We start from the raw sequence: 72,089 nt of genomic DNA, 5'->3' as shown, positions 1-72,089 counted from the left end.
CATGAGTGGATGGAACTGTGACTGTAAAGAACTTTGGGAAGGAAGGTAGAAAAGCACTGTATAAGTATTACTCCATCAACAGTGGGGAGGCTGAGGTAATAGTTTCCAAAAAAAATAAATACTCTCTTTAGAAGAAGGCAAATACTCTGCCACTTTGGCAAACCAGAGGTAGTACATTCTTTACCATACAATGTTGCCATCAGGTGTTGACCAAAGCAGATAGCTCACCTGAACCAATGCTTTGATAAGCATGGGTGGGACTTCCTCCACCACGGGGGTGTTTCTGTTGTTGTTCTTTTTTGTTGTTCTTTATAACATACAAAATCATTCATGGACTTGCACCAGTAAGGGAATGTATGAATCTAGAGCTGGTACACCCACCGTGTCTGTGGTCAGGGGTGGCTGTGGTGTCCTGCAGATGTTCCAACTTTGGACAATCTGTTCTCTCTGTTATGGGCTGTAAGATCTTGAACAGTGTACCCCTCACCCTAAGAGGGTGTCCAATTTTTAATACATTTAGGAAGCAATTGAAAATTTGCTTCCTGAAGAGGTCATGTCAAACGCCTGCATGGACCTGCAAATGTAAATAATGAATGTCCGTGTTGGATGCATCTCACATTTTGACTGATTAAATGGTTTCATTTAATATTGATTATCAATTGGCAAGCAATTCTTTTTGAACTGAGTAGTCTATTTTATTTTAATCTTCAAACTCTTATTGAAATGTTATTTTTATTAATCATTCTTATGTCAATGTTTTTGTGTTTTCTGGGTTTGTTGTTGACAAACCTACAGTTAAAAATTAGATTACAGCTAACACTGGCACATTTACAAAATGTTCATTAATGTGCACCGCCTCTGTTCAAATAAATATTAATTAAAATAAGTGTATCAGCTTCTGTAACACAGGGTATACAACATTAAATTAGAGAACTGCTGCCATGGTAACCAAGAACAACCTAGCTCCACATCTCTCGTTAACTGCCACAACAATGGAGGTGAAGATCAAGGCCATACTAAGTGTTTCCCTCTTGTTAGGGACATTAATACATTCATTCCGGGAAACTCCAGGAAAAGATGAAGCCCAACTCAGACTGGTCCCAGAACCCAAGACATGACTCTAGTTGAGCCCAATCTTATATTTAGAACATTTAAACTTTGTGCAGTGGCTAGGCATTTAACAATTAAATAAATTAATCGATTAATCGATTTCTATTTCTACGAATCAACCAGATCGATTTGTCTGAAACAAGTTGTTTATGAAATCAACGTTTGTTTCAAAATGAAATAAATCCATTGAATCAAATTTGGAAAATATTATTTAAATTGAGACATGGTAGGTTTATTTTACTATAAGGTAAAACCGACCAATCACAGCAGACAACACACATGTGATGTCATGAACACGGATCAGTCCATCATTCCAGTCCAATGTGTGGACAGACTTTGAATAAAGTCATGTGACCATCCAGTGACTAGAATGTTCTAAGAATGTTCCCTTTGAAAACTTTGGATGTGGAAAAACAACAGTGGTGAACTTTAGGAAACTAACATGTGAATGGATTTGACATTCATTCTAGTTCACTTGTTGGTTTGGACACAGATTTCATTTAACTTGATGATCTGGAAGAAATCCAAGAATCTGGAAAACTGTTCAGTAGCAGGAATTTCTGTCTGAGTCTCACTGCTGGAAGTTTGGATGAAGATGATCTGGATCCACTTTAGGACAGAGAATCGGATTGAATTGAATCATTCAAAATGAACCAATATCGACTATTTTGATATGAATCGGATCTGTCATGTCATCATTCCCCCAGCACCTTTAATTGAACTAATTCATCTCACCTGTGTTGCAGCCTGCAGGTGCTGCTCTGCTGCTCAGTCCCAGAAAGTCCCATGTGCCTGTGACTCTACAGCCAGAGTGGAAGTCCCGCTTGTTGCCTGTCCAAACCTTGCTGCCTTTGGTTTGCAGTCTGTCTTTGTGGCCTCGCTGGTGAGACTGACTTCAAGAGGAAATGGATTCCAAGACCTTTTGATGATTTTTTTTTTGTTTATGAAGCTGAACTATTGGTTTGCTGGACTTCCCAGCTGTTTGTCTCTGTCTCCTCTCTCCTTCACTGGATGTTTTCAACTGCTCGCAGAAATTCTTCATCACAGAAGTGAGTGTATCTTCCATCTCCCACTACCTGGAAATAACTTTGCTCTCCTTCCTCGGTGTACCTGTCACGTCCTGCAAGAACAGGGAGTTATCGCCACAGACTCTCAAGTGATTTTAGTTATTTGAAATAAATGTTTTTGTGTAGCAAGTTCCATTTACTCACATCCTGACAAGATGGTTGTTTATCTGAATCAATACTCCCTTAGAATCTGCTCAGGCTCCTTCTCCTTATAACATGCAGCAAATATTTGCATGTTAAAGGAAACATCATCAGAAACCACAGGAGAACTTCAGATCCAGGATCAACAGTGAGATTTTCATCCTGGTCGTGAAACAGTGGACCAGCTCTACAGCCTCTTTAGGGATCTGGCATTGACTGTAAAACCAATGGACAGCTCAACCCCTCCCTTCTCGTGTTCCCAAATACACGAGAAGGGATCCATTGCCATGGATACGAAGACACAGATATCAATGGCAGTGTAGTTGCCATAGAGACGAAGACCCAGAGTGACTCGGACCAATCACGGTCGACTGGTTTCCACATGGCGGCGCACGTGTCAGGAAGCAATCGTGAAGGTATTTGCCTCATTTCGCAAGTAGGTTAGGCACTTTCTATGGGTGTCGTCACACCTAGATGTGTCACTGTTTATGGGTGCTGGACAGTTCGTGGGATTTTCCTCTTTCAGTCCACATGTGGACTTGGAGAAGGCGTTCAACCGCGTCCCCTGTAGTTTCCTGTGGAGGGCTCTGTGGAAGTATGAGGTCTGGGGAGCCTTACTGAAGGTTGTCTGGTCTCTGTATGACCAGAGCAGGAGCTTGGTTCGCATCTTGCACTGCCCTTTAGCACAGGTTCTGTAAATAGTCTTTATTGACAGAATTTCTAGTCACACCTAGGCGCTGGAGGAGGTCTGGTTTGGGGACTAGAGGATTTCTTCTCTGCTCTTTGCAGATGATGTTGTCCTGTTGGCTTCATTGAGCCAGGACCTCCAGCATGAAGAAAGTGTTGAGACAGAAAGCAAAGTTCTCATTTTACCGAATTGTACCATTTTACGGTCACGAGCTCTGGGTCATGGCTGAAAGAACAAGGGCCCGGATACAAGCAGCTGAAATGAGCTTCCTCCGTATGGTAGCTGGGTGCTGTCTTAGAAATGGGGTCACCCGTGGACAGCTCAGAGTAGAGCCGCTCCACAGCCAGAGGACCCATCTACTCCATATCCCTCCAGAACACCTCTGTCATGTACTCCAGTCATGTCCCACTGGGCAGAGCCCCCAGGACATGCTGGAGTGACTACATCTCTTGATTGCCTGGAATCCCCCAGAGGAGGTAAAGGAAGTGTTCAGGGAGAAGGAAGTCTGGGCGTCTTTGCTTAGACCGGATGAGCAGAAGAAAATGGCTGGATGGATCAAAACTTCTTTTACAGAGATGTGACAAATCTATTTTTAATGTTAAGTCTCGTGTTTCAGTTTCCTTCTAGTATATAGAAGGACCAGTGGGGTCTTTACTGTGCTCTGATTTCTGAACCGTTAATGATATTTTCTTTCTTTGTTATTCACATTCTTGCTATCTTTTAATCTCTTGCTGTTTTGTCTTTCCTGATGGTCTTTCTTCAGTCATCATAACTCTGTTTGTCTGTGCACGTGTGTGCGCACGGCAGGCTGGACAGCAGAGCTGCTGGATCATAGCTGACAAATGCAGTGTGGTTAGAGCTGGAGTCAGTGCTGTGGAGTCAATGACCCTTGAGCCAGCGAGAAAGTCTGCGAGGGAAAACTCAACAAGTACTTCAGCTGCATGCCGCTGCTCCACACTTCCACACTCATCCTGCTCACTGTGCTTCCGCCAGCTGGGGACGTCTGTCGCTTCAGGCGGTCGCTGCTGGCTGACCAACCCATGATGTCCCTTTGTTAAGAATGACTTCATTTAGCTCTTTCTTCGTTCTTTTTCAGCCTTTTTCTCAAACAAATAAGACAGAGTTTAAGTCTTAAGCTTTAACTCCTTTTTTGGGGAAAAAACAAACCAACAATGTCTGGTAAATGTCAAAACCTGTCAAGGCAAACCAGTCCTTCACCTGTTTGTCTTTGAAAGAGAAACAGTATTGTTCAGCTTAACATTGCTTATTCTCTGCTGACCGCTGCTGCATGTAATCAACCTTTAGATATTGTAGTTTACTCTTATTTTGCAACTTAGAAAGTGCTTGAAAATTGCCACCTTGTTGATAATGACAGCTAACTATCACTGCTCCATTTTTGTGTGTCTGTACCTTAATGTGAAGCTCTGATCCCTGTTGACCATCTCAGGCCCAAACCTAACTTTCTGATGAATATTTTAAATAAATGCAGATCAGAAGATTTATTTGTCTTTGTTTAATTTGATGGTGGGGGGAGGGGGGATACTGGAATCAAATGCTACGTTTTGAGCTGTAGCTGATCCCAACAAACTTCTTTTTTTTTTTTAAACAGCAGAATGTAAGAGCTGCAAACAATGTCCCATGGTGGTTGAACTGTTGTTCCCTGCAGGTGGTCTGGAGAACCACAGGCATCACACCCATCCTCAGAATCCAGAGATACTTACTCACCTTTGTGGACAGTTGTAGCTTTGTCAGTGTGCACAGAGAGGAGGTACAGTATAGCTCCATCCTTCAAGCTGTAGGGAGGAAGAATAGCCCTGCTCAACACTGTTTAATCAGTGTGGCTGGAGTGGGCACCCCCCCCCCCCATTTCCTGTCACTCAAAAAGGACGTAAAAGACTAACTTCAGATACTTTTCTCTCTCTTTGTATAATCAATATTTTCTTTTTAAAATGCAAATCAATCTTCTTCCACTCATCGGGACCGGGTCACTGGAGCAGCAGTCTAAGCAAAGATGCCTAGACTTCCCTCACCCGAGACACTTCCTCCAGCTCTTCCTAGGGGATCCGAAGCCTTTCCCAGGCCAGTCGACAGACCCCAAAACACTCTCAGGAGTTCTCTACCCGCCCGAAGAGGACATCCTACCTGGTCAAAAACCACGGCCTCAGACTTAGCAGTGCTGACCCTCATCCTGGCGGCTTCACAATCTGCTCCAAACCGCCCCAATGCACGCTGGAGGTACTGGCTTGATGAAGCCAACAGGACAGCATCATCTGCAAAGAGCAGAGAGGAAATCCTGTGGTCCCCAAACCAAACCCCCTCTGGCCCCTAACTGCGCCTAAAAACTCTGTCCATAAAAACTATGAACAGAACCGGTGATAAAGGGCAGCCCTGCAGGAATCCAATATGCACCGGGAACAAGTCTGACTTCCTCCCGACTGTGTGAACCAAGCTCCTGCTCTGGTCATACAGAGACCAGACATCCTTCAGTAAGGCACCCCGGACATCATCATCCCAATGCACCCCCCACAGGACACCAAGAGGGACGTGATCGAATGCCCTCTCCAGGTCCGTAAAACACATATGGACTGGATGAATGAACTCCCATGAACCCTCCAGCACTCTAAAGAGGGTGTAGAGCTGGTCCACTGATCCACGACTAGGATGGAAACCACACTGTTGTTTCTGGTTCTGAGGTTTGACTATCGGATGAACTCTTTTTATATTTTGCATTACAATGTAGCAAATTCTAATGTTTCAAATGGCAAACCCAAAGGAAACAGTTTGGTAGTAGTTTTATCTGTGCATCAGTTTGATGTTGATTCAGTAAAGAAAAAGGTAAGCTAATTCTGAAGTGAGTTAAAGTCAAAGCGATGATAGACATCCTTTCAACCTGGAGCTGTGGTTCCAGTGTTGACGTTTTTTTTTTTTTTTTACCTACCGTTACTCTTCAACCATTAATGCAATTCCTACAGATTTTTTAGCAGAGAAGAGCAGCTTTGTGTTACAGTAGTGAAGTGTTTATGCAATCACCGTAAAAACTGACTGATTCTGACATGGAGAAGGCAGCTCCTATGCATCACTTTTCTGCCAGAAGGTATGGCATATTTTACCGATGTAACGTGTGTCCTTCTGCCGCAAAACTTATTTTCTCTGCGTCAGAATCTGTTGGAATTATGTTGACTGCACAAACAAAGAGGTTCTGCAGTTGAAAGAGTGTGTGCTACGTTGTTGGTGCTGCCACAGCTCTGCTGTTTAAACTTTAGCAGACCACTTATTCAGCAGAGAACAGAAGACTTTAAACCCACACATGTTGAGGCTTTATTTTCAGCAGAACACAGACGTTTCTTAACTGAGAAATGTATCACTATCACACAGTTTAGGTCTTAGAACATTTGGGAAATCAGAGTGCAGTTTGTGTGGGCCTCCTGCAGGTGTCATATGGGCATTTGCATGAAACCTGTGCACCCCACACACACGCCACTCATATGCAATCAGTACAGAGGAAGTATGAGCACCTTACCGACACCTAGAGTGGCGTAAGGACATCATACAACAGTATCATTCATATGTCATTGGTGTGTGGTGGATTACAACAGCCTTAAGGATACTTCACGACACACTTACCACGCTCATTGTCATGATGTCCCTTAAGGTGGCTGTACGAGCCTCAAGGTAACTGCAAGACAAACTGCACTCCCTTTAAGATGCGGCCGGTCTTCTCTACTACCGTCCAGCATACACGTGCATGTGACTAAGACTTTATGACACATGAGTTTCAACAGTGACTCTAAATACCATCCAGGATACTCTTGTACTTCTGCAGAAAAAAGGGCGTCAGAACAGAAGGAGTGAACGAATAAATTAGTGCATTTCATAAAACATTAATCAGAATGACAAAGAAAATTGCAAAAAAAACAACAATGAAATGCCCGCTAAGATATAACCTGGTAAAGAAGAATAGAAGATCTGTCAGTGATGTAGAAGAGAATTAGATAAACAGGAGACACCCGAAGAACTAAACTGTGGGAAAACAAAGAGGACCAGGCCCTTAGGACAGTTCTATGGCTGAGACCCTGATGAGGCCCTGAGGCTTCTGGGAGCTTCATGTGCTGCATGTGAATGAGTCTGACCAAAACACAAGGGCCCAAGAACTGGAGCACAGACTCTCCCAAAACGATTCTTCTCTCTCAGAAAAAAACACAAAAATGAACATGATCAAATTGTGCAAATTTGAAGATGACTCTTTGAGTGAGTTTGGGTCAGGTTTAGGACGGCCAAAAGCTGATTCTCTAACAAACACCTTTAGGTCCTAATGGTGAATCTGAGCAGCAGACCAGATCACACAGGTGGCAGAAACACGGCTCCCTTTATGCTTTAGCATGACTCTCACGCTGCTCTTAGACAAATGTTTTAGGTCAAAAACAGAAGAGCACATTACAAAATGAGCCATTTCTCTTCTTTTCAGTTTTCCAATAAACGTGTCGGGGGGTCCTGCTAGTTCAAAGGGGGGTGTATGAGGTGAATGCCAGCCTCCTGTCTCTGAGCTGACCAAAGCACAGCGACTGGCTGTGTGCTCCCTGAAGGGTGAAAGCCAAGCAAATGGTGGTAGAGCATCTGTGTCATCAGTAACCTCTTTGCAGGAGGGAGAAAATCTTTTTGGGAAACAGCTGTGGGGGTTTCCTCTTTTCTTTTTTTTTGGCTTCATTTTTCTCTGAAGAACAGAAATGCTGTATCTAGGATGAAGCAAACTGAGCGAGTGTGTTGCCTCTGGAGCTTAGGGCCCCGTTCGCTGCTTTGTGTGATAAAGTTACAAAAGGAATTCCTCTCCCTTGAAGACTCAGAGATCCCCCTGAATGCACAAAGAGAATAGATTGTCCCTGTTTGTGAGGGACATTTCCCTTCTCCTATTCAGTACTGGCTGACTGCAGAGAGACCGGCACAACTAAACTGTCACTGCTGGATCCAACGGTTGATTTTGTGCAGGACTCAGTCAGCTCAAAGACGACTGACTTCACCTCATCAGGCAGTCTGAACAGAGATGTGACAAACCCTGACCTTACCAGGGTGCTCATGTGCTTCAGGCATGACAGTGCTGGGTCTCACATGAATCCAAAGGTCACACTTGCTTCACTGAATGTGGGGTATGGGGTCAGATGTGGCTCAAATGCTGTAAATGCGCTCTGCCTCCAGGCATGATGCAACCTGTCATGGCCAGATGAGACACAAACGACACAAGCCTGTTCTGCATCACACAGCTGAGCTCTAAACTGCAGACACACTACAAACATTAGGTGCAGCAAGTGGTGCAAAGAAAAACACGGAGAACCCGAGGGACTGGGGTTGGAAGTAATACAACCAGAAGATCTGGAATGAAAACCTTGTTTTATGTAATTACTTAACGTCAGACCCATCCTGTGATTTGTTCACTTCCAAAGCTAGACAGCATGGCTGTAATGTCACACCCCATTGAACCAAGTCTTTACGTTTTCTTGGTTCTCCATCTGTTCAGCAAACGGATGTGGATGAATTCCAATAAGGCAACCAGCATCAACGGGGCTTTCACGATCCAAACGCCTGATTGGATAGGAAGCTTCCACCTGAAGCGCACCTGTTGCTTTCTTCTGGAGGTGTGCATTGACGAATGAAGAAGGGAGAGAGGCCCCCCGGCTCCAGCGGCCCTTCCAGAACACTGGGATGGCTGCATGTTATTTTTAGAGCTCCAACAGACGATAATGAGCATGTAAATGTTTGGTCTCCTTCCAGCACAGTAGAAACAGAGCAACCCCCCAATACACACACACACACACACACACACACACACACTTCTAGTAAATTCATCCCAATTAGCCAACAAACTGAGACGGGTCTCCTGGGGAACGGGAGTGAATGAATCAGACAGTTCCTTCAAAAGGAGGAGAAGAAAGGAAAACCTGAACCTGCTTTTGTCAGACGTGTTATAGATCCTGTCCCTGCACCTTAGTGGTTCAGTCCTGGAATGTTCCTCCTTAATTGAACATGTACGCTTCCCTCTGAATTCTGCTCTGAACTCTGAGCTGATGGATGGGTTGATGATGATTTCCTCACTACACTATGTTAGAGTTTTGACTGCAGATCTATATTTTAGAGGCATGGAGGTGTCAGGTCAGGTCAGGATCACCCTGTCATCAGCTACAGCGGCCCCCTTTTTGTTTTTAGTGTGTCTGTCAGTCAGAAATCTTCATCCATGATGCCATGCAGACATTTAGGATCTGGAAGGGACGGCTTTCATGATGACTGACCAAGATGCTGGTGTGTCTCTGAGGACACAAAAACCCATCAATCACACCACTCACCAGTTCTGCCCAGACCGGTCTTCCTCCTGCCGCCCAGTTTAGGAAGTTGAACTAAATGCTAGAGTAAAATCAGTAAAGCAGATATTTTACCTGTAACACTTTGGAAACTGAACCTACAAGAACCTGACCTTGTCGAATAAATCTTTAAATTTTTTTAGTTTAAATGGATTTTTCACTTTCTTTATTTCCACTTGTCAGAGATTAGGGTCTTAGAAGTTTCAGGAATGGCCCCCAGGCCCTCACCTCGGTCAAACTTTTTTTTTCCAGCTTTCCATCCACTCATTAGCAGCAGGGGGTTTGTAGACATTGATTCAGGAATGGGATTAGCCAAACAGGGACAGCAATGCAAAAAGTCTCATTCTAACTAATATCTTATATGTTTCCTTTTTACTTTTAAAAAGAAACAAAATCTGCTAATGAAACAGAAACTCATTTTTATAAGAATCCTGGTATTTCCTGATCCAGTACTGGTGACATCATTGTGTCTTGTTACAAATGTGAAATGTTTCTTTGAGCAGCAGCAGCAGCAGCAGCAGCAGCAGTAGTTTAAAGCTGCTGCTGCTGCTGCTGCTGCTGAGCCTCACACCACAGCCACAGCTCACGTCTATATGAAGTGTCCATCATACAGACGCCACGTTTACTGCAGCAACACGGTAAGAGGAGCGGGGCTTTTGAAACATTCACACTCTCCTCACTTGAAACAGGAATCAGTGAAGACATGGTCTTCCTGGAGGAATACTAAACTTCTGTTAGGGTTATGAAGATCCTGATGTCCTGAAGTGGTTCACTTATGGGGTCATGATCTGGAGATTGCAGGTTTGATTCCCGCCTTGCCCGCTCATAGGTCAAAGTGTGAACAAGACACTGAACCCCAGCTTGTTTCTGTTGGAAGGTTGGCGAATGGGTGATTGGGACTGTGGCTGTGAGGCGCTTTGGGCCTTAAAGCTAGCTACAGAAGTGCTTTACAAGTAAACGCCTTTACCATTTACAAGAGAAGCTGCAGAATCCAGTGATTAGAAGGAAACCTGAATACATCTAACAAGTATTGTTAAAATACTTGTAGCTAGCCAAACAATGTGCACGGTCCACTTGTGAGGTGTGGGTGGGGCTAAATGAGGCTCAGGCATGTGGTCCATTGTCCTTGGCTCTGTCTTGAGGTCGGGTGGGAGGAGCCTCTCACTGATGCTAACTTGGACCTTGTTGCTGTATTTCCTTCCCTTGCTCTCATCTGTAAATGCTGGGATGATGAGTGACTCAGAACTGGGGTTGTGGATCTACAGAAGCAGTGTGTTGCTGTCCGGCAGCCCAGGTGAGCTGCTCATTCGGCTGACTCACCTGAGTTTGGCCTTTACCAAACGCATGGAATACTGTCTGAGGAGCCGGACTTTGCCAGAAATAAAATCTTTATCCTCAATATTTCTGTCATGACTGAACAGCTCACACCTGCTGCGTTTTTGCCGTCCAGCGGCTTCGTCTTGTTGGGTTAAGGCTACGACCACTGGTCTTCAGTTTATTTGTGGATGTGAGACGGCCACGGTACTCAGATGATGTGTTTCAGGATGTGTTTTATGTTTGTTTGGTTTTGTTGTTCTAATCGTTTGGTTTTTTGCCTTTTTTTTGACTTACCTAAAAATGACCAAATGTTTTTCAAAACCCCAAGTTTTTTTTTTAATCTACTTTTGATGTGCTGTTAAGAAACTAAAGTTTCTTTGAAGTCTGTTGTTTGGGTTGGCCTGTTCATCTAAGAATGAATGAAGTATGATGATTATTGTCAGAGAGCCACGCCTGGCCATGTTTCACAGCTGTGGCAGTTAACACAGATGCAGGCTTACTCCTTGCCCCCCCCACACACTTCCAATGCTGCTTTCCCTCAGTCGGGATTTCAAAGCAGGGTCAAAAATAGGGACAAGTGGAACAGAACATTTTGGGTAAATGTTTGGTCCTGCAGCATTAAAGACTGTGGGTTACTGAAGCAGAATGTCAGCTCAGACTTTTTTCTGCCACGTCTCAGGTTTCCTGCTTTGTAATTCTCAAATTCATTAAAAAGCAAGAGCTCCCTCCGTTCGGATGATGAAGTCTGCACAAAGATCATTTCGTGGCTCCGCGTGAGTCGTATGAACCTGAAGCTGATGCTCCAGTTGCCATTATGGCCCAGAGACGGCTGTGATCACCAGTGAGTGTCACTCGTCTTAATGAGGCCGCCGCCGTCTCTGCGAGGTTAGCAGAGGTGCCGTCTCGACGCCAGTGGCTAATTGACGATTATGTACAGTACATGTTGTAGGCAAAATCCTTCATTTTAATAGGGTGATTATTGGCAGGAAAGACATGTGGCCGAGAGGACCCAGCAGTGGCCCCTGAGAGACCGTCTGACAGCTCCGAGCTTTACTCAGAGTGAGGTGAGTTCACCATGGTGATCTCATCTCCTTGCAGGAAATAGCAGGGGAATGAAAACAAGTTTAATTTCCTGTGTCTTACAGCCAGGATATATACCTGCAGCAGAGGTGTTATGGAGGCCAGCAGGATGGAAGACAGAAGCTGCTGTTGATATTATCATATTTTAATATCCAACTGCCCCAAACAGAGATGCTTTTCTAATTGTACAATAGATACTGAGGACACATTGTCAGAATAAGGTGGTGATGGATAAATGTTGGGCAGAGCTGATTTCCTTTACTTTCCAGGTTAAACTGATACAAAAAAATACAGATGAATTACCCTAAACAACCAACAAAGAAGGAACAGAAGAAGCAGAAGCTAAGTCAGACAAAGACAGTCACCTGCTGCTTCACTGTCAGACAGCAGAAAGGGCTGAAGAGGATTTTCTTTTCTAAATGCTACTAAAGCTTCTTTTTTGTTTTACGGCTTTCTTTTCATACAGGCAGGTGTGTGTTTTTCTGATGAAGATGTGGATCTGTATGAAGAGGTGAAGATCCTGCTGGGTCAATCCCTCTTTAAGTCTGAGACAAAGGAAGTTCTACTGTACCGCTCAGCTTCACATCAGCTCTATTATAAACAGTTCTGTGTCCTTCACAGGAGGACCGGGTCAGAGGCAGGATGGGTGGAATTGAAAAAAACTGAGTGAAGCCAAAAGAAGCTGCAATTAATGATCTGTGCAAAAATCCTGAATCTTTTCTGTTAGCATGCATCCACTTCCAGACCTCCCTTGGCTGCCTGAGCCAATCCAGCTTTGGGCATAGGCCGACCTATGAAGCATGTTGAACTGTGGGAGGAAGCCAGAGTTCCTGCAGAAAACCCACACATGCATGGGGAGAGCGTGCCAACTCCACCCAGCTGGGATTTAAACCCCTGCTAACCACTGCACCACTGCACAGATGCTCAATGCTACTAACAAACAACGTTTCTTTTCCTTCCTATTCTAGTACATCTTAATGTTAAGACTAGAAGCTTTTGATCAACAGTTCTCCCTTTGTTGTTACAAGTCATGGAGTGGAACCACCAGTTCTTCATCCAATCATCAGTCAAAGCCCAGAGGAACCAGCCCAAACCAAGGTTCTGGTGTTTAGGGCGCCACATCCCATTGCTGTCAGAATATCCACCATTTAATGACAGAAAAAACGTAGTCACCTTTGTACAAAGAACAGTAGAACTCTTTCCTTCTCCTCTGTCTCTGTAAAGAAGAATACTGTCCACACAAGATGGATTCATTCAACTCTTTCCCTGTTTTATAATAACTCTGTCAATAACAGAGGACTTCAACAATTGAATCGGTTAGTTCAAAAGGGGCCCAAGTCCACAGTTTTTCAAATAGAGATATTATATGTTCTATGGTCTTCAAGGGAAAAGCTATCTGATTATGTGCTAAAAAGTCCCAGGTCTGTTGTAATGTATTGACTATGCTTAACATTTAAAATGCATTAAGTGCTAAATTCCTGGACTCGGGCCTCTCTTGCATGGGTTTTGCTTTATCACATAGATGGCAGCACTAGTTATCCAATATGGCAGCGCCTCTGTCATGGTGCAGGGTGGCTCGAGAGCCGGTTGGACCCAGACGCAGAGGTGGAGGCATGAGGATCAGAGTCTAGAGGGTTTAATGAACAAACAAAAGGCGCTGCAGAGCAGGATGACAAAACTAAACAAAACTCACTGTGGCGTGGAACAAGAACCGAGGAACATGGCACGACAAGGACAACCAGGACAGGAATAACTAATGGACCAACACTGGAGGAAGGCAGAGACCAGACTTATATACAGACAGGGCAGACAATACACAGGTGGACACGATCAGGGCTGATGGGGACCAAAGGAAGTAAAACTCAAGAAAACAGACAAGACAGGAGACTTTCAAAATAAAACAGGAAACAGAAACAAGACAGAACAAGGACCAAAACAAGACAACAGTTTCAAATCATGACAGTACCCCCCCCTCAAGGAACCGCTCCGAGGTTCCAAAAGTCACATGAGGGGGGGGCCCCGGAGGAAAAACCTCGACGGGCACAAGAGTCCAGAGGACGGCCGGGGTCCGCGCCGTCCGGCGAGGCAGGTCCGGAGGACGGCCGGGGGGCCGAGCGGTCCGGCGAGGCAGGTCCGGAGGACGGCCGGGGGGCCGAGCGGTCCGGCGAGGCAGGTCCGGAGGACGGCCGGGGGGCCGAGCGGTCCGGCGAGGCAGGTCCGGAGGACGGCCGGGGGGCCGAGCGGTCCGGCGAGGCAGGTCCGGAGGACGGCCGGGGGGCCGAGCGGTCCGGCGAGGCAGGTCTGGCATGAGATGCGTGGAGGCGGCGTCAGGCGTGGAGGCGGCGTCAGGCGTGGAGGCGGCGTCAGGCGTGGAGGCGGCGTCAGGCGTGGAGGCGGCGTCAGGCGTGGAGTCAGGCATGGAGTCAGGCATGGAGTCAGGCATGGAGTCAGGCATGGAGTCAGGCATGGAGTCAGGCATGGAGTCAGGCATGGAGTCAGGCATGGAGTCAGGCATGGAGTCAGGCATGGAGTCAGGCATGGAGTCAGGCATGGAGTCAGGCATGGAGTCAGGCATGGAGTCAGGCATGGAGTCAGGCATGTCGGGCCAGCAGTCAGGCATGGAGTCAGGCATGTCGGGCCAGCAGTCAGGCATGGAGTCTGGCTGGTCGGGCCAGCAGTCAGGCATGGAGTCTGGCTGGTCGGGCCAGCAGTCAGGCATGGAGTCTGGCGGGTCGGGCCAGCAGTCAGGCATGGAGTCTGGCGGGTCGGGCCAGCAGTCAGGCATGGAGTCTGGCGGGTCGGGCCAGCAGTCAGGCTCTGGCGGGTCGGGCCAGCAGTCAGGCTCTGGCGGGTCGGGCCAGCAGTCAGGCTCTGGCGGGTCGGGCCAGCAGTCAGGCTCTGGCGGGTCGGGCCAGCAGTCAGGCTCTGGCGGGTCGGGCCAGCAGTCAGGCTCTGGCGGGTCGGGCCAGCAGTCAGGCTCTGGCGGGTCGGGCCAGCAGTCAGGCTCTGGCGGGTCGGGCCAGCAGTCAGGCTCTGGCGGGTCAGGCGTGGAGCCGAGCTCAGGCGGGTCAGGCGTGGCAGTGGAACCGGGGACCCGTCGGGGCGCAGGCGGCACCCCCCTGGGAGCCGGGACGGGTCGGGGCGCAGGCGGCACCCCCCTGGGAGCAGGAACGGGTCGGGGCGCAGGCGGCACCCCCCTGGGAGCAGGAACGGGTCGGGGCGCAGGCGGCACCCCCATGGGAGCAGGAACGGGTCGGGGTGCGTCCGGGACCACCACTGAACGTGGTTGTGGTGCATCCGGGACCACCACCGGAACATGACGGGGATGGGGTGCATCTGGCACCACCACTGGAAAGCGATGTGGTGCGTGCCGGACCACCTCTGGAACAGGAAGGGGACGGCGGGGACGACGGCGACGACCCCCCCTCAGGGCAAGACGGCTCCCTGTGAAGTCCAGGTGGCTCCCACTCCAGGCATACGAGGTAAACTGGGCCTGGTCAAAAACCCAGTAAGACCTCGTGCGCTCGGCTTCCTGGCAGTAAGCCTCTAGGAGCTGCATGTCCCGCTCTGCTGGGTCCAAAAAATATGGTTGGTCCATTCTGTCATGGTGCAGGGTGGCTCGAGAGCCGGTTGGACCCAGACGCAGAGGTGGAGGCATGAGGATAGAGGGTTTAATGAACAAACAAAAGGCGCTGCAGAGCAGGATGACAAAACTAAACAAAACTCACTGTGGCGTGGAACAAGAACCGAGGAACATGGCATGACAAGGACAACCAGGACAGGAATAACTAATGGACCAACACTGGAGGAAGGCAGAGACCAGACTTATATACAGACAGGGCAGACAAGACACAGGTGGACACGATCAGGGCTGATGGGGACCAAAGGAAGTAAAACTCAAGAAAACAGACAAGACAGGAGACTTTCAAAATAAAACAGGAAACAGAAACAAGACAGAACAAGGACCAAAACAAGACAACAGTTTCAAATCATGACAGCCCCTGTTTAATTCAAGAAGGGCCCAAGTCCAGAGACTTCAGTTTGCTAGTCCTCTGAAATGACAAAAGTGAGGTGCTTCATATTCTAGCATTTGGAAGCTATGAACTGGAGCTAAATCTGGGTAAAGTATGACTCATTTGGTGTAGCCTCCCTTTAAGCTATGCTATTCAAATCATTTCCTGGAAAAACAAACCTCTTGGACTTGGGCCCCTTTTGAACTAACTGATTCAATGATCATGTTTGTACTTATGGCCTATTAAAATGTTGCCTTGCCTTCTTAAAGGCCATATCACACTAAATCAACTGTTTGAGTTTTTATGTATTAGAACTTTACTTTCTCATGAAAAACAACCCCAAAGTGGTATTCCTCTAAAAATCTGCTCTTTGGGCACCAGCCCCTTGTGACGAAGATAAGTGAGAACTGCCCCCTCCAGGGAGACCTCAGGCTAATACACACAGCCCCCTTTTCCGCTGAGCGAGTAGTCAGCTAAACGCTTTCCTTTTTATATGCACAATTTGCACATCCATCTTTGCAAAGGTTTGGATGTTGTTAGTTTTCCTGGGCGAGACGCAGACAGGTTGACGTCATGAAATGGGCGGCCCCCCACAAGAAGTGTAAGGCAGAGCCTAAGAGATCAAGTCGTCTTACTTCCAAGTTGGAAAAGAGCTGTGAAAATAAGTCGTCTTTCTTCTTCCTCTTTCGGCTTTTCCCATCAGGGATCGCCACTGCAAAACAACCTCTCTGCCGAGGATGAGTCGCATGGTTAACTTGGCAATGTTTTACGCTGGATGCCTTTCCTGATGCCACCCTCTCAAGTCATCCGGGACCGGCACAGAAGCAGAGAAGGGAATAGGGAGCAGCCCGGATTCGAACCCTGGTTTCACAGACGGAAGACGCCGCAAACCCGCATGAGCTAAACCGGCTCCTGAAAAGACGTTGTCTTTAATTTTAAAAATGGTTCATTAGTGTGGCAATGTCAGAAGTTAGAATTCTGTCTCCCCCTGTGGTCGCCGGCGGGAGTAGTCTCCAGAGTACTGAAAGCGCTTCATCTCCCAGCAACCCCAGCGTGCACTTCCTGGATGCTGCACACCTGACACCTGACTCATCACTCAATCTACCACAGCATACTTCAGCACTGCACTGAGCTGAGCTCAATGCGAAGAATTGATTGTGCCTCTCTGCCTTCATTACCGAGCGGTTTACCTGCCCCGACTCTCACCTGGATCCTGACCATCCCGTCTCTCCTGATGATCTCATGCCTGTTATTATGCCTGTCTGATGCTGATTTAGCTCTGTGGACTTTTAGCTCAGCTAATAAACCTGCATTTGGATCCAGCCGTCTGCCTGTTCTTGGGACAGTCAAAGGTAATTTATTATCATATATATATATGGATATAGTTCACTTTGAAGGGCTTTAGAAAAGCATGGACAGGCCCTTTAAATAAACTAAAGGCTGAATTTCTGCTAAATTGTTAAAAGTTTTGAAATATCTTTCTAGCTGTAGGTTCACAGACAAGAGAACGGTTTTATAGAAATAAATCTCAAAAACTTTCTGCCAAAATAAAATGCATGTGAATAGACTTTGCATTAACAAATCATTCAGAACTCACCAGAAACGTTCTGACTTGAGTCATGATTCATCTTCCCCACTGACTCGTTAAACGACTCGTTTCCTTCTACCACTAACTACCACCTGCACCTCAGTGTAACAGAACTCCTTTTTTCCTTTCTGCTAAGACAAATAAAAACCCTCAGAATACAGAGTACTTATTTAATTCATTCTTTACTTCAGTGGCCACTCAACTCCACCGCTTTTTATAAACATAAACTAACATTACTGTCCATCTTGCTAATTTTATTGCTGTGATAATGTAATAAAAGGACAAAATGCAAAAGAAACTCTGATGCTTTCGGAACCTTTATTCAGATTTTATGAAAATCTCAATTTTTCCTCACCAGCTGACTGGTTGACTGGTGGATTTAAAAAAATACCAACCCAATGATGTCATTATCTAACAAAGAAAAACTATAGGTATTATTTTTGATAAATGATATTACATTAATGCAAACAGAGGAAGTCCCAACATGAAGACATCAGATAAAAACAGCAGTTTTTTTTTCTAAGGAACTTCTGTATTGATTTCTAATCCATCTTTGCTCTCTGCTTTTGGCGTTTTCACACCGTCTATGAAATCTTTGATTTTCAATCACAAATGAGTCATTTGTGTTTTCCTGCTGGAAAACCCCCCATGCGAAGAGGGGTTTCAGTCAATCACCTGTAGTCTGAACCAGCTGGAAAGATTCAATGACAGATGTACTACTGGGAAGCAGATTGACAGAAAAAGCCCTTTGTTCCATCTCCAGACTCGGTCACGCCTGTCACATGTATTCAGGTTGACCCTGCTTTCATCTGTGAGGAGCACAGGGCACCAGTGGTGAATCGGCCAACCTTGGTGTTCTCTAGCAAATACCAAACGTCTTGAATGTTGGGCTGTTGATGTCGGGTCCTCATCCCACCCTCATGGAGTCTGCTTCTAACAGTTTGAGCAGACACATGCACATTTGTGGCATTGTTAGGTCCAACTTCATATCATATGGGAGCTTTAATGGAACCTGTTTTATGTATGTATGTATGTAGGAATCAGTGACGTGTGGTGAGGATCACGGCTGCTGAGCATGAACATGAACCCTACAGAGTAGCTAATTCACCATTTGATTGGCGATACTTACAGTGTGTTGTTAAAAAAATCATTTCAACATTTTTCTTCTGTTTATAAACTGTAGCATTGAAAAAAAAATCACCATAATTGTTCTTAGTGACTTACTTTTACTTCTATATGAAGTCCGTGTGCCGCTCCTTCTGAAGGAACACCTGGATGACCTGTTTGGAGAAGTCTTCCTTTACTTTCTTCAGTGTTAAAAGTCTCTCCGTCTCCATGGAGACCACTGCCAGAGACACGTCTCCACTATTTCCTGAGTTTAGACACAAAATCCTCCATGTAGAAAATGTTGCTACACAATAGTAAAGAAGAACTGGACGGCTGCACTTGACTAGCTACCACTGATTCTATGATTCTGTAGCCGCGGTGTCACATTCTCTGGGATCACTAGCACCTTCTGCCTTTAGGCAGGCGCACTGCATGCCTCACCTGTATTTCTAATGTGCATTCTTAGCAAATAAGAAGACTGAATGAGTCAAAAACTGACACCAATGTTGGCAAGAAATAAGCAAATGAAGTAATTAAAAATAATGAATCTTTTAGGACGACAGACCGAAACAGTAAAGGGCAACCAGCTATTCATATGATCAGCTTAAATCCACTGGATTCTGACGTGGTAGAAAGCTGCCTGGAGTAGGAGTGAGTACCTGGCATGGGGGGGTGGGGGGTCAAACACAGAAAGAAAAGTAAAGAGAAGGAGGAGGATGAGAAGTGAATAAGTTCCCTCTATAAATGATTAAAACAGGCTCACAGAGGGAAGACATTTGCATATAGATAAGAGCCAGTTTAATATTGTAAATTACCTTTTTATACAGCAATCCAGAAGATTTGTCTGTAATCTCTCCATAAACGTCTCGTGTTGTCTTTGCCTTTAGAGTGTGTGGGTGTGATGGGGGGCCGTCATGCCTTCATGCTTTAATTAACAGATTATGAACACGTGCACACTACTGTCGGTCTCCTCTACATCCCATCATAACCCTGACCTGTCTTTGCCCATAACCTTTAACACACACACATACACACACGAACACACACCGTGTTAAAACCAGACCATGTCTCCCCAGCTGGGTCTGTTGGCAGACGTCTGTGACCAATACTCTGTTTGTTTCTCTGACTTTTCAGCTTCACTTGTTGCTATTCATCTACAACTATTGTATTCAACCAATGAGAAGCAGCGAGAACCGCTCCAATGTATTCACACTTCTATGAACCTTCCAGATCCCTAGAAGGTTCATGGAAGCTGTGCTGTGTGCACAGAAGTGAGTAAGTAACCCCACCCACAGATACACTGGGAAGGGTCCTCTGTTCAGGTTCAGGGGGGAAACTGTCTCTGTGGTGTGACTGTCATCATGAGGAGGTGTGGTTGTGCAAGTAAGCAATAAAAAGCAACCACCATCAGCAATTACACAATCAAATGTTTGGAAGAAATGTAACTTTTCTAGTTTTGTTTACATTTTGTTCTAAAATTTTGTAATTTTCATTTTTACTCTAGTTTTTCTCACTATAATCTAAAAAAACTAGAATTAGATGAATAAAAACTCAAGAAATACAAACCACTGGCTTAGAACTAGCAACATAAATACTTCCATAAAACATTTAGAATTTTTAGCTTATCTTTCACATTTTGGATGCTTTTGTGGGACTCTTTGTTTCTAGATTTTTATATCTTACTATATTTCTTGACCCACTCCAATAAAAAGGATGTTTGTTGTTTTTTAACATGTTCTTGCTGCATTTTTACCATGATGGAGGACACGTAGAAAAGAACTTAGCATTAAAACTCCATTTCTGAGTGTGTCATTAACCCTTGTGCTATCTTAGATGACCCCTCCGCTTCCATTGACGTGTTCTCCCTACCATGACAAAGGTGGATAAAGGTGGAAAGATTTCATATAATCCATGGACACCAGTGAAGATCACAAATCATTGAAGAAAAAAGGTTCAGAGCACTGTCTAGTGGGTCTAGATGACCCAACTCCCAATGGTAAAGTGCCTAGGATAGAACAAGGGTTAATCAAATTGTGGTGAATCAATAGCAGATGACCAAAATGCTCTCTGTTGTGATGCAGCAAGTGAAATTACTAATTACTAATAGGAGACATGTGAAGCAATAGAGACACAGAAAGCAAAACAAAAAGGTTTTCATAAACACAGAAAAAGTCAGAGGTCAGTGATAGTTTGAGGTGAAGTAAAGAGAAAAATAAATAGCAGTCCAATAATGCATTAGGAAGTCCAAATAATGACTGAAAACAAAAGAATTGCAAAAATGAAAGCCAGCTAAGTTGGTATGTTGCAGGACTGTAAAGTCTCAACATGTCCAAGAAAAGGATTGCCAAATTTCAGAAAAAAATTGCGCTTGGCGCCACGTAGAGTAAACTAAATCTTCTCAAGTTTGCTATAATGCAAAACCCTTGATCCAGATTCCCTTGTAAGAGGAGAGGGAAACATCCAACAACAAAGTCCTACGTCTTGCTAGAAAAGTAAGAAATGCCACAAAATCCGATTGTATTGTTGGCAATGCTGTCCCATTGGGTAGAGCCCCAAACAAAGCTGTTATTGAAACCGGAGGATCTGGGATAAAAACCCAAAGACAGTAGTCCATTATTGTCTGTGTGATGGACATGACCAAAACATGTGAGTTAAAGAGGCAAGATCACATTCAGGATTAATATCTGGGCATATTGGAGAGAGTCCAATGTGTTGAGTGCAAAACCTTCCATTGAATGAATCCCTGTTTGGCGCACAACGAGGAACTCTGAACGCTTCACAACTTTTCCCAAAGTTCGTTCTGGATCACAAAACCTAAATCCTGCTCCTGTGCCATTTTAATAGCGATTAAAAGGGTTTGAACTGCGAACCGTGGGATTCAGACAGCCCTCTCTCAGATGTGCAGCTGTAGGTAAACAAGAACAACAGAAGAGCCTTTGGGGGCGTCCAGCATGGAGGTCCTGGGACTCAGAGACATGCTTCCTCAGCCTGCAGAACTGGTATCTCTGTCAGGAGGAGCGCATGGATGAATCCTGATCAGTGAGGCCCGGGCCAGGCTGACTAAACTCAAACAGTCAGATTCTTAGAGTGATCCGTGGAGCTGGAGGAACTGAACATGGGAAGGTCAGGTGGTTGAGCGGGTCGTCCAATGATCGAAGGGTTGGCGGTTCGATCCCCGCTCCCACCAAACATAAATGTCGTTGTGTCCTTGGGCAAGACACTTCACCCTCCTTGCCTCCAGTGTGGCTCCACTGGTGTGTGAATGTGCATGAATGATCCCGGTGATGGTCAGAGGGGCCGTAGGCGCGAAATGGCAGCCACGCCTCTATCAGTCTGCCCCAGTGCAGCTGTGGCTACAACCATAGCTACCATCACCAAGTATGAATGAGGAGAGAATGAATAATGGACACAATGTAAGCGCTTTGGGTGTCTTGAAAAGCGCAGATAAATCCAATCCATTATTATTATTATTATTATCTCCTTCATAAACCCCTCACAGTTTGCCCCGTTACTGAGGGATGAAAGGCGTGGCTGCAGGAAAACACACAATTTGTTTTAGCAAATACAATTCTTTGGCACATTTTAACACAGTGAGCTTCACCTCGTTCTGCAGGACGCAGCGCCTCTCATCATGACAAGGCGGTGCAGCAGATCACGCAGAAAATCATGAGGAAGTGACAGAGCGCTCCTCTAATGATGCCTTCAGCTGACGGCGAGGAGGAGAAATCTGGTTTCTCAGGTGTGTTTCATGGATCTAGGATGAGAACTGTCCTACAAAATCTACACACCACTTACCTCTCACTGCGATTAACTGACTGGAAATATTTTAAACGAGGTACATCCACTGTGCTCCATGCTCCATGCTTCATGCGTGTGTAAATGCATTTGAGCGCTCTCTGCTCACAGAAAGGGAGGTACAGTAACAGACAGAGCATGAAATCTGTTCAAATGAACACAGACACGCTGTGGTGTTAATTCCTTCATCTCTGCGTCCTGACAATAACGTACTAAGGGCGACAGCGGCTGAACACCTGGATGATCAATGTGAGTCATAAAGCAGAGTGAGAGAGGAGCGATTCCTCTGTCAGGTCCTCGCTGAGGCGGGACCCATAAAAGCCTCTGCTGCTTCTAGATCTCAGCTCCAGGGTGAAAAATGCAAATGAAATAAAGATTATAGAAAATCAAAATGTGCAGTAGATGAAGGATGAAACTGTCGATAGGATTTTTCCGCTTGAATGTCCAGAAGCGACAGTACAAATGAACAGAGCGTGTCTGAAACGACTGTCATAATATTCAGTAGGTGGGCCTCTGCCTCAAAATAAGAGTCAATAAATAAAATCCAAAACGAAGTAAACTAAAGAAAATCATCAGCAGGTTAACTTGGTGAAAACAATAGACAATCTCCTAATCTGTGAAAAACAAAGCGTGTAAAGATGGAAGAGTGCATTTTCTCATTGTCTTCCGTGGATCTGATGATTGACGGGAACATAAAACTATCCCCATCTTAGGAATGTGAAAAAAGATTCATTTGTGATACAGAAATGTGCATGAAATGGGTCCACAGTCTTTTGGCAGTTAGGCTCTGGGCCAAAGGCGTCTTGATGCTGCTGAGATAAGCGTGGAGCACAGATGAATAAACCCCAGAACCTAGACGCTGATGGTGGTGGAGGCCCGTCCATGACGGAGAAGGGGGCGGAGCAAAACCGTCCAGACTGTGGACAGAAATACCTCCATGAATTTAAAAGCAGGAACATGAATGTAATTGGTTTAGAAAAGAAGGCGGGTGCTTAGTTAGTGGTCTGAGCATGGGGAGTGAGGCTGGGGGGGTCTTTCCCTTCCCTTTTTTCCTAGGTGACAGCTTTGCTCTCCGGCCCGTTCTTGAATCGCCTGTTGGGTTTTCCAAGCTGTGGGTTCTACACCACCAGGTCCTGACAGGTTCAGGTGAAATCGGCCTTTCCAAACTCTTTTGTTGGGTTTGCTGCTTCTAACCTCAGATGCTGAAATGATGACTGACACCTATAATGTTCCTCCGTCCTGGAGTGTCTCCAGATGGCCAAAACTATTTATTCGGTCTGTACATTTACATCACAGACCAGAAGAAATACATAATGTTGTTAGTGTTGACGGTCAGTCAGCTGGTTCTGCTGGACAGAAAGGCCCAAAGAGATGGAGGGCAGGTCAGAAGTACCATCAACACATATGTGTCAGACAGAATAAGATGTCATGCCGCTGTGTTGGCTCGCTGTGATGGACGCACGCTGTGCTTGACTGTGTATTGTGTTGGTGCAGCAGCAGAGGTGCAGTCTTCAGGCTCTGCTATGTGGGAATATGCAGGAGACTTGTCCAAAACTGCTCATAGTCAGCGGCATCATCAGCTCCACAATGTTCCTTGAGCTGAATTCCACACTCTCAGAAGGATCACCCTCACAGGAGTGCGTGGCGGGAAAATGTCCACATTCAGGATCTTTGACCGCTGTAGATTGCTCCGGTTCTGTTATGTTCTGCATAGAAAAGACTCTGCTGTAGGTGCAACACTCATCCTGGTAGCTGCTGCAAACCAACAGAGCTGCGTCATTTCATAACTGCAGTTTTACTGAGATTTTGTCCCAAAATGTGAGGTCTTGTGTTTTGTTTCACATGCACTCCATATTTATTGCAGTCATGCCCTCAGTCAGCTCCAAATGCAAACTGAAGGGTTTAGCAAAGTCATTTAAAGAGTGAGGAGGTGAGGCCATGAGGGAGTTAAGTCCTAGTGGGCCTGTTCCCTTCATCTGTGAGCGGAGTGATGGAGAGTGGGATCTAAGTGTCCTATCACTGTGATGCATTGTCCAGACCAGGTATTGATTGGCCCTGTGTGTTTGCTCGGATACATCATGTCATCTTTGTTTAGAGCCAGCATCTCAGACTGACGCTCCTACGGAAAAGTCCAGGAATGAAAGCGATGTGCCCGGGCTCCCTAAGAGTCTGGGTAATGATGGATCAGATTGTCTGCCTGGTCTCCAGGCCTGACTGTGGAGCGTCATCTTCATCAGACATGGTCTGACAGGGCGTCCATGATCACGAAGCCCCGCCGCCTGACACAGTCCCTGCTGGAGAACCCTGCTTACATCAACACACCCGCAGCAACTTTATCATATACAACCATTTGGAGCTTAGCTGTGGGCACAAACAGGTCACGCTGGGTTCAAACCCCCGGAGTCGCACTGTCCTTCACTCAGGAGTCTACAGATTAGAATTGTGCACTCAAGATATCACATATATTAGTTTAGGTTGATCTTACATTGACCTTTTTTACCTTTGATCAGTGACACAACCTCTCTTTTGTCTCTTCACTGCACTGTCTTGCTAACACACAACCTCTCTTTTGTTGCTTGTCCTGGGCCAACGAGAACTACAAGTGGGTTTTTGTAGTTTTTGGATTGACTAGGAGTATGTTTGTATAAACCCCTTTAGGATTTGATTTCATTTAATCATTTGATTTAATTGTATTTTACTTTTAACATTTAGAAGGAGAAGGAATAGCGGGGGGGAGGCATGATAAAACAAAAACAGAATTGGGGATTAAAAAAACAACTATATTGTAACATAATAGAAAAGAAGTGGCTTCAGGTTTGAATTCTGACTAACATTTGTGTATTTTAACCCAAGGGCTGTTCTGTGCACAAACACACTTATGTGTAGGAACACAATGGACTCTTGAGTGAGGTCTGACGTGTTGACTGTGTTTTATATGATGCTGAGGAATGACCCACAGTCATCCATCCCTATGCATGGAAACACAGAAAGGATTTGTCTACATGTGTCTGCAGTTTGACAGTGAAACTATTCTAGCTTTGTGAACCCTGCAAGACATTACATCTGACAAGGATCAGAACATTAACCTTCTTAAAATGATTAAAAGCAGCTTCTGCTTTTAATCATTTTCTGTCCCATAGTTTACATTCAGTAGGAGTTTGCGTGTGTAAATTATTTTGTAGTTTTGTGTGTAAATTAGTCATTCCAAAGAAAAATAAATACATCCACCAGTATTTGTCAAATTGTGGATGAAAGGGTGAGAAGGAATATACGATTAAAATAAAAGATAACTGAAGGTAAAACCCAACAGTTAACCTGCTAACAGTTAACCAGAAAACTGGCCTCTCAATAAAGAAATGAACAGTGTTTCCCATTGCTGTGTTTTTTCCAGTCAAACATCAAAGATAATAAAGCAAATTGCAGTAGAACCTGGACGGTTACAAGACTCTCCTATGAAGGAACTTTGTGGCCCAAATCAGTTTGATAGTGAGGTTTGATCAAATGTTCTCTACGACAGTGGTTTCCCTCCTATTTGTCTTGTGGTGTTCGTCACAGGAGTAACTTCACTCTTACAGAAAAGGTTATACAAAAGAAAGTGTGCTGAGAAAAAAAATGAAATGAGTCCCTTCTGTTCATCCTAAACAAATATTGGATAGCTGCTGTTCTACGTTTTACCAATTGAAGTGATTCTTTTAGCCCTTGTGCTATCTTAGATGACCCCCCCCCCCTTCCATTGAGGTGTTCTCCCTACCATGACAAAGGTGGATAAAGGTGGAAAGATTTCATGTAATCCATGGACACCAGTGAAGATCACAAATCATTGAAGAAAAAAGGTTCAGAGCACTGTCTAGTGGGTCTAGATGACCCAACTCCCAACGTTAACGTGCCTAGGATAGAACAAGGGTTACGTTGATTGTTATGATTTTCATCTCCTGTTGTAAAAATCAAAAGCTTTTGTAAGTCTTCAGGTAACTCTGTTTCTGGCTCTAAACATAACTAATAAGGTCTGCAATCAATGACATTTTTCAGTTTTAATAAACCTGACTTAATGGGAAGTTCATTTGTATTATCTCGAAATTTAGCTTTGTGAATAATTCTAATAGCTCTCTTTTGTAATAGAATTAAGGGCATTATATTAGTTTCATATGTAGTTCCACACACTTCAATAGAATACGTAAAATAAGGTAAAACCAAAGAGCAATATGCATATTATGACATGGTAAAATATATTTAGATTTGTTCAAAACAAAAAGGCTCTTGGCTACTCAGTCAATTTTCTACCCATTTTTTTTTATCTTTGTTGTTTTGCTTTATTGTAGACTGTGTCTAAATAAAGTTGTGTTAGCATCTTTGAAGGGCCCTGTCTTCTACATCATTTGTTGGATTTATTTCACAAATTTCGAAACAGTAAAATGTTCTTTTTATTAGCAACTCATGCTGGTGAGTACTTAACTGCTCATAAAGCGGTTAGTCAAGGGACAGTAGCTACCCAGGACCAGTTCTCCTACGCCTGTAAAGATAATCACCTGCTACCTCTCAATATCCATTTTGTCACAGGACTTAAGACCAAATCTCTTCCAATAGTCGGGACACCCTTAGTGACAGTACAGCCGTCACAGGATGTGAGGAGCGGATCTGTTGTCTCTTGTTCTGCATCTCTGTGAACCAGCACTTTTGTTTCTGCACCACAACACTCTGAAAATGTTCATTCATCTGGTAAATACAGTCTTTCTGCACTGCAGCACACCTGGAAATTTCAAAAACCAAAGTCAAACAAAACTGAAACTTTGTATCTACTTAGAATGAAGAAAATAGAGAGCTCTTCACATGAGAAAACATCCTGAGCTATGAAAACCCCTCTGATCCTGTACACAGAAAAGCTACTGTTGCGTACAGAATCTCTTAGGGGACGCACTAACTACTACTCTGGCTAAACACCATCAGATCTGAAGACGGAACGTGCATAATTCAGTGCACAGAGGAAAGTGAGAAGGAACTGCTAACATGCAGTGAAGATGAAGATGAAGATGAAGCGCAGCCTGGATAGCTTTTGTGAATGTGTGAATGCATCACTGCCCAGACCTCAGACAAGTGTCAGGCTGATGTCATCCAGATACCGTATGTATCCCAACTTAGTTAGTAACCCATGAAAAAACCACAGTTCAACACCACTACACGTTAGCTCTGTTAGTGTATTTACAGTAACACCCAATCTTTGCAACACGTAAAGAAAACAGGCTGACACTGACAGAGAATAAAATAAAAAAAATAATTGATACTTTATTGATCCCACAATGGGGAAATTCTTCTCCGCATTTTGACCCATCCCCTGGGGGGGAGCGGTGAGCTGCAGTAGCGTTAAGGAGGCAGTAGCGTTAAGGGCCTTGCCTAAGGACCCTCACTGGGTAATGTTCATTGCTTGCCATTGATATGGTAATTGACCCAGTACCATTGTTTATCCCCCTCCGGGAATTGAAACCTGGATTCCTGCATTGTAGCCTCTCACTTACCAACTGAGCTACCCAGCTGTATTGAAACTACCTAGCCGTATAGAAACGCGTACCTCTCAAATCGCTTTACTATCACTTAGCACAACCCGAATGAATTCCTTAATTAAGGCTCTCCAAATTATAAGGCGCATTGTTGTTTTTTGAAAAAAAAGGAAATATATAAAAAGAAGGCTTTAAAGTGTGCCTTACAATGTGGAAAATGCAGTTACTACTGTGAGACACAAACCACTGAAACGGAAACACCAACCTTTTCCCGCCTAAGCTCTCTCTTTTCTTAGCATTGCTGTCTAAATGTCCTTACTACTCTTTGCAGTTAGTGCACTATATAGACCATTTGCTGGTCCAGTATCCTGGATATTTCCCAGAAGTCTCTGCAAAAACCTATGTGCCTTGATGCTAACTAGACTGGCGAATGTAGACTTCAATATACTGTACTTTTACTTCGACAAATGGGTGACATCATATTTGGAGTTTAAAAAACATGAAAAAAGTAGTGAGTTTGTGTCCAAACTGCATCCAAGGCACTGGCTATTGGCTTATAGGGGTTGGGGAGAAGTGAAGGGATTTGGAAACAGCCCACGTTTGTTTTGACAATGGTCAACATGCAGCCCATCAAAACTTCTGTGGTCTTCTCAGACCCTCTGGGGAAGTCCAGAGGACTGGAGCTTTGAGAACAAGCATATCATCAGCAGCTGAGACGTGCATCTCAAGTTCCCAGTCAGGGTTTCCGTAAATTTAAGCTGATGGACAGTAGGAGATGTTCAAATGCAGCCATAAGAGTTTACTCTGTGTTCTCCATCAGTACTCATGAACCAACTGCTGCCTGTGACTGATTCTGATCTCAGAAGCTCAGCAAGGAGACCTGGATGCTGCGTGGATGGGAGATCAATTAGGAATACTGCAATGTCTTGAGGTTTTCCTCATTCAGTAGTTGTTCTTTTTACGATTGGCTAGTTGTTGTTTTGGATCTCAGGCCAACACCTGAGGAAAGTAAAAATCATACAACTGAACTGTGACGGTTGTTCTGTGAATTATCATCAGAGGTGACTCTGACTACAACTTGTTTCTGAGACTTGAGAACTAGAGTTCTTTTAACCACAGGACAAAAAAGGCCTTCAGAGGGGGGCAAGAAGTGCAGACAGAGGAGATGAACGCAGAGCTACAGAAGAGCTTTATTAAACATGCTACAGAAGTGATGCTGGAAAGAAGAGACACCCGAAAACCAGCCAGCCAAAGGTCTCTGTCCTCCTGTTGAAGAGTAACAATGCTTTAATTGTTCCTCAGTACTAATACAAATCAGGACTAATACCAAATTCCTCCACTACAAAAGTTGGAAAAGGGAAAGATTGTACAGAAATGTTGTTTTTGACAAAATGGCTCCAGTCTGGAGCTCATGTATGTTTGTTTCTCATAACTGATCAACAACCTTTAGTTTTCTGGTAAGTGAAGAAGCACAGAAGGCACAGCAGCTTTGGTCCGATCGAATAACGCCTCTCAACAAAAGTCACATGACAACGAAACCACAGTGGCTTTTCTGTAGCAGCATGTTCTGCTTCCTGGAGAAACGTCAACCTCATCATCAGGACTGAGCGAACCGGTCCATTGGGTCCACCAAGCTGCTTGTCAGGTCATCTGTTCAACAATCAGGGTGGGGCGGAGCTGCCTCGGACACTCATGATTGCACTTCACTGGATTAAGTTTGGATCGATAAAAAACAGAGTTTATGTTGGCTGACTGTGAGGTCAGACTTTTATTAGAGAATTCTGCTCTCAGGCTACTAAACACTTGAAACAATTCAGGTCTGCAATGAAACACTTCAAAATGGTTGTGAGCTCATCTTCACACCTAACCCCACTACTACAAACGTCAGTGCCTCCTGAGCAGGAAAAAACACATGGGCCTGCTGGAACAGTCAGTACTGTCAAGTAAGGCACAAAAGTACTATACAGAATCAAAAATACTCATGAAAAAGGAATGACTGGAACAACAAACCCCCCCGAACAGAGAAAATGTACGTGGTCCCCCTGCAGTCCAGACAGCATGCTGCCCGTCTGAGCTGTAGACCACAGCAGCTAAGAGTCTGAACGCCTCACTCCTCAAATGGTCGACTTGGAGAAGGACACTCTGAGGTGCTGGTTGGCTCCCATGTTGTAGTTATGAAGGTCAATCAAGGCCTGGATGGCCTCCTCCACCGTAGACATCTGTATCAGAGCCATCTTCCGGTCCCTGAAAGACATTTTGACAGAGTTAGATGCTTCACATGACCCAGACCAATCACTTCTTACTGACGATTTCTGGTCCCAACATGGTGGGGAAAATGATGATCTCTAAAAATATTATCTGTAAAATAAACATTTATCATGTTGCAATGATTTCTGGTTCTTCAGCTTCATGCTTTGTGTCCCTCTCAGAGGGTCTTTTATGTACTCCCAGAAGGTCAAAATACAAACCAAGTGAGGAAAAGATGGCCGCCTTGATGGACTAACCGATGCGTTTGGGCTCCTGCCTTAACCCTCCTGTTATGTTCGTTTGTGAGGAACAGAGATGATGTTCCTGGGTCAATTTGACCCGGTGAAGGTTTTATTAATTAAAAGATGTCTGAAACCCAAAAAATCCTAACAAGCAGTGTGAATATTTCATTACTAACACCTTTACTAATTATTCCATCAAAACTTAGTGAAATGGTGTTCCTTACCTCTAACAGGAAGTGGTTCAATTATTAGATAATTCACTCGTTTTTCTTAAAAATATACATGTTCAAACTGTTTTCAAATTTTTCACTACTGTATTACTTTTGAATGACTACCATATAAAATACAATAGTTTTATATAACATTGAAAAATGATCTTGAAATTTTGTTTTACATAAATTCACTGTGAACCAGAAAAAACAAAATCACAATACAACAGACAAGCAATTGCAATATGAAGTTGTGTGTGTGTCTGTACATATACACAGCACAAGAGTGACCAGTCTCCACATTTGTGCAAATTAATTTTGCACGTTTCACACAGGTCATGCTTGTCTAGACCTGGATCCTGTCTCCGGGTCGACTCGCACCCCCGACTGTCCCCCCAACTCCATCTGGATGAAGCTCGCCTGCTGGACTTTAAATATGAAGTTGTAGATTTAGATAAGCTAATTCTTCTCTTTGAGTTCTGATAAATCGCCTGTCCGTCCTGGGGGAGGATCCCTCCTCCATGTGGACACCCCTGAGGTTTCTTCGTTTTTTCCGGAATCCGTTTTCTTTAGGAGTTTTTCCTTACCGCGAAGGGGGGTCTAGGGGCAGGGATGACCATTTAGTTTAGTCAGTTTAGTATTTTCCTATTGAATTCTATGTATTCATGATCCCTCGTAATTTATGTTTTACTTTTTCAATTACCTATACGAAGCCCATCGAGACGACTGTTGTTGTGAATTTGGGCTATACAAATAAAATTGAATAAAATTGAATTGAATTGAATTGAATTAGATTGATTGAATTGACGTGGTCACATGAGTCACTGCCATCCTAGTGGGCCCTGGAACTGTCTTTATTATTTTTTCTGCAGACAGGTTTGTCTGACGCATATTTGGGGATGAAGACCAATGTACTTCACCATTCTTTGATATGAATTTCTTGCTTGGATGAACAGGAATAATAATTCCCTCATCTGGTTCAAAATCAGAATCATTAGAATCAGAATTTAGCTCAAGATAGTCTTCTTATGATCATGATCAGTGATGACTTCCAGAGCCTCCTGGACTGTCATCTTTCTGCTTTGGTTGTTCATTTTCTAAAGGTCTGCCTGTGTAATGTTGGAAGGACTCCCATGCAGAGAATCTTTTAAATGTTGAGTGTCCACTCAATGTGGGTTGAGTTTTCCCGCGAGAACATAAATGTTTCCTATCAAAAGTCATAACACCTGGGCACCTGTGTGCGTGTGTGTGTGTGCGTGTCTGTCTATGTGTGTGATTGTGGTGAAATATGTCTCATAGCTGCTGAGAAAGCAATACTACTTATAATAAGACATCCTTGTACCTCCCGTTTGACTGCCGGGTCAAATTGACCCAAACAGTATCTATGTGATATAAATATGCAGAGGGGGGTGCAAATATGTGAGATGAACCAAATTCATAACTTATGTTGATTATAGTAATTAAGGCAAACAGAAGAAATTTCATGCTGAAAAAATAATTTTAACTATTTTTCCTAGATGTTCAATTGTTAATTTTGACCCGCAACATAACAGGAGGGTTAATCACTTTTACTTTTAAAATTCTCACTCTCCATAATAACATAAGTGCAGGGAACTGTGTCTCAATATTTTTTAATAACCTCCGACTACGAAAATGACGACAAGATTGCGAACAGAACAACAAAAAAGGATGATACCATCAACGATCCTGTCGTGGCTATGCTAAAAGCTATGCTAGTAGATCACGGAGCGTCCCTTTCAGCGGAGTTCAATGCCTCTATCGCACAGCTGGAGTCAAAGTTTGATTACATCCAGTCTGCTGTTGAAGACCACCATCAAAGACTCTCCTCGCTGGAAGACGCGGCCACCGATTCACGTAAAGCTAGCGTTGGTGATGGAGGATAATGCTAAGCTAAAGGCGCAGCTTGTTGACTTTGAGAGCAGGAGCCGCCGCAACAACGTTCAAATAATGGGGATCCCTAAAAACGCAAAAGGACCTCGCCCCACTACATTCTTCTCAGAAGTGTTGCTGGAGGTGTTTGGGAAAGAAGTCCTGAAAACTGCTCCGGAGTTGGACAGAGCTCACTGTGTGCTGCTGCCCAAGCCGGGGCCTGCTGCTAGGCCCCGGCTTGGGCAGCATGCTTACATCATTTCTAGACCCGCAAGCTCGTGGTGCACAAGGCTCGAGAGCTGAGGGGGAAGCTCCGGTACAAGGACTCGCCTCTTCACATTGTGGAAGACTACTGCCCAGAGGTCCTTGAGCAACGTTCTGCCTATCGTGGAGTAATGAAAAACCTGTACAACTGGGGCTTCAGGCCCAGTCTCTGCTACCCGACCAAGCTTTTCATTATGACCGAAGAGGGGGAGTGGAAGCGGCTAGCTTCACCCAAAGACCTCAAGACTGCACCAGCCGGCTAGCTAAGAAGCTCTGACTTTTTTTTCAGGTTATTTTTGGTCCCTACTTTACATATGGTGTATTCTCTCACAGGTCCAGCGTTTTGAAATTTGTTCTTTTAACAGTAAAGCTTCTTGCCTTGACATATATTCTTAATTTACATTCCGGAGGATGTTTATTTTTTATGTGTTTCTCTCTCTCTTCTCTTCTCTTTTTATTGGATTGCATCTGCATACAATAATATATCCCTTATCACTTTAGTGAGTCTTCATTGACAGGAAGCCTTTTTTTTTTCTAAGGGGATTCAGGTCCAGTGTCATTGTCAGTATGTGTGGGTTTGTGTGTGTATGTTGTGGTTTTTTTGTGTTTTTTTTTCTTTTTTATTTCTTCTCTCCTTCCCCTGCCTCGTTCCAGCAAATTAGATCTTTCATTTTCCAGTGCCTGAATATCACAGACTTGTTTACAGGCAAGTCAACACATCATAAGGTATGGCTAACACTTAAATGTATATCTTGGAATGTGAGAGGTGTCGGAACTTCAATTAAAGCCAAGGTCTTAACTCATTTACAAAAGCTGAAAGGTGACATTATTTTTCACCTGCGTATAAAAGAAGTAATGCCTTTGAAAAGAAACTGAATCAACCAAATATATCATTTAAAATTCAATGCTAAGGCCAGAGGATCTGCTATACTTATCCGTAGTAACGTTTTATTTGAAAAACACAAAATCAATCAGATACAGACGGCCGCTTTGTTATTGTATCAGGGAATTTACAGGGCTCTATGGTGGGGCTGGCAAATGTTTATGGACCAAACTTTCAATACAGAAATTCTTCTCTGTAATATCAGGATTTGAAAATTACCACCTTATTATTGGGGGGAGATTTTAACTTAGTCCAAGATGTTATACTGGATAGGTCCTCTCCTAAGGCCGCTCCACCAACCAGATCCTCATGTGCTCTCGATGTCTTTAAAACAGAACTAGGGCTGATAGACCCGTGGAAATGCAAGAATCCCACTACAAGAACATTCTTCTTTTTCTTCCATACCCACCAAACTTACACACGCATAGATTTTTTTCTCATTGATCTTAGACTGCTTTCTGGAATTCAAACCTGTAATTACATTACAATAGCCACATCAGATCACGCATCGGTTCTATTAGAGCTGGCACTCGGTCCGCAACCTCAACCTCCTAAACAATGGAGATTCAATTCTAACTTATTGATAAGAAACGACTATAAGCAATTTTTAAGAACTCATATTACACTTTCTTTGAATGAAATGACGCTGCTGAAATATCTAGAGGCATTCTCTGGGAGGCACACAAGGCCTACATGAGGGGTCAGCTTATAAGCTTTGTCTCCAAATGGAAAAAGAGGAGTCATCTCAAAAGACCAACTTACTAAATAATATTAAAGATCTTGACAGTAAACACTCATCTAACCCAAATCCCAATCTCTACGCTGAACGAGTGAGACTTCAGACCAATCTTAATTTGATCACAACCACAGTGGTTATGACTCAGCTGGTGAAGACCAGACAGAATTTTTTTGAATCTGGTGATAAAGCAGGGAAACTTTTGGCCCATCAAGCTCGGGCTGCAGCAACCTCCAAATTAATTTCGAATATCAAGCGTGAATTGGGTGAAATCATTTCCGATTCCAGGGAAATAAATGAAGCATTTGCAAACTTCTACTCTGAGCTATACACCTCCAACTCACCACCTAGCGCTCAAGAGATGTTTCAAAAGGCAGAATTTCCAAAGATAGATGAAGAGGTTTCAAAAAGCTTGGGTGAACCGATCACAATAGCTGAAATTCAACTAGCCATCAAATATTTAAATACAGGTAAATCACCCGGTCCAGATGGCTTCTCTGGTGAGTATTACAAAGCCAACTCAGATCTTCTGGCACCAGTCGTAAAAGAGATGTACTATGAGGCCTTTTTGAAATCATCTCTTACAAATACTCTGTCTGAAGCAACCATATCCTTGATTCTATAAAAAGATAAAGATCCTCTCCTGTGCAGTAGCTACAGGCCCATCTCGCAGCTTAATGTAGACTTTAAAATCCTTTCTAGACCAGACAGGCTTCATGACTGGGAGCCACTCTTACCATAACACCAGACGGCTCTTGAACATTATCCATTCACCTTGCCTCTCAGCACCAGAAGTCATAGTGTCACTCCATGCAGAGAAGGCTTTTGATCGCGTTGAGTGGACTTTTCTACATGAAGCAATGCACAGGTTTGGCCTGGGCAATGACTTTATTGAGTGGGTTAAGCTGCTTTACTCGTCTTCAATGGCATCAGTTCGGACAAAAAACACCCCATCACCTCCCTCTCCTCTCAGGAGGGGTACAAGACAGGCATGCCCTCTTTCGCCTGCACTATTTGCAATCGCGATAGAGACGTTTGCTATCTGGTTGTGTGCAGAAGAAAGATTTAAAGGTATTGTTAGGTCTGGTATCATCCACAAGGTGTCGCTCTATGCAGACGATGTTCTCCTTTATATTTCTGACCCACTGAACTCTCTACCCATAATATTGGACATTTTTGATCAATTCGGATCACTTTCCGGTTCTGAGGTTAATTACCAGAAAAGTGAACAATTTTAAACGAGTGGAAACTGCCTTTAAATATTTAGGTATATTTATATCTTCCTCCACTTCTGAAAGGAAAAAATGCAACTTTGAATCCCTCCTGGAGAGCATTGGGGAAGACTTTGATCATTGATCAGTTTAAAATTGCTGCTCTTTGGTCTGGCTTTAAGATCTCTCCACTCTCCCGATTTTTAAAAATAACCAGCGTCCTGAAACAACTAAGAATTTAAATGAGTCACAGCCTTTGGGCTGCAGAAATTTTCCAAAAACCACAAAGATGCTGCACTTCTGAGGGTTTGATACTAATCCTGAGAAATATTTACCCCTCATTTTTCAAATATCTCTAATATTTCACTTGTTTTGAATTTGTAACTAATTCTTGATTTTTTGTCATATTATTCATTAGTTGTTTAAACTCCCTGTTTTTTTCTTTTCTTTAGCTGTTTATGTTTCAAAATTCTATAAACTAAATTTATCAGTATTTAAATATTAAATATTAAAAGTTAAAAAATGTCTGCCTGGAAAGCTGACCCTCAAACAAAGAAATGTGAAAAACGCTTGGACTCCCCTGAGCTTACTCTCTTTGGACCAAATGTGTCAGGACACCTGATTGGTCTACGCCAGAGTTCAGGTAAGCGGCCGCATCAGCCTAACAAAGCCTTTATGAGACTGACCTACAGTGGAGGTTCTACACTGACCTACCCCGAACACGCACACAATTTGATGATATCCTTTTGTGTTCCCTATGTTTATTTGCCCATTTTACATAAATAATGCATGAATTTTATAAACTCGTATTGCAGGGGGGTCAAACTCAGACGCACTGGGGCCTAAATCCAAAACACACTTAAGGTTTTGGGCCGAACAAGATAAACATTTATTGAACACACTAAAGCTAAACTTTTAACCCTTATAAACCGTTAAAACTTAACTCTATGAACCTAAATATGAATTGAGACAGGAATATTAATCCAAAAATAAATCAAGTTAAACCTTAAATAACGTATAATATTTTGTTCTCCATAAAAATACATTCAGACAAAATTATACAAATATGAACATGGTGCAGAACAAACCAAACAAAGCCTGGAAATATTAATAATAAGAAATAACCAATCAAATAATTCTGTTTTCTTTGCTCTTTTGTCATTTTTTGGAGAGGACTTCTGCATCATTTTTAGCAATAAGTTAATTTCTGTTTGGTGTGTGACGTCCTGTGTGTGTCTTTATGAAACAGATCAGAGGGATTTGATTTTTAAAAACCTGTTATTGTGAGTTTCATTTTTAGGTCCTATAAAACATTACATACTAAATCATAGAACTCATCACTATTTCTTCCACAATGTTTGGCATTTTCCTAACAGTAAAAATTCTTCAAAAACCTTAATACTGTCATAAACAAATGATCTATTTTTTATTGTTTAAAGACACGTCATCGAAATGTCTACAATAGTTCATGAAGAATGACATTATTAGCATGAGATGAGTCATCTAAAGGCACGCCATGATCCAGGTGTTGCCCAATTGGGGGTGCGCTCCTCGGTGCCCCTCCCCTTTTCCTTAAGCCATATTTGCAGCATTATCTCAAAGACAGGAGCGTGCAGCTGCAGGGGCTCCAATTCACAGTTTCAGGCCGTTACAAACTCTGTGATATAATAGAAAACAAAAAGTGGAGCACAATCTTTTCTTTTATTTTACAAGCACTGAGCTGCTGCCCCCTTTAAATTTGCGCTCCGGGCAATTGCCCGTATAACCCGTGCCTAAAACCGCTATTGCTGACCTGTAAAACCAAGTCCAAGTCTCTTTCACACCAGAAGAGTCCTACAGACTTTGTGAAGAATGCTTTTGAGTAGGGATGGGTATCACTGATATTCTATTTGATTCACCAGAGCCGTGATCGATTTGACTCACAATTCTTTGGATCCACTCGATTCGATTCAATTTTAAATTTATACAGTTTACCCATTTAGACATATTTGTATAGAAATAATTTATTCATCTATATATGCTTTGAAAATATTCATATTAATGTGATAGTTACTGTCAGATGTATCAGTGAAATAATAAACCACTGATTGTTAACACCCTACAGCAGGGGTCCCCAAATCCAGGCCTCAAGGGCCGGATTCCTGCTGGTTTTCCAGACATCCTGTTTTATCAGCTGTTGATTACCTGGATCAGGTGTGTTTAGTCAATAAGGAGATTGAATGGCAGAATGGTTGGAAAACATGTAGGACACCGGCCCTCGAGGCCTGGATGTGGGGAACCCTGCCCTACAGTGTTACAGGTTTTCTAAAATGGAGAAGCTCCAACAAAAATGTGCCGATTTTTAAGAAACTTTCAGTTTGGCCACTAGGTGGAGCTCTATAGCATTACACTTTATTCCAGAAGATTGGAGCAAAAAATGGAGCTTCAGAACACAAATGGTTACTTTAAAAAAGGTTTTCTTAAAGACTTTGGAAAATTCCTGTCTGTGAGTCTATAAAGCTGTTTATTCAGAAATGTATGTTTAGGTTGACCAAGCGTTAGCATTAGCCGTCCTATGGGATATTCCATTATATGTTAGCATCAAGCTAGCAGACTTTCTTTAATTTATTTAACCTTTATTTACCCCGGAATTGTCCCAATGAAATTAAGAATATCTTTTTCAAGGGAGTCCTGGCTAGCCCTTAAGTGATGGGGAGTTTGTAAAAGAATGTATGCCGAAAGTAGCTGACATTGTTTGTCCTGAGCAAAAGAAAAAGTTTGAAGAATTTGAGTCTGTCAAATGATGCAATTACTAGACGAGTAGAAGACCTGGACAGCAACCTCCAACAACAACTGGGAAAACATCTGGAGGGCCTGGTTAACTGTACAAATGACACTTGGTCATTAAAGTTATTAAAAACAATTTTTTCTGTTTATCTATTTTTTTCCCACCAAAATTGGCCCCACTCTAATGTCGAGTTCCTAATTTGGTCTTTTGCTACAAAAACTTTGAGAACCCCTGCTGTAGATGTATCAGGGTATATTAGTACTGTTCAGTGAACCTTCCTTTTGTATTTTGTAGCAGTTTTACAGTTGTACACCGGGATAGTTTCAAAGCGTTATCTCGCCAAATCTCAAGACTGCTGTGTGGTCAATGAAAAATGAAATGCATAAAAGATCGATCTCTACTTTTTTGGATCGATTATTGATTTATTAAGCCTAAATCTATTCAGCCGCTGCCACTCTCAGGGGGTTCAAGGCTCCTGGTGGGAAGGACAACACAATCATGGAGGGGGGAACAGCTCCAGCCACCACCTCACAGCTTCATCACAGAGACAAGTAAATCCGCTGTCTGTTTGGACGCCATTCAATGTCTGCTGTCCACTCCTCCCATGACCACGTTCTCTGTAGAAAACACTGCTGGGGGGTTTAGACCTGGCTACTCCCTCATCAACCCAGTTCTGCCTTATCTTCTACACCTTTGTTCAAGTTTGATTTGCATTCACACTCAGCACTTTTTCAAGTGAATCAAACCAGACTGCCTGGAAAACTCCAAATACTTACTTCTGGGCAATGCTGCTCCATAAGGATGGTCCTGCTAATCCTCTTATTAGAACATAGATCTCCATGGGACATTGTATACCTCAGGTGCCTTCAGTTCTGAACTAAAGGCAGTTGTTTTAGCTCCTTCTAATACGAGGCGCTTCAGTTGTTGCACGAGAGCTCAGGTGAACTTTCATACTCGTCATGAAAGCAAACTATCCAAACCAACGCCTCTGGTGTGAATCAATGGTTATTAACAGTAATCTTGCTTCATCACTTACTGGAAAAACTTGAAGGCTTTGACGGTTCCCCCAGTGTTGGAAAACAGCAGCCGCAGGTCTTCCTCAGTCACGTCCTGCCTGTAGAAAAGAGACAGCCAGATCCAGAAAAAGCATCAGATTCAGCTGACTCAACACAATGTTGGGCTTTAAACACGACATTTCCTTTTATTTGCAATCCCTCTTGTCAAAAGACATAAAACAGATGATAGAAATATGAAATAGTCTATCCCTTTCCCATCAGGGATCGCCACAGCGAAACAACCTCTCACTCGAGGATTAGTCGCATGGCTAAATTGGCAATGTTTTACGCCGGATGCCCTTCCTGACGCAACCTTCTCAATTTATCCGGGCTTGGGACCGGCACAGCAGCAGAGAAGGGAATAGGGAGCAGCCTGGATTTGAACCCTGGTTTCAATGACGGAAGGCGCCGCAAATCAGCACAAGCTCAACCGGCTCCCAGAAATATGAAATGGTAAATAGATGAAATGCAATGAAGTGCTATTAGCAGCCACTAAAACAAAGAAAACAGCCATCAACATTGACCTTAAAACAACATCACATTTACTGATGAGCTTCTGATGTCCACAAACAGCAACAGCTTCCATGTGAGTCTGAACAACCAGCATGCAACAGGAGGAAAAGCTTTCAGTCACATCACAGTACAGTCTATAAAACACACACTCACCTGAAAACACCTGTATGTGTAGGTTTGGACATGGAGCGCTGGCGTGTGCATTTGCATGTGTGACACGCATGTGTGTGTAGTTCTGGGTGGTTATGCACAAGAATGCAGCCAATAAACCAATATTTCCCCCATTGATAACATTGAACCTTAGACAAAGGTTTCCTCTCTTTACCCTCTTTCTTCTTTCTCATGTGTTCTCTCTCTGCACATCTGCCTCACTCTCTCTCTTCTGCAGAATCCCAAACAGAACTAAGAATGTGTTGGAGCTAGGGCATAAAAACAGAACCCTGCCGATAAAAATAAAGGAGGCTCTCAGCTTGTGTTAGCTCAGCTGCTGGACACCATTTACAGGGAAAAAGGAGGGGTTGTGACCAGATGGGCCAGAGGCCACAGAACGGCCAACGGGAGGCCGGTTTACACCTGGGACTGGTCACCTTCTAGCTTTGGATGATGAAATCTTTCTTTCGTTTTAGCTCAGGGGGCACACTGGGGTATTTGGGCTCATAGTGTAGAAGTTTTCTAAAGCCCTGGACACCAGCAGAGCTGGGGAGCACAGCAGAGATGGAGGGGCTAAATCTCCTGTCATCTGCCACTCATTGATAAGGGGTTCAAATTCCAAACTAGGATGCCTTTGTCTTTGTGTATAAGACACCTAATCCTACATTGCAAGTAGTCTGTAAGCTGCTACAACTAGGAGTTTTTAGATCATAGAGATGATGGAATCCCACTGTCAGCAAACAGTGGGGAACAGGAGAGAAAAGGTTCCATTCATGTGTCAATTAGTCTATGACTGCTTAGCTGGATACCTACAGGACGTTGGACAGATGAAGAGTGGCAGATGGTGGGAAAATGTTCTGGAAGTTCTTGGAGCCAGGTTTCTTGAAGCGATGGAGTGAAGAGTTGGTGAAATCTTTGGTCAGGCCCTGGTCGTCCAGGCCGTCACGCGGTAGAGCCACTGACTGGTGCTTGGACAGAGTGACTCGGATTATCTTCCCGTACATCTTCTGTCCATTCAGGTGGCTCATTGCTTGAACCGAGAAAAGAAAAAACCAAGATGACGGAATGTGTGAACAGTCTAGAGTAGGGGTGTCAAACTCTAGGCCTTGAGGGCCGGCCTCCTGCCGGTTTTCCAGAGATCCTGCCTAAATTTGCTTCCGATTACCTGCATCAGGTGGGTTTAGCCGATAAAAAGCTAAAATAGCAAGTTACTTGGAAAACATGTATGACAGCAGGCCTTGAGGCCTGGAGGTTGACAACTGTGGTCTAGAGCAGCAGCAAACACCTCAGTGACATTCTAGGGACGAAGAAGCAATGAGGATAAAGCAGGGTCAGGGTTTGCCCCTCAGATGACAAATGAAATACAACAAAATCTTTAATGTCGGAGGAGCTGAAGAACTCACCAAGCTGGGCCTGGCTGGGATCGCACATCTGAATCAGAGCACTGTCCTTCTTGTTGTAGAGGATTTTCACCCTCTGGACATCCCCGTACACTCCTGCAGGGGAACCGCGGCCCAGGAGGGGAGGTGGACACAAAGCAGACCGTCAGCACAAACCAATGCAGACCAAACAGGAAAATATTGACTCAAACCAAGAAAAGAGAAAACATACAAGAGACTAACAAGCTATGAGAGTGAGAAGAGTAGAAAAAGAAGAGAGTGTCCCCCATTCCACCCACCCCGTCTACATAAAGAAATATAACGCTGTGTCAGGCGGCTAAACATAGAAACAACATGCAAACTCCAGCTCAACTGTACGTTAAGACTCCACTGTCACTTTTAGAGCATAGGGATGAACATTAAGCACTAAACAAGAAGCTCAATGGTTACAAACGATTAAGAGAAGTTAAAGTCTGTTAATCCATACAAATATGCCTGAGTCAATATTTCTAATCAAACATAGGCCTCAAAGATCGAAGCCAAACAGAGTGAAAGGAGAGAAAGAGGGAGAGAGGAGAGAGAGAGCCAATGATAACATACCGAAGAGGGTAAACAGACTTTGGGGCGTAACCATCTTTAGGGGGAGAGAAGAGCAACAAGCAGCGTGAGACAGGTAGAGAGGTAGAAGAGGCGGAGGTAGAGATGGACAGATCGATCCAGAGCGGAGGTAGGTAGGAGGGATGGTGGTTTGTGTTTTCCCCCCGCAAAGGTCATGGAGGAGGGGGAGGACACATTGGCCGTCATGGCAGGAAGGGGGAGGTCGGTTAATATGGGAGCCAGAAAGGATGACGATGTGAAATTATTTTCAAAAATGAGGGAGGAGAGGAGAAAAGAAAGAGGAAGGTAGAGAGGGGGTGGGGGGCAGATTGAAAGAGAGGCAGACGCGCATTTGGAAATGGAAAAAAAAAATCAAAGCAGGGGGAAAAGGGGGACAAAAATAAAATATATGTCAGTACATTGGAATAATGCAGCTAGTTTGGTCAAAGATTATGGCTTTAGTCCAAACACTGCAAAAGAGCCAAAAGATCGCATCCTGGACAGGTATGGGAGGGGGGCAAGGGACAAAATCATGACCAAATCAACAGCATCAAATCAGAACCGTGGGGTAAAAGAACATGCAGCAGGTCAGCAGAGGGGAGGTCATGCAGTCCAGGTGAGTCTGCAGCACATGCAGGACCGCATGCAAACCCAACCCTCACACAAGCTTCAGGACACTATGGCTCTGACACTGTCCCATCCCCAGCAACACACAGTCAAAGACGAGCAGACAGAGGCACAAATGAGGCGTCACACAATCCAAAAACTGCAGAGGAAACAGACGGAGAGTAGTCGTTTGTTTCATGCGTCAGGACACAACAACAGACAGGTGAGGAGCTCACAGAGAAAAACAGGAGACACAGTTAGCCAGGTAAATTGAGTTTGCCGAGAGGAGAAAGGCCAAACATCGGGACAGGAAGGGAAGCTTCTCACACTGAACACAAAGACAGCAGACGGGGAAACAGACAGACGCAGTCAGTCAGACACAAACAGATGACTAACAACACCGGAAAACGGAAGGTTTGAGTTCCAGTCTGCTGCACGCCACTACAGTTTAGGCTCCGCCTCCACAAGACCTTTACATTTGTATTAGGGTTAAACTGACCATGACTAAAATGTCTGCATGTATGGTTCCTGATGAAAAAAGACATTTAAGTTTTATTTGTTGTATCTTGTAAGCTAAAGAGCCACTTCCATGAAAATGGTGTCTATAGTGTTTTAACATGTTCTTGTGGCATTTTTCTCATGATTGAGGACATGTTTTGAGGAAATTAAGATCCAAATTGCATTTCTAAATATTTTTTATTCAAATCCTTGTGAAACAGGAGCAGCTGAAAAAAAGCAGATTGAAATAGAATGTATTTGTGATGTAGAAAACATGATGGGCGGGCAACAAGCCCCCCGCCCTGAGCTCTCAGCAACACAGAAGGGTAAAGGGGGGGGTCCCGGTCCCGCCCACAACTAAGAGGTGATTTTCATTTGAATCAACCTATAAATAAATCATTTTTAATGCAATCTACTTGCACTTCCTTCACGATTGCCTGGTTGATTGCGATCAACCCATTGCCCCCCCCCCCCCGATCTAGCGGTTGTGGCAAAGCAGCAGTAAAGTGGGTGATCTGAGAACCAAATAAGAACCACAATATGGGAAAAATGTCTCCGGTAAGAAACGACGTTTGAACTGAACAGCAGAGACTGTAAAGTGCTGCTAAAGAATTCAACAAACTCATCTAAAAGCAGAAAAACAGACTCTAAACATAAAGAAAATGTCAGACGGATGTTATAAGAGGGGGACATGAAAGGGAGCAACAGAAACGAATGGGTGGATGTGGCACCTGGGGGGGGGTCTATCATGATGCTGCCTTCAAGTGACTCACCTCCTCGTTGAGGTTGCTGGCGAGCAGGACCCCCCCAGATCCTGCTTGTCCGGGGAGGGCCACCCTACCCGCTGCAGCGGCTGCTGCTGCTGCTGCACTCAGGGGGTTCAAGGCTCCTGGTGGGAGGGACAACACAATCATGGAGGGGGGAACAGCTCCAGCCACCACCTCACAGCTTCATCACACACCATTCTGTGTCTCCTGTCCACTCCTCCCATGACCACGTTCTCTGTAGAAAGGACTGCTGGGGGGTTTAGAGCTCGCTGGCTACCATTTTTACAGCTGTAACATAATATCTCTTCAGCTCTCAGAGCCTTTGTGACGTTTTGAGTTACAGAGACGTAGACATTTGTAAACATACAGAAAGACATAAAGATGTCTGCATGGACTGAAACTATTCCAGCTTTGTGAACACTGCAAACAGAAAATCAATAAAAATCAATAAAAATAAACGTCTCTTTCCTACAGAGTTTTTTTAATCCTCGTCCCATCTTATTCTCTGACCCCTCCCTCGGTCCCTCTCCAGACATTGGTCCTGATCTGCAAACATTTTAAATTAGCTGTCCGTCAGATCCTCCTTATTCCTGATCCAAACTATTGTTGTCACTCCACCCAAAATGCTAACCTTTGTGCCTGTGCAGCTACATCGTCAGAGGACCACGTTAGACATTTAACAGTCACTACAAAACTTTGATGTGCTTTTAACTTCATGCCCTGTGGCTTCAAGAAGCAGGACTGTATTAAATGTCCCCCCCCCCCCCCCTTACAAGCAGAAAACCACGTCAGCAGTGCAGCGCTGAGGCTGAATAGCTTCACTGTTACTGAGTGGACAATGCAGCTGTCAGGAATCACAACTATGGACAAGAAGAGTGCTACCAGGAGATGAAAGTACCTGGGATCTTACAGAGGAGGGGGGTGGAGTCTTTGCTGAGGGCAGCAGCCACACTGGGGTCCAGAGTGGGCCGACTGTCACCTGCTGGCAGCTCCGGTCTGCTGTAGTCACGACTCTTATCATTGTTGTATTTAACATTCAGGTTGACCAGCTTAGAGAAGTCAATGCGCAGTGTGCAGCATGAGTTGTAGATGTTCTGACCATCCAGTGCCTGAAAAAAGAAAAACGATGACGGAGAAGCAACTCCAAAATGAATCCAGCAAGCTGGGTCTCACTAGTTTGGCGTGCTGTGCCTGGACGGGATCACTGTACTGCAGAAGAGCCTGGAACTGGTTGTTCTTGGTGAAGGTGATAATCTTCATGACGGTGCCAAACTTTGAAAATATCTGCCAAAACAAAGAAAGGACCAGTATTACTAGCTGAGCATGTGTCAGTGCCATTGAAAGCAGGCTTTTTGCCCACCTGCTGCAGCACATCCAGGGTTACGGGGTAGAACATGTTGTCAATGATGATCCGCAGCACAGGGCTGGACGCTGCAGCTAGAACGTCCTGCACCTCCGAGCCCGGGGGTTGGACGGCTGAGACCGCCTGCAGCACTGCCTGAGTCCGCTGTGGTCAAACAGCACATGATTCTGAACATCTCTGGACCAAACAGCCTCTATCTGATGGGGAAAGGGACCATGACTGCTTAGGGAATGGAGAAGGGAAGGCTTTCTGAGGAAACACCCATGTTCCAGGTGCACACAGTGCATCTGCAAAGTGTACCAAGCACTTCATTTCTATTATGTTACAGCTTTTTCCATTTAGATCTGTACCAAACATCCCATAGGGACATGTGGGGCAGCGGAAGGGCGGTTGACCTCTGATCGGAATATTGGAGGTTCGATTCCCCCCTTGCTGCCCATGGATGGAAGTGTTCTTGAGCAAGACACTGAACCCCACCTTGGTGGAAGGTTGGCACCAGTGGAGATAGATAGATAGATGATGATAGATGTAAGATCTTCGTTACCATGGCGCCACGTGTGTGGCAGCTTATCTGGGCAGCTCTACCTTTTTGTGTTCCTTACTTTGCGTTTTTTAATATTTTCTTCCAACTTATTTGTGTTTTTTGTATTTTTCAAAGTTCTGCGACAAAGGACAGGAACATCATTACTTTTGCTTTTTGTTTTTTTCTCAACTTTTTGAACCGGCCTCGGGGGATCCGTTAGGATGCAGCTCCATTGTTTACACTCGAGATCAGCTGTTAGCTCTTGGCCGAGCTGAGATTCTCCTCGCTGGAAAGCCAGATGTTCCAGCTGAAATACGGAGGAAACGACGAGGCTGCAGAGCTGGAGTTAAACGTCGGGAGAGAAGACGGAGGTACAAGCCATGTTTACCATCCGTTACTATGGAAACGTCGGCGCGCTCTCTAACAAGCTGGACGAGCTAACAGTGCTCATGCGTCTGCAGCGGGTGTACCGTGAGAGCAGCCTGCTGTGTTTCACCGAGACGTGGCTCCACCAGGACATGACAAACTCCGTGGTCTCAGTTACTGGATTCACGCTGGTGCGGGCAGACCGGAGCGCGGCGCAGAGCGGAAAGAAGAAAGGCGGTGGTCTGGCGGTGTTCGTGAATGACAGGTGGTGTAACCCGAACCACATCACTGTGAAAGAACAGCACTGCAGCAAGGACATTGAACTGGTGGCAGTCAGCGTTCGGCCGTACTACCTTCCACGGGAGTTCTCCCATGTGCTGGTGATCACTGTGTACGTCCCTCCGTCGGCTGACGCTGCTGTCGCTTGTGAGCGCGTGCACAGCACCGTGTCCCAGCTGCAGACACAACACCCGCAGGCCCTGATCCTGATTTCTGGGGACTTTAACCATGCATGCACCCCCCTCTCCGCCACCCTGTCTAACTTCACCCAGTATGTGAACTGTCATACGAGGGACAGAAAAACTCTGGACCTTTTCTATGCTAACATCAAGAATGCATATGCTTCTGCCCCCCTCCCCCCTTTAGGACGCTCTGATCACAGCCTGGTCCATCTCTCCTCTGCGTACACTCCAGTGGTGAAACAGCAGAAACAACAGGTTAAAACGGTGAAGATCTGGACTGAGGAGGTAACAGAGCGACTAAGGGACTGTTTTAGCACCACAGACTGGGACGTTCTCTGCAGTCCACACGGGGGGGGGGGCATTGACAGTCTTACTGACTGCATCACGGACTATGTCAATGTTTGTGTGGAAAACACAGTGCAAACAAAATCAGTGCAGTGTTTTTCCAACAACAAGCCCTGGGTCACTCCTGAGCTGAAGACCCTCATAAATGAGAAGAAGAGGGCTTTTCTCTCTGGGGACAAGGAGGAGCTACGCAGAGTACAGAGGGACCTGAAATACAACATCAGGAAGTGCAAAGACGCTACAGGAAGAAGCTGGAGCAGCGCCTGGAACAGAACAACATCCGTGATGTGTGGAGGGGTCTGAAACACATCTCAGGACATGCTGAGGCTGGAAATGGTCGCCAGGTCACAGGTGACCAAGCCTGGATAAATGGAGTGAACCTGTTCTTTAACAGATTTGATTCTGCCCAGCCCCCAGTCTCCACCCACACGGCCCCCTCTTCACACCTTTCCAGCTCAGGCGTCTCCTCCCAGCTGCAGCTGTTACCACCTCAGCACCAAGCAGTCCACTCTCCCCTTCTTCCAACAGAAGCAAAGGGACCCCCCCAACGACTCACAGCACCAGACCAGCCACCGCCCACCCATCCTCCAACCCCCCTCTGCCTCACCCTGAATCAGGTTAGGATGGAGTTAAGGAGAACAAAGGCCAGGAAGGCAACAGGCCCTGACAGCATCACCTCCAGGCTCCTCAGGGAGTGTGCAGACCAGCTCTGTGTGGTGATGCTGTTCATATTTAATATGAGCCTCAGACTGGAGAAGGTACCAGTCCTCTGGAGGACTTCCTGCCTGGTTCCGGTTCCAAAGGTACCTCGTCCTACGGAACCGAACCACTTCAGACCTGTCGCCTTGACTTCCCACCTGATGAAGGCTATGGAGAGGATCATCCTCAGCCATCTCCGCACTCAGGTGAGCTCAGCACTGGACCCGCTGCAGTTTGCATATCGACCAGGCATCGGGGTGGATGACGCCATCATCTACCTGCAGCATCGGGCCCTGTCTCACCTGGAGGCCCCTGGGAGCACTGTGAGAGTCATGTTTTTTGATTTCTCCAGTGCTTTCAACACAATCCAGCCATCACTGCTGAGGAGGAAGCTGGAGGTTGCAGGTGTGGACCAACATCTGGTTGCTTGGACCATCAACTACCTCACAGACAGGCCACAGTTTGTCAGGCTGCGTGTCTGATGTGGTGGTCTGCAGCACGGGGGCACCTCAAGGGACTGTGCTCTCCCCATTCCTGTTCACCCTGTACACATCAGACTTCACCTACGAATCCCACCACTGTCATCTGCAGAAGTTCTCAGATGACAGTGCCATTGTGGGCTGTGTATCAGGGGGGGATGAGCAGGAGTACAGGGGAGTCATCTCTGACTTTGTTGGCTGGTGTGAAGTTAACCACCTGCTGCTAAACACCAGCAAGACAAAGGAGCTGATCCTGGACTTCAGGAGGTCCTCACCATCACAGTCACCGGTGAACATCCAGGGTTCAGACATTGAGGTCGTGGACACATTTAAATATCTGGGTGTTCACCTGAACAACAGACTGGACTGGTCCAACAACACGGATGCTCTGTACAGGAGGGGCCAGAGTCGCCTTCACCTGCTGAGGAGACTGAGGTCCTTTGGCGTGTGCAGACAGCTGCTGAGGACCTTTTACGACACTGTGGTGGCCTCAGTGGTCCTTTATGGAGTTGTGTGCTGGGCGGGGGGCAGTGCAGGCAGAGACTTGAAGAGGCTTAACAAACTGGTTAGGAGGGCCGGCTCTGTCCTGGGCTGCACACTTGAGTCCATGGAGGAGGTGGCGGACAGGAGGATGTTAGCTAAGCTGACATCCATCATGGATAACCCCTCCCACCCCCTACACAAAACTGTAGAGGCGCTGACCAGCTCCTTCAGCACCAGACTGTTGCACCCTCAGTGTAAGAAGGAGCGCTACCGCAGGTCATTCCTCCCCACAGCCATCAGACTGTACAACACCGTGTCAAAGTGACACTCCACGGTCCCAGGGGTGTTTTTCTGTTTAGTCATTGATTCATTTACTTTTGTTGTAGTTGTTGTTTTTCAATTTTAAATTGTTTTTTGTTCCTGAACAGTTGTTTGTTTTTGTTCTTGGTGTGAACTTCATTAGTTATTTCTGTATTTTGAAAAAATTTGTAATGTTTTTTTACAGTTTACATGTTTTGCAGACCGCATGTTTTTTACACTTTTGCAGCTGTATTGTTTAATATGTATTTCTTTATTTAATAAGAATCTCATTTTTGATAATAATTTTTCATAACAATTTTAGTAATATTTTTAATTATCTAATATAAATGTAATTTGTGATGTCCTTTATTGATGTTATATTATATAGATTATTTCTGAATGTCGTGTTGCTGCCACAGATAAATGAAATTTCCCCATTGTGGGAGTAATAAAGTCATCTATCTATCTATCTATCTATCTATCTATCTATCTATCTATCTATCTATCTATCTATCTATCTATCTATCTATCTATCTATCTATCTATCTATCTATCTATCTATCTATCTATCTATCTATCTATCTATCTATCTATCTATCTATCTATCTATCTATCTATCTATCTATCTATCTATCTATCTATCTATCTATCTATCTAACCCCACCTTGGTGGAAGGTTGGCACCAGTGGGTGAATGGGTGAACGGGACTGTGACTGTAAAGCGCTTTGGGCCTTCATGGGAGATAGAAAGCACTATACAAGTCAACGCCATTTACCATTTTAAACGTGGAAAAATATTTGAAGATGTCTGCAAATGTGCTGAAAAACCTCAGAAATGACACATATAGTCAGCTTTTGAGTAAAAAGGCTGTAGAAATGTGGCTGCAACTACATCCATGAGTCTTCCTGAGTAGGAATCCACAAGCCTTGCTCTCATCTTTGACCAGTCCTTTTTCCAAGCTCCAATAGATTGGGACGTGAACGCCAATGCACAGCTATTTTTAGATCTAACCAGAGATATTCAGACAAATTCACGTCTGAGCTCCGACTGGACCGCTCAAAGACACTTGCGGGGGGGTCCAGGCCTCTGAAACCCAGGCAGTAAGCTTTGGGTCATTTTCTCCGTGGAAGATGATCTATGGCTCCAGTCCAGCATAGTGGGGATGATGTGGAGCTGTTTGCACAAAGGACATTGCTGGATGTATCCTTAATAATCCTCACAGTTCCGGTAGGTAAAAATGATGCAGTCACCACAAAAACGGGACAGATTTCTCTTTCATAATTGTCCTTTTGGTCCCTTCTGGCACCTTAAAGAGTGGCTGCCATGCATCTTGAGCTGTGGAGGGTTTTTCCTCAGGCTGCTCAACTATCCTGGCCTGATTGGAGGTGGCTTGCTGCAGAGATGGTTTTCCTTCTGGAAGGCCTTCTTCTCTCGACAGAGGAATGCTGGAGCTTTGGGCCATCGGGTTCTAACTAAGCCCTGACAGCAGCTTTGGTTCAAAACCCTCAAACTACAGATGATGTGCTCAGTGAGGCCTTAAAGGAACCTCATGTATTGAGGGTAAAGAGGAAGAACTCACTGAACATTTGCTTAAGGGGAGTGCTTACAAACCCACCAGGCATGCATGCAAAGAAGTAGAGAGTTTTTATTGATTGCATATAAAACCAGTTCAGCTGCCCTTCAGCTTGATATGATTCTGATTTCTACTGACCTGACTGGCAGCATCAGTTTTGAGCTCTTTGTGGTTGGAGAACTGAACGTAGACGGGGGAGTTCCGGACGTGTGGAGGAACCGTGTTGTAATAGTTCACCATTGTGATGGCTGCCTCCTCTGTTCCCATCTCCAGGAAGGCCTGCAAGGAATAAAGCCAGAGCTCACTGACAACGTCACTCCTCACCACAACACTACAGATCAAGACAAAGATGGTTGTTTCTGTTTGTCAGGGTGTCTCAGCTGCTTCGGGCTATGGCCCCTTCATCCTCTGCTCTGCCTCAACAGAATGCAGGAACGTTTGTGCACCACCCTCATCAGTCCCTATTGCATGCTTCTTCAGCAATTTACAAGCCCAAGAGAATCCGTTTGGTTGGAGAAAACATCCGTCAACTGTGGCTTTTCTACCAAAAATCTCTGCTTCTTAACCCATTTAGTGCCTGCTCAACCAAACGGTAAAGCATCCTAGGAAGCTTTATTAAAAAGATTGTGTTTCACTCCATCGAGGTAATAGGCAGCAGGAAAAACCTTTTTCTTTTTTCTTTACTTGTCTTAGTTGGGTGAATGTTAAAGTCGCACTCCAATCATCATTTGATCTATTTTGTAAGTGTTCCCTGTTGTCTTTTAATTCAATTCAATTCAATTTATTTATTTGTGTAGCCCAAAATCACAACAGTCATCTCAATGGGTAATTGTAAAGTGAACATAAAATCATGAATACATACAATTCAATAGGAAAATACTAAACTGACTAAACTAAACGGGGCATCCCTGACCTTAGACCCTCCTTCTCAGTAAGGAAAGCATTTATAATTAAATAAGGACGTTTTTAACACAAAATATAATAAAAAACTAAACATTGTAATTTCCCAGGACACAGTTTCTGCGGCAGAAGTTCATTTGACTTTTACCTCAGAGTGTTAGAATGGAAGTAAGGCTCCACTTATTCCCCATCATCCCTTTGTCAACATTCTCTGCTCCTAGCTTACAGCTCCTCACACCCCAAACTCAACATTAGCGGTGCAACAAAATGGTGAGCAATCTCAGATCTATCCACCCGCCCAGTTCTGATCCAGATTCCAGCTCAGACCAGGAAAACAAAGACGTTCACGGATCTGTTGGTCTGACTGAGGATGATCAGAAAGAGACGAGACGGATCAGAGCAGGACGACTGTCGACTGTAGTTTGAACGTCACCTTTTTTCATATGTTCCTGATTCACCTCAGTTAGGATACAAGAAAAACTTAGAAATGCAGATTTAATGTTAATGTTCTTTATGTATGTCCAACGTTATAAGAAAAATGCTACAAGAACATGTTAAAAACACCAAAAACACAGTTTCATTGAAGTGAGTCTTTAACTGAGACTATTGACAATTTAACACTCCCATTTTTCATAAATGATTTTTACTTTGTTTTATTTACTTGATAAAACTTCAGGGAGATATTTCTCAATGTACATTGTTTTGACCTTATACGACAGTATAGTGCCAAAGAAATCCCTGCACTTTTTTGACAAGGATAAGTCATTTATTTTAGGTTTTGCCAGAGAACTCTATTTAAAAAAACTCATCAAAGATGCTGCTAAACCTATTACTAGCTGCACTGCTAGGAGCTATTTATTAAATTGTTTTTTTAAATAAGTGAACTGTTGGTGTTTGTATTATTCTAAATTTTGATGTTAATATTTTCACTTCAACTGCAGATGATTAGCTCCAAATATCAGTTATTGGCCCTACTTGACTACTAATAATCAGAATCGTTTCAGCCTTGAGAAGAACATGTTGGTTGATCTCTAAACTGGAGCCAATGTTTCCTATCCGTTAAGAAGTCGTGCATAAACACAGCCAATCTGTGTGAACAGACAGAAGCAGCCGTCAGTCAGTCAGTCAGGTTCAGTGACACCAACATGGAACAAAGCAGCTCTATCCGACAGGAATCTAACAGACAAATGTCATGTTATCTTCTACAGACACAGTAGGCTTTTGTGATGAGCTGCTGGCAAGTTTCTGATGCACCTCTAGATAGTGAGACTAAGTGTTTTCCACATCCTGCTGAAGCCTGAGACTAGTGTCAGACGGAGCTGTCAGAGACGTCCACTCACCTGGTTCTTCCCCCTCAATGTCAGGATGTTTGTGACTTTGCCAAAAGGTAGACCCAGAGCTATGACTTCTGCGTCCATTGCCTCAGTGGGCAGCCTCCTGATGTGAATCACACGAGACGGCAGAGCCTCCTCCACCCTGAGCTTTTTGCTATCGCTGCCGGTGGACGCTCCATCTACAACGACGGCACAGGCGGGTCACAGAACTCCCAGGGTTCGGGTTTAATCATACTGTGAAATAAGAAACTTCTCACTCCAAAACCTCCAGGACTCCATCAGTACACAGCTTTACTCTATACAGCATATCATGTAGCATGAGCCACACTATTGATCACCTTATAATATATAAAGCACAACACACAGAGCAGTGGTTCAAACGTCTAATATTTGTTACAACTAGGCCTGCACAATAAATAGCAAAGTTATCGTCATCGCAACATTAAGCTGTGCAATACACATATCACAAAAGACGGCAGAAATCGCAATAAATGGCAACCTTAACTGTGCTGAAACAATCTTATGGCAGCTCAAAGTATTTAACGAATCAAATAAATCCATTTATGCATGTGACCAACAGATGGATGCCTTTGATGTTGGATGTTTGCCTCCTATGCAGACGAGGGTTGACTCTTCTTTAAATTAAACCTGCAGTGAAATGGAAATTGTGTTTTTGGTTGTTTCGCTATTTGTTCATGTATGACACGTTATATTGTCATCGCAATATTGATCACTAATATCGCGAGTTTTCCTCATATCTGCAGCCTTAATTACAGCTCTTCAACCTTCACTTTGTAGCGTTTGCACAGTAAAGACCCGATCAGGCAGTTACTTTAAAAGAATGTGGTAAACACGGTAACCTTAGCCGTCTGCCGTTAACTTTTCTCCTGGCATAAACATCATATCTGAAGTGCGTGGCTTCATGCTCTCTGCTCAGTGGGTGAGCTGGACTAATATGAATGTCTGTGGGCGACTGCCTGAGAAACAACACTGCTGCCATTCCTGCAACGCTGAACGATTATTTGTTTCATGTTCTCCATTTTCCCCACCGCGACTATCTGCAGCCCCACTTTTAATTGGCACAGTATCAGTCAGGAGATAAAAGGAGCACATCATTTCTGAGAAACATTAATGCAAAGGAGGACTTTCTTCTCAGGGAAAATATTGAAACAGATCAATAAACATGATAAAAAAAAGATCTGGCGCAGCGGCTTCTTCATGGATCACCACAAACATGCTTCCACCATCTGCATCAAAGCCTTCCTGTTTTATGGAGCCATTATTTCTGGACAGTGGTTTATTTTAATCTGACCTTCATCTCTGCCAGACTGCACTTCCCCTCCCCGCATCCCAGAGTTAGACACGTCCCGGGGGGCACATTCCCCCGATGGACAGATATGCAGCTATGAACTGCCGTCAAAATGGTGATCCTTAAAGTATAAACAGCTGAACACCAGTCTTTAGGTGCTGATGACGCTTGTGGTCTGTTTCTGCACAGATCTGGAGGACACAGAATCTCTCATGGTCGACTGGTTTCACCTACTGGACATATGTCTGAGTACAGCTGCTTCCTGAGTCCTGCCAGATGGAACCGTCTGCTCACAACCACAGTAGTCCTCAACTTGTGCTGTCCATTTGGAAGAACTCGTGAGATCAGAAGTTTTCTAGGAACGTTTATCTTGTCTTTTATTCTGAAAATCTCCCCATTTCCTCAGAATGAGAGCTGATCCCACAGCTGTCAATTCTAGCAGAGCCTCAATGTTCAGCTGGAGCTTTGTGTCTGAACTGTCAGCATCCACGCTCATGGACTGAAATGAGAGCTTTCACACAGCAATGACCCACCACGGCACTTCATGGAGGTCCAGTTAAGCCCCTCCCTCTGTGAGGCTGGTTGGAACAAACTCACCACTTCTAGTGCTCAAGTCAGAGTTGGAATTGTTGTACATACTCAGCTCATCAGATCCTCTCTGTGGACACACAGGAGAAAACAGTGAGCAGCCAGGATAACAAAGCAGGAAGCAGAGAGCAGCAGAGCTCTGTGAAGACAGTTTAGGGCGCAGAAGGAGGAGGAGTCTGTGCAGAGCAGCAGAAAACTGTGATCCCACGCCTCTGCTGCTGGTTCCACTTTAATCTCGCTGAATTGAGGATGTCAGGAAGTGTCATTTCAACAGGAGCTCCACCGGGTCCCAGCAGGCCTGCTGATGCTGCCGGGAGCGCTGTGGCCTTAAACCTGACTGATGGGATGACGAGCAGCGCGGCTGGGGACCCATTACAAACACAACTTTATAATAGCTCTGAACACCCCCGCCCCTGTTCCCGTCTGACTGAAGTGTTCGTCTGCCTCCTACATTCTTTATAGTTATGATAAACCTGCCGCTGTCAGGTCTCCTACAGCACCATGACACAAATAAATTGAAAGGGTGATAAAGTTGTCTGACTTCAGCCACACCGTGAGCACAAAAAGCAGAATCCAGGATTTCACAGACTCAGCTTTGCTTCCAACAGCTGGCAGCCCTCTTGCTTTTTTAACTCTGACATTAAAATGATGATTGAATAAAAGCCCCCATATGCCTTGATGGCGATTGCATTTTCCTTCCAGGTAAACGTTTTAACTTTGTTTCTTTCAGACCAAACTGCAGCTGGAACTGAACAAATGAGGTTAGCAGCATATTTCCACCTGCCTTTGTAGTGAGGAGCTGTTCTTCCTTATTCCTTCAAAGCTTTTTTATTCCTCTGAAAAGGTCTGTTTACATCATCCATGCTTCAAGCATGCACCTTTCCATGTAAATGTCCTTTCTGTTCTCAGTCTGGACTTCAGCAGAACACTGGAGCATGAGAGAGCTCATGAGAATGCAAGATTAGACATTTCCACCAATGAGAACCTTCTGCTTAAAAGAAAAATAAAGACTGTTCTAGTTAGACTTTCATTTGATTAAAGGGCAGTGTTCTGGTGTCGGTAGGAGCATCTGGTCAGACGGTAACATATTCATGTGATGTTCAGTGATGGCTCTACAGGGTGATGCCACCAGTCTTTGCAGAATTTAAGTCGGTATTGTCCTCAGCAGAAAGCTCTTTCTTTTCTGCTGTCTGTCAGCTTTCAGAAAAATGCTGACTTCACTTCTGCGAATATGAAGTTCTCACAACACGACTCAAACCTGTACAGCAGTGAAGAAACATCAGAAAAAGGGCCGACCTCCTCAGACTGCTGGTGGATCTTAGATGGTTCTGAAGAATGGGTGCAGGAGGCAGAGTGGACTGCTGAACAGTGGCAAAGCAGCTCTTCTGTAGACTATCAGTAGATTGAAACGGCAGTAACCTGAGCTGAGGAATGCTCGTCTGGTCATTTCAAAGAGAAAAGGAGGTTTGCAGGAGCAGCATGAGGATTTCCCTCAAACTCCTACAGGGAGCTGCTCCTGAGTCACGACTCCTGTTGGTGTGGTGAATGAAACGCACAAAAGGTGCACACACTGAAGCAGATGTCTGGGCAGTGTCTGACTTTACAAACAGCAACTTAGAATCACTTGTTCTGCATTTAGGAAACATTTTAAAACATCTGGAGCTTCATCAACTCTAAAAGAAATTGGCAACTTTACATTTTCCTCCACTTTCTTTAACTATTGCAACATCTAGGTTTGTAGCTGCTTACCTGTTACAATGGGCTTTGTGAGGACAACATGTTTTTGTCCTTTTAATGTCTTGACTGATAATCATACTTTTCCCTTTGAGTTTGGGGTGAAGTTGAAGTAAAAAATAAAGACAAAACACAAGAAGAGAACTTACTTTCATTCCAACTGCAATGTCTCCAACACTGAAAGACAAAAACATCTGGATTTAGTTACAAACTTGTTGACCAACTATTCAAGAACGTCCAACTATTACGTTTATGTAAACTTAAAGGGCCTCCATCCTGCTTTTCTAGAGCCTTTCAGAGTAAACCATAGCCATGTGTGACATCATATATTTCCTTTGGCCAACCTACAAATCCATTTTTTTAATGAAATGTGAGTTATTTTCGCAGCTCATTTTGCTACTGACATCAACCTAGCGCCGGCCTTGGCAGTGTGTCTGCAATCAGCATCCAAACATGAGCAGGGATGGATGATTGGATGGATGAGCGTATTCTGCATCTAAAAAGGAAGTGTTCCAAAAACCACTAGTTCCACAGATAAAGTGGGTGTCAGCCTGGGGGCGGTGTTGGCAGCACAGACTCTTCCTGGAAGGGGCGGTTCTTCACTTTGTGACATCACAACGTGAGGACCCACTCGTTTGTGTAGATCAAAATACCACTTGGGGTTTGTTTTCTTTTTTTGTGAGGGATTAACATTCTAACACACTTAAAAGTTCAAAAAGTTGCTTTGGCATGATATAGGCTAGGGCCGCACCATATGAGGACAACTTGCAACATTACTGATCAAAATTGCACTGATGATATCACTTGCAATACTTGAGCAAAAAGCAAAACAACCAAAAGGAGCATTTCCATTTCACTGCAACAGTTTTATTTAAATAAGAGTCAACATAACTTAAACTATACTCCAAATGACCCTCGTCCATATAGGAGGTCAACATCTAACACAAAAATGTCCACCCGAATGGTCAATGACGTGAAGGCATCCATCCGATTGGTCAAATGCACAAATGGATTTATTTGATTCGCTAAATACTTCAAGCTGCCATAAGATTGTTTTAAGCACATTAAAGGAAACCATTTATTGCAGTTTCTGCCGTCTTTTGCGATATGCGTATTGCACAGCTTGCAATCGTTATAACAATACACTTATTTACTGTGCAGGCCTAGTATACAATTAATATACAATTAATAGAATGAGAAACACCTGAATGGATGCTGTAAACGTTCAAACTGATGGTCCAAACTAAGAGGTTTGGATCAGACTCTAAAAGGGGTTTCCCAAAATGAAACCTGGGAAGGTCTAACGCTCCACCACAGCCTACAAAAATGCTATGTTCAAACTGGGCTCAGAAACGTGCGTTCAAGTGACCACTTTCAATTAAACGTCTACGTAAACCAGACATGTACAAAGTCCGGCCCACAGGCCAAATGCGGCCCGTGTTAAAATTCCATCCGGCCCGCAGCCTCTGTTGTAAAACCAAAGTCTGGTCCACACTCAGACCAGATGTACTGCTATTCCTCATTTAGCCACTTTACACCACATCACCTTGTGTGATGTGTCATCACCTTGTCCCCACTCACACTCCCACACAGTAGGTGGCGGTATTGCACCTTGTCATTGGTGCCTCCCGCCATTTACACCACAAGAGAAGAACGAAGACGAAGAGGAGGAAGAAGACCCTCAATATTCTAAAATGGCGACAATCAACAAAAAAAGCAAAGTTGACTGCTGAGCTTGTTTGGGTCAACATATTTTTGTAAGAAGACATTCTCAGTTATGAACATAAATAAGAGCCACGGCTAACGGACTCCCACCTGCCAGACGTCTTGTGCATTAGTACCCCTCCCTTTGAGCCGGACCTGGCCTTTGTGCTGAGGTCCAAGTCTCAGTCTCACCCGTCACGTCAATGCAGGCAAGTCATTTTCATTTACAATACGTCTCTACATTCATTTTGTTTTGTTAAGATTAAAATCAGTCATAAATTCAGACAAGTTGTCAGTTTTCCCTCCAGAATAAACTTTTAAAAGTTCAATCAACATTTATATTTACTGCTATGTCAAATTTCAAATAAGCCCTGCAGTTGAGGATATGACTGTTGTTTGCTCATTTCTCTGTTATTTTATTCAAAAGTTCTGTCAACATTGAACTGCCATGGAGATCTATTCCATGTTTCTATTGTAATTTGCACTAAAGATAACAATTACTTCTGTTTAAGAATAACAGTTAAGGGAATATTCAATTACATGCGATATGCATGTTTCAAATGTACCAAAAGACATGCTGCAAATGTGTACTACATAAAGGCTTGCTCATATTTGCTTAAATATACTGTTGTCCTGTGTAAAGAATGTCAGCCCCTCACACATTTTACCACATCAAATCTGCCCCCCTTTGCAAAAGTGTTGGACACCCCTGATGTAAACCGTAAAGGGTTTATACACACACAGCGCTTTTCTGCCTTCCTCGAAGGCCCCAAGCGTTTCACAGTCCCATTCACACATAAATGGCGACTCTGCCGAACACTCGCACCAACCTATAACCACCAGGGGCAAAATGGGGTTCAGTGTTATGCCCAAAGACACTTCAACACATGAGCGCACAAGGCGGGAACCTACAATAAGGCACCTGCAATAAAGCGGGAACCAAACCAGCAATCTGCCGATCAAAGAATATGTACCTCTGCTCAATAAATGCATGTATATGCGCTTTCGCACTTCTGTGTTCAAAACTCTTGCTTTTACGTATCAATACACAAGTTTTTAAGTCGTTTTTTGGGTTCCACATACATACATACTCTAGAGAAGTGGAACCGCCTTCTCTGGAGAGATGAATCACACTTTTCTATCTGATGGACACGTCTGGGTTTGGAGGTTGACAGGAGAACAGCACATTTGGGGCTGCACTGTGCCGAGTGTTAGATTTGGTGGAGGAGGTATTATGGTGTGGGGTTATTTTTCAAAACTTGGGCTTGCCCCCTTAGTTCCAGTGAAAGGAACTCTAAAGGCTTCAGGATACCAAAACATTTGGACAATTCCAGTCTCCCAAGCTTGAAGGATCAGTTTGGAGCGGCCCCTTCCTCTTCCACCATGACTGTGCACCAGTGACCAAAGCAAGGTCCATAAAGACATGGAGGACAGAGTGTGGTGTGATGAACTGGACTGGCCTGCACAGAGTACTCACCTGACCCCATAGAACACCTTTGGGATGAATTAGAGCAGAGACAAAAAGTCATTTCCCTGGGATAAATGCTGAAATTCATTCCTTCAGAAGACTATGCCGTAGAATAGAACGTCTTTGGAAAACAACAAAACTGGAAGTGCACAGGCTGCATCTAAAAGAGCTGATCTCCACCCTAAATGACATGACTAAACAGGCTAGGTCAACAATTTTTCAAAAACTTATTTCAATGAACAAAAGAAACCCCAAAACTCTTTTTAACACCATAAATACTCTTACATCACCGTCTTCCTCTCAACTCCCCAATCGTTCCCAATCAGATTGTAGCACTTTTCTTCAGACCTTCTCGGCTAGGATTTCAGATGTTGGACATAACATCCCTCCCCCCCTCGATATAATTCCAACTCCCCTTTTTCTCAAAGTGTTTGAGTGTATTGGTGCTGCCGTGGTTGACCTTATAAATCTCTCCTTAACGTCTGGATCTGTTCCTTCCTTTCTGAAGCACGCTATAATAAATCCTGTGCTTAAAAAACCTAACTTGGACCACTCTGATCCAAATAATTTCCATCCCATTTCAAAACTTCCTTATTGCTAAGATCCTAGAGAAGGTTGTAGCAGAGCAACTAAGGTCATTCTTAGAACACAACAATATTTGTGACGTTTTCCAATCTGGCTTTAAAAAGAACCACTCAACTAAAACAGCTCTATTAAAAGTTTCCAACGATGTGCTCATGGCGGCAGATTCTGGTCAATACATTTGATACTGTAAACCATGAAATCATGCTTGAACGTCTTCATAATGACTACGGTTTTTCTGGTTCTGTCCTGAGCTGGTTTGTCTCCTATTTCCGTGGTAGATCTTATAAGGTCTGTGTTGACTCTCTATCTTCAGAAGCAAAAATGCTGTCTTGTGGCGTTCCCCAAGGTTCTGTATTGGGACCCATTCTATTCACTCTCTACATGATTCCCCTTGGGAGACTCATCAGCAAATTTTCGAATATTTCTTCTCATCTTTACGCTGATGATATTCAACTTTATTGCTCCTTTGGAAAAAATAATTACACAAATCTATGTTATCTACTAGACTGCTTGGCCAGCATCAGAGTTTGGTTAAATGACAACCATTTACTCCTGAACCCTAACAAGACAGAGACAATAATTTTTGCTCCTGATGACAAAATTCCCTCCATCAAAAGACACATTGGTTCACTGAGCTCTTCTGTCCAGGCCAGTCTCAGGAATCTTGGTGTCTGGTTTGACAAAGTTATGTCTCTAGATTCTCACTCAAAGTTCTTGGTCAAAAACTGTTTTACCACCTGAGGAATGTGGCTAAACTGCTTTTATGTGTTCCAAAAACTCATTTTAAATCTAGGGGACACCTCGCCTTTCAGGCAGTCGCTGCGCCAGATTGACTCAGTCGAGTGTTTTAACGCTCAAGTTAAGACATTTTTATTTAGGAGAGCTTTTAACTGACTTTTACTTGTGTTCACTTTTGCCTGTTTGTTTGTTTGTTTGTTTATATGCCTGTGTGCGCTGCTGATTTTATATTGTTTTAACATTGGGAAGCACTTTGTGAGTCGCTCTCTGTGAAAAGTGCTTTATAAATAAAGATTACTTACTTACTTACAACTTACTAGACTGAGAGCCAGGCCTTCTCCACCAGCATCAGTGTGACCTCACCAAGGTCAGAAACTCCTAGAAACACTCTCAACCTTGTGGACAGCCTTCCTAGAAGAGTTGAAGCTGTAAAAGGTGGAGCCACTTCATATTGAACTCTATGGATTAGGAATGGGACGGCTCTTCAGTTCATATGAGTCAAGACAGGTGAGTGAATATGTTTGCTGATGTGGTGCATATTAAACCAGAGCAGTAAAAGCAAACACCTGGAGCCAGATTCACCAGATTTGCACCGCTTCTTCATTTTGAGGCAGCTATAGTCATTTGATTTGATTTGATTTATTTCAAGCATTGTAGTCAAAGCAATAAAGAACTTACACATATTTATCAAACTCATTACAGAAATGATGAAATGCATTAAAAGGACAGAAAATAAAACAAAAAAGTCACTTAAATCACATTTGCTTCAATAAATACAGTGATCATTAACTAAAGTTAAGTAGAGTTTGATTTATTGCTTGAAAAGGAGTGGGAAGAAGCAAACTTATATAATCCCCCCCCTACTGAGTTCATTGATGTGTGAACACGTACAGTAAAAGCTCGCTCCAAAATATGTTGAACTCATTCTTGAACGCGCATCACATGCCTGATGAGTACATAGCATGACACCTTCATAAATGTCTGGAGATTTCCAAATTTTCTCATGACATGCTTTTTAGTACAAAGCCCTTATTATTAGGGGCGTGCCTCTTGCCTGTCTATATATATCCCAAATACAACAGTGTGTTGGTAAAGGAAAGGAGCTTAAGTAAAGGTACATGTGCAAGGGTGAGCCCATGATCAGACGCCACAAGCAATTTATTTTTACCCACTAAAAACCTGCAATAAATGTAAAATACTGGTCTATTAAAGCAGCATGGCCACTATGACGCATCCGTCCACCCACATGACCGCTTGCTCGTCCTCCACTGTGTTAGTGCTAAGCTAATTCCCTCACATGCTTGCAAAATCTAAGTCGGTGCATCTTCTCCAAACTCGTCTTAACAAAGGTTATGTTCAGAGAGCAGCTCTCAGAAAGAAATTCTAAACATGGAGTTGATTGGACATTTCCAATAGTTCCAACACACATGGAGGGGTCATGTTTTAACCTCTGTCCATCTATGCTTATCATCAGGCGTAAAGAATGCAGGCTAGTCAGCAGGAATCCCTTCAGTTCAGTTTAACACCAAAAACCTGATTCCCTTTTTAGTCCACTTTGTCTGTAAGCCTTAGTGTGAACTGGCTTGAAGGTTGTGATGCAGTTTCAGTGATTCACTTTCTTCTTCTCTCCAGCCTGAACAAAGTCAAGTTCCTCACACCTATCAGCCTGGAAAACAGGGTTAGGATCCTTTGGTAAAACCAACCCAACAGCATCTTTTCTTCTCAACAAGGTCAAGATCCTCTCAAACTGGGCCAGAAGTCCAACGGTTGGTTTAACACTTGCTGAGGAGAATATGTGCTCTAGCATTGCTTTCTGTGTGCCAGAACAATAGTCAAAGTCTTACATTAATACAAATTAACATTTTAAATCAGTCACATGTTTATATTCTATTGTGTTTAAAGTGTAAAAAAACTTCTGTAAGTGCAGATTCAGTTCATCCAACAGATATTTGGCTCATGTAGCTTTAATTTAAAGAGATGGGAATTGATTTTAACAGCTGACATTTTTATTCCATGAAGCTCAGACTGTGACTGCAGTGGAGGAGGAAGAAGGAGCTGTGGGTGGTGTCAGGCTCAGGAGTGGACAATTATTAAATCTGGACCAAAGGTGCAACATCTCTTTTCTAATGGTGTCAGCAGCGGGTCAAACCGAACCAGAACCTGACCTCAGCTGGACTGAACAGAACTGTATGACTCCCGATTAGAGGCTCATCTCGCCTTGCAGGTCAAACGGGTAAACAGAGGTTTAAAGGGTTTTCTAAACAGAATAGTTGAAACACAATCACAGTATCTGGAGACAGACGCCCAAATGCAGGTCATTTCCCACTCTGATCATCTCTTCATCTAATGGTAAAATAGTCATCTTTGTATTATTCTCTTGCCATTTGTAGCCAAAATCCAGAAACCTGTGTCATTTTCTAGGACATAGTTTCTGCAGAGTGGCAGGAGTTCAGAGTTCCAGAGTGAGCTCACTCCCCTTCCCATAATCCATCTGTTCACACACGCTAACTCGCTGGTTTACAGCCCCTCACAACCAAAATGACGAGCAATATCGCAGCTATCCAGTTTAGATCCAGATTAGATATAGTTTAGATCCAGATTAGAACGAGTTTAGATCCAGATTTTATATAGTTTAAATCCAGTTTAGATCCAGATTAGATATAGTCTAGGTCCAGTTTAGATCTAGATTATATATAGTTTAAACACAGTTTAGATCCAGATTCCAGCTCAGACGAGGAAAACAAAGTCGATCGACGTTCATGGATCTATTTGTGGGTGCATCAGAATGAAGCAGAGCAGGGAGACTGAGGGCTGCTGCTGTTGGTTCTACAAGCTTTTACTGCAGCATCTTTCCTCTGTTCCTGACTTAAACAAATTGAATAAGGAATTACCCAGAATGCAACTAGAAGCTGTACTTTATGTCCTCCATCGGAGTTCGACACACCTCCCCTTAACGCCAGGATGTTGTTCAGAACGGACGCAGGTGCCTCTGGACCCGCTTTCATCCACAAATGTGACGTTCAGACAGCAGCCGTTCAGCGAGCACGTGCAGAGATAAGACACACCGGCACGAGTCCGTCTCCTGAAAGCCACCATCAGTCACAGAGACCGCGGTCGGTGCGGCGAACACGCGAGCTCTCTTCCAGCAGCGGCTCTAGTCTAGCACGCTGTGCACGCGGACGTGGAGGCAGCGTGGTTCCGGCCAGCTGGAGCCGCCTCATTTTCACTAATACTACAACGGTTCCGGTTCGAGGTCCGCGCGCGCCCACACGTACGCAGGTAGAAAGGCTGTACACATCACCTGTCCATCCTGGAGAAACCTCAAGCGGATCCGGACTCGCTTCTGTTTCCTCCTCACGCACCCAACCACGGCGCGTGCGCGCACGTACGAGCGCCAAATGGAGGCTTTAGGATGTGTTGACGGAAACGGCCGAGGAGCTCCGAAGCTCACGGCGCGCGGCTCTCGAGGGAGAAGACACGATATCTATGAAGTGATATTTCTGCCACCCTGTTGTACACAAACATTTCTAAGTCGCAAGTGAAAATATTAAATATTTGCCTTTCAATCATTTTTCATTTTGCTTTCAAAAATATTTTCTGCGTTTGAAAAAAACACATGTTTTCGCATGTGTTGTGTCAAATCTGGCCTTTTTCCTATCTTTGATTTTGCTGAGTTACGTTTCAGTTTAGCGTGACAAAGCTGCCATCAACAGTGGCCCATCCAGAAATGTTTCATGGGGGGGCCGGTAGGGGGCCACATTAAATCTTGGGGTGGCACACAGAAACCATGAGCTATATTTTTAAAATTCATTCTACTAAACAGATTACAACAACCTTTAGAACAGTGTTTTTCAACCTTTCCTGAGCCACGGCACACTTTAACCTTAAAAAAAATCCCGCGGCACACCAGCATCCAAAAAAAAAAGGAGAAACTCATAGTCTGCATTGATATACAGCGCCTCCCTCCACAATCTCACATGCATTTTTGAGATAATTGTTGCAGAAAAAGCTGGAAACTGCAGCTGTTTTTTCTAAAAGGTGCAATAAAAGTTAAGTTAGAAGATTTAAAAATAGTTTGATGTGTGTTCGTTGGTTTCAAGACGTTTAACGACAGATCTCCTTGTGCGCTGTCACTCTCACAACCCAATGCATCATGGGAGATGTAGTGCATAAAACGGCCGGAGATCGGTTTTCGGAGCTTCATTGTTTTGTTCACTTGTTCCACGGTCTGATACCGGATTCTGTGGAAAGCTACACCACTAAAGACGAGCTTTAGCTGGTATTTCTGTTAGAACTGAGTGACTTTATTAGCAGAATTAAGAACACGGAAGTGAAGACTTTAACCACTTCTGATTGGTCAGACTGATGACATGTGATTAAGCCTTCAATAATGATTGGTGGAGACAGTTAAAGCGACGGGACTTTTCCAAAATACAGCCGAAGGTGCAGCTGAATCGCGCTGCCGTCATTCTTATCAAAATGTCTTTAATAAAATAAAATAAACGCAAAGAAAAAGTATTTTACGATCTTTTATATTCCTAACTACTCAGTGTTTTATCAGGGCCTGTTTGAATGAACACAGAGCTGAATCCTGGAGATGGGAAATGTTTTTAGATCAGTTAATGAGGGCAATTTCCCACGGCACACTTGACCATCTCCCACGGCACACTAGTGTGCCGCGGCACACTGGTTGAAAAACACTGCTTTAGAAAACCAACAAAAATTTAAATGCTCACTGATATTTTGTAGAACATTAACTTATAGTAGATACTATTATAGATACTAGTAGATATCAGTAGTAGATACTACTACTGATATATTTTATTTATTTTGTCTATATTTCATACTTAGGTGTGTCTGCTTGGGCTGTTCGGCTCTTGACTGGGAGACATCTATAATGAACACAAAGTGAAATCAGTTGTTCTGAAATAATAATAATAAAAATACTCTTCCATGGTAATTATTAATTATATCTGTAGACATTTCTATTCAGGCTAATTAACATGAAACAGTTTTATTATTAGGGCAACATAATTCTAACTTCACCTGTTGGTCCAGGAACAGGTGGAGCTCCTTTAGCTGAGTTCTGCCTTGTTTCTCTGAACAATGATGCTGACTGTCCCTCGTCTGATGCCGTCTCATCTTTGTCTTCCTCATTCTCTTCTGTCATTCATGCTGCTCTGTCTCATCTTCCTCCTCCTCCTCACTACTCCTCTGTCTCTCCCCAACCATCTCTTTCGCTCCTTCTGCTGTACTTTTCTTCTTAAAATAAGAATATATGTTGACTTTCTCTTCATTCTCTCATTCTTACACAAGCATCAACCTATGACTTTAGGTAACTCTGAGGAAACAGGACAGAAACACATCAAAATGTTGTGTTAACACAACAACCAGGGCTTAAACAGTGCCTTGAAATGAGAGACGCGTGTGACGGGGACGTCCTTTTTTATGTATTAATAAAAAGTAATGGCACATCCACCACCGCTGACGATGTGGCGTTTCTGTGCACAATACAGATCAGGTGATCTAAAGTACAGTAAAGGGGTTGTTAAAAGACACCACAGAAAATGCGTGTGTGCGTGCTCGCGCGATGCAGGCAGAGAGGGGGGAGAGCGCGTGCGAGTGTGTGGAGCGCATACACGCACAATCAGTCGCCGTTCTGGACTTAAGGAAACAGTAATAAAGAAAGTTCATCTTAAGGAACTGAGACTGGTTCTTTTGTCTAACCGGCCCGGAGGCTCGGAGGGTTGGAATGCGGAAGTGAAGCCCGCGTCTTATTCTGTTTTGTGTCCAGCGGCTCGTCTTTAGGTGTCTGCGCACTCAAAGGCAGCAGGGAGGGGAGGGGGCGTGGGCGACTTGCCGCCTGCTGGCTGTGCATTTGGGATGAAACGCACAACTGATGCTACCACAGTTTATAGTGGCTACTGGGGTGGCCACCAAACAGCTGCTGATTGGTCTAGAATCTAACCAACCAAATCGCCGTATTTATCTAATATGGTGTCTGATACCGAGGCTCAGAGGCTGAACCTGGGGGGTTATTCCAGGAAGCGTGTTTAAACTAGCCTGACTTTAACCCTGAACTCTGGCTGAAATCCTCCTGAACTTGCTTACTCTGGGTATGTCGGTTCCAAAAGACCGGATATGAGTTGGAGTAATTACACTCCACTTGGTAACCCTGGGTTAATGCACGTGCACAGCAGGTACATAAAGACAGATCGCTGATTTCCGGAGTCATCATGGAATGGCAACTTGACATACTCTGAAACATACCTCCATTTTTGGAACAAAGCTGAGGTTATCTGCTTCCTTTGCCTGAAACTTACCGTGGGAGCTGGCATAACCTGCTTTCTGCAACACCACCCCCTGATCAGCTGAGCAACAGGTAACAACCAAAACAAGAGTGTTGTTTTTCTAAACCCTCATCTGACAGGAATGAACCGTATGGTGTCTATCAGTTCAGTTAGGCTGCATACCCGTGAAGTCCAGGCATACAAGGTCATTGTACGGCTATCACCCCAACAATACATTACTCACAATAAATGAGGGATGTTGTTATTTAAATAAGTGTTTTTCTATTGTGCCTGAATTTTAATGAAGTTCCTAAAAGTTCCCTTTGATGTTACTGATAATGAATGGGAAGAAAAACCATTTTCCTTAGTTTGATGTTTTTAACCACAAAAAGGAAAACAATAATAAAGATGGCTTCAAATAACCAAATGTGACCATGTCAACAGTATTTCCAGCACATGCAGCAATGACAGCCACGTCTCCTGCTCTTCTCCAGACTCATGATGGGGTTGTGAGGCGTTCCACTCTCCCAAAAGGGCTGCATGCAGTTCTGCAGGTCACTTGGGAGGGGGGGGGGGGGGGGGGGTTCTGATCATCCCGCCGGTGCTTCAGCTGGTCCCAGACTCTCTATGGCAGGGGTGTCAAACTCAATTGCACAGGGGGCCAAAATCCAAAACACACCTCAAGTCCCGGGCCGAGCAGGATAAACAGTTAAATGCACTGAAACTAAACTTTTAAAACTTTACTTTTTAAAACCAAAATATGAATAAAACCAGACAGGAATGTTGTTCTGGAATAAATCAACCTAAACCTTAAATAACTTTTCATATTTTGCTCTCCATAAAAGTATATTCTGTCAAAATTGTACACATTTAAAATACAGACATGCTGCATAACAGATTAAACACAACCTGAAAATATAAATAAAATTTGTGCTTTTCAGCAAAAACAAAAAATAGAATTATTGTTTTCTCTGCAGTTGTGTCCTTTTAACATTGCTGGACGTCTGGCATCATAAACTAGTGTAACATCTTGTTGCTTGAGACAACTCCAAAAATATGAGGTGTTTTCCTAATTTTGTGCAACATCAACACTAAAAATCCTCCTAAAAACTTTTATACATTCATAAAAAAATGAACTATTGTTTATTTATTTATTAAAATCTCAGAAAGCGCAGCTGTTCTATTGCTGACATCACTTTCTGTCTTTTCAGGGCTGCTTTATGTCAGAAACTAACACAGAATAAACGATGACAAACGTCAACCACCAACCTGATCCCAAACCCGCCCCAAGCAAATATTGGCCCCAAACTTAGAATCGAAATGTCTGAAGTCTGGCAACACTGGGAAAGGCAGCCGAAGCGCTGCATGATGGGATCTGTAGTAAATATTTTTAAACGGACCTGCAGCTGTGTCAGAGGTCCTTAGGTTCTGGTCATGGTTTCTGTTCTGGTCATGGTAACTCTGTAGTTCAGAGTCTTGATGCAAGTCTGCTGACGACACTTGGAGACTCACCAAGTTCACCTGCAACACCTGACGGTCTACCAGCAACCTGACGGCGCTGAGGCCCGGCGGTGCTGCTCGTCCGTTAACTGACGACATGTTCTCATGTCTGTTTGAATGAGGAACTTGGAATAACTTACTGGTAAAATCAGCTTTTAGAGCCACAGAATGTTGAAACAAATGCCACATTGAAAAGGCTTTTCTTTTAGAATGGTTTGGTTTCAGCCCCAACAAGTAAAACTCACTGTAGACAGTGAGACCATTATGTGGAAAACACTAAATGAGGTGTCAAGCAACACAATTATCCGGAAAAACTGGGAAGGGAAACAAACACTTCCATGGAGTTTTTCACTAGATCCAAAACTTAATGGGAGTAGTGTCATTCAAAATACAAAGATTCTCTTTAAAGCAACAAAATGTTCAACGCCTCTTGGCAGAATAATATAACAGAAACAGCAAAGAAGTGGCTAATGAAAGAAAATCCCATTAATGTTAGCAGCAGCACTACCAAACGGAAACCCACTTGTCACTTTTTGAGTGTGTCTTCTGTTACTGCAGGTTGGTTGGATCCAGACAATGGCCCCAACTTTGGACAAGAGATGGCTTCTCCATAATAACAACATTTGAAAATGTATAGTTGACTGACAAAGACACTTGCCGTGTGTCATTTTGTCCTGTTGTGGTCACAGGCAGGGGTCCAATGTCTTCTTTTCAGTGTGTTCTTTGTGTAACTGAGCAGTTTGGTTGAGGGGAAAAAACAGGGCAGGTTGAATAGTGATTAATCTTGACAGACATACGTCATGCTCCCGAGTTCAGGACTACGTCACGCCCGGGGTAAGATTAACGCCTAACTGCTTATCTTAAAGGACCTGGGGTTTAATTAAAAATGACATTTCCCCAAAGAGCTATGCCTCTGAGGCTGTCATGTTGAAATTAGTTGATGAGGGGCCCTCCGAGGAAAAAGGAAATAAGCAAACTGTCAAATGCTAAGGAAATCACTGCCATTTATCAGTCCAGCTCACTGCTCATGCAATAACAGTGGACTGGAATCATAAAGGATGCCTGCTGCACGAGCTGTTAATGAGAAAAACAGGTCAAAAGACAGAAGCAAATACAGGACGGCTGAATGTGATGTGGAGAAAACAATGACATAACGATAACTAGAGGAAGATGTTTCTGAAATGAACTCTTAAGACTTCACACAACACTGTCACTATAAAGGAATACTTTCTGACATGAATGGGTTTAATCAGGACATGTTGCCGTTATTAGCGCACGACTTTACTCATGTATTGTTGCAGACTTTCTTATCAGCTAATGTTTTTAACAGGCTCTCTGATGTTAACAACTCTTACATGAAATTCCTAATGGGCAACGGCAGAGCCAAAGATCTCCATCCTCAACAAATTCTTTAAGCACAAGTGTTGCTTGTCCAAGCTACTGCTCCATTCTTGGATGAATGCTCTGTCAATGATAAGCTGAATGACTGGATTCATTTTTACAGTAGATTTTCCTTTGGTTTGGGTTCCTAAACTGCAATATTGACCCAATGCCATTCTGTTTTCCAATAGGTTTGTCCACTTTTACTCCATATCTTCTAAAGACGTTTTGTCTGTGACTTTTGGATTCCATGTACTCATTAATTCATGGTCATATGTTGTTTATGTGAACTAGTTGATGTTCCCTTTCATTGTGTTCACACCAGGTTTCAGTTTGTGCTCACTGCTGTTCGTTTAGTTCAGGGGTCTGCAACCTTTACCACTCAAAGAGCCGTTTCCCACAGAAATGAGAACACAGGGATTGTGTTTAAAAATGCTTTAGTTTTTCACATTTTTATGCAATCTTTTTGTTCAACCCATGGAATAAAGGCTGAAAGTCTGCACTTCAATGGCATCTGAGTTGTTTTATTTCAAATTCACTGTGGTAATGAACAGAAATTTAATTAGAAAGAATGTGTCTCTGACCAAATATTTATGGTCCTGACTGTATAACTAATGATTGTCATGTTTTCTGCATTATTCTTGCTTTGATTGCTTGAAATAAACCATTTCAAATCAAATCTGTCTGTCTGTCTTCTCAATTCAACTGTTAAAGTTATTTAAAGACAAACAACAGGCCAACTGCAGCATAACCCCGTGTGTCTGCCGGGGAAGTCACAGGGACTCCGTCTTTAGTTGGGTCTTCCAAACCCACCCTTTCTGTCAGAAATACTAAATGCCTCCTCAGTTCACATTCTTCACTAGATGTGTATTTCAACCCAAAAATGACTGTCTTTGGGCTGATGCTTTAAGGAAACTTTGTTTCCATGGCGTCATGTTATTCAGCTAAGGATTCATATCTGGTGAAAGTAAAATTGCTCATTTGTACAGAAAACAAGTGGTTCCATGGCTCTTCTGTAAGTACAGGAGTTCACCTGTGCAGTGAGCCCATGTTCTCTTGTTGTCAAACACCATATCCTTCTCTTTTAAGAGAACTCTGCATAGACGGAGGTGGGGAGGGTGCCTGATGCAAGTCCAAAATCCTCTTTTGTAGATGAAAGCATTGTCTTAGGTCACACTGGTAATGTACGTAAATCTCTCTTTCTCTGAGCCTGTTGGTCAAAAGAAAGCAGAGTAGATATGTACATGGAATCCTTGGCTCAAGTATCATTTTACTTGTTTAACATTTTTCACAAACGTACATGATTCCCACAGTTGACTCAATCAAACATATAGAGGTGCAGAGATGTCCAGACAGAGAGCATGAGCGTGTTTTCATCGTGATGAGCAGTCCCTTTCCATGTGAGGCTGCAGGAGCGGGTGGGTATTCCTCCGTGTTATGGTATACCATCTCCACAATCTCCCTCACCTTTAACCAGCCACGTTAGTGCTGAGGATGATAAGATATGCATATCGTCCACAGACACACTGAGCCCAGAAGAACGACGGAGCAGCTTCCTCAGGAAGTCATCACTGCTGATGCACAGATGGTTCGAAGGTCGGTAATTTAGCCTTGTAAATTTAAAATTGAAACATTTAAACGCAGAACAGTAATGTCAGCAAATGTCGCTTGTGTCGAGACAACCTGCAGGAAGATGAAATGTCATCCTGTCCGAGGATGACTGTTCCTGCGGGGTCGGAGAACTCGTTTATTAAAATGACGCCGTCTGCTCCCCTCTGCGCAAAGGAGACAGTATTCCTTGTCATGTTTCATTGTGACCCTCCAGCTTGACATTTTGATTTAGCTCATTTTGTCATTTCCATCTTTACTTAAACTGACAGCACATATGCCTAATGTGTGTGAGCGCAAATGTGTGTGCCAAAGGGCCAAAAACTAAAAGCTGCACATCCCCAAAGACAGCACAAACTGACAATCAGGAGCATGCCAATGCTGAGACTGCATGACGGATGTGCCAGTTATCCTTTAGGAACATTCATCAAAGCACAAAATCAAAGTCAACTCAAAAGGTTTGAGTAGCTGAAGCTGAAACCTCAGGAATCAAGAATTTCTTTTTTTATATTATTTGCTGCTCAGATACCAGTTGATGCTGAGTATGAGGTTCAAATACATTTACTGGAATAGCCCCAACATTCAAGATTCTGGAAAAGA

At 43.8% G+C, this 72,089-nt stretch overlaps 1 protein-coding gene across 4 annotated transcripts; it reads right to left on the bottom strand.

Annotated features, from left to right (window-relative positions):
* Positions 1-28,916: 28,916 nt before the first annotated feature.
* On the bottom strand, positions 28,917-64,186 carry ptbp2 (polypyrimidine tract binding protein 2). 4 transcript variants are annotated; one of them, XM_011473568.3, is made up of 14 exons: positions 64,013-64,127; positions 56,366-56,393; positions 54,492-54,552; positions 52,592-52,764; positions 50,490-50,630; positions 45,120-45,266; positions 44,933-45,043; positions 44,658-44,868; positions 43,766-43,881; positions 41,892-41,925; positions 41,316-41,408; positions 40,726-40,942; positions 39,231-39,308; positions 28,917-29,989 (listed from the first exon to the last, which is right to left on the bottom strand). In XM_011473568.3, the coding sequence occupies exons 1-14, from the start codon at positions 64,018-64,020 to the stop codon at positions 29,860-29,862; spliced, it is 1,548 nt and encodes a 515-aa protein (XP_011471870.1). In that variant the 5' UTR covers positions 64,021-64,127; the 3' UTR covers positions 28,917-29,859. The 4 variants fall into 4 exon arrangements, with proteins under 4 accessions (XP_011471870.1, XP_020557726.1, XP_020557730.1 ...); XM_020702067.2 differs by having other exon boundaries at positions 54,534-54,552; positions 64,013-64,126; XM_020702071.1 differs by lacking the exons at positions 52,592-52,764; positions 64,013-64,127.
* Positions 64,187-72,089: the final 7,903 nt, after the last annotated feature.

The sequence above is a fragment of the Oryzias latipes genome, chromosome 20 (genome assembly GCF_002234675.1).
Source record: "Oryzias latipes chromosome 20, ASM223467v1".
Taxonomy (NCBI): domain Eukaryota; kingdom Metazoa; phylum Chordata; class Actinopteri; order Beloniformes; family Adrianichthyidae; genus Oryzias; species Oryzias latipes.
This window is presented reverse-complemented; position numbering and strand designations above follow the sequence as displayed.

Coding starts and splice junctions, on each gene's coding strand:
- ptbp2 (XM_011473568.3), bottom strand. Junction 44,869..44,932: donor AGGCACAGCACGCCAAACTA/GTGAGACCCAGC, acceptor TTCTTTTTTCAG/GCACTGGATGGTCAGAACAT. Junction 39,309..40,725: donor CTTCATCTGTCCAACGTCCT/GTAGGTATCCAG, acceptor TCTTTTCTACAG/GCAGGACGTGACTGAGGAAG.